This window comes from Chelmon rostratus, chromosome 4 (assembly GCF_017976325.1).
Source record: "Chelmon rostratus isolate fCheRos1 chromosome 4, fCheRos1.pri, whole genome shotgun sequence".
Taxonomy (NCBI): Eukaryota; Metazoa; Chordata; class Actinopteri; order Chaetodontiformes; family Chaetodontidae; genus Chelmon; species Chelmon rostratus.
In genome coordinates, this window is record NC_055661.1 from 6,269,954 (window position 1) to 6,342,042 (window position 72,089).

General features: G+C 42.1%; 1 protein-coding gene across 2 annotated transcripts; it reads right to left on the reverse strand.

Moving 5' to 3' along the window:
- Nucleotides 1–8,863: 8,863 nt before the first annotated feature.
- Nucleotides 8,864–54,273, reverse strand: brinp3a.1 (bone morphogenetic protein/retinoic acid inducible neural-specific 3a, tandem duplicate 1). Of its 2 annotated transcripts, none has more exons than XM_041935334.1 (8): nucleotides 53,740–54,273; nucleotides 53,133–53,440; nucleotides 37,943–38,133; nucleotides 35,254–35,438; nucleotides 19,675–19,780; nucleotides 19,002–19,238; nucleotides 15,783–16,005; nucleotides 8,864–10,787 (listed from the first exon to the last, which is right to left on the reverse strand). In XM_041935334.1, exons 2-8 carry the CDS (start codon nucleotides 53,384–53,386, stop codon nucleotides 9,671–9,673), a joined length of 2,313 nt encoding a protein of 770 aa, XP_041791268.1. In that variant the 5' UTR covers nucleotides 53,387–53,440; nucleotides 53,740–54,273; the 3' UTR covers nucleotides 8,864–9,670. The 2 variants fall into 2 exon arrangements, with proteins under 2 accessions (XP_041791268.1, XP_041791269.1); XM_041935335.1 differs by having other exon boundaries at nucleotides 53,133–53,443.
- Between the last annotated feature and the right edge of the window lie 17,816 nt (nucleotides 54,274–72,089).

A 72,089-nucleotide genomic window follows, 5' to 3' on the forward strand; every position in this document is an offset into this window, starting at 1 on the left:
GAGGTGACTCAGCGAGCAGGTTGGACCAGGTGCACTCTGTCCGCTGGCTGTTGCCAGCCTGCTGAGGCTGGTTGGAACGGATGGTGCTGCAGCAGATGCATGTGGAGGAACGTAGGAAAGCGTTTAGAATATGTAGTTAATCAAACCTGGCCTTCATCAAGAAATCACAAAACAACACAGAAGAGCCCACTCCCCAGGTCAAGACTCAGCAGTCCATCTACGCCTTAAGGACGGGAAGGGAAACTCATTTAAGGACAATTATTTACACATTTTGGCCAGGGAAGGCCCTCACAACAAGAGCAACTCACATGATGGCTGGTTTGGTCAACGAACCTGCAAGAGGATGAATACCTGGGACTCCCAACTAGTCAGTTAAAATGGATGCATCTTGGATGAGAGGTGAATCATCCTCTAGAATCTCAAGCAGATCCAGCTGCCTTTGTAAAGCTCTCTGAAGTATCAACCTGGATGAATGGGAATCTTCACAGACAATCCTGTATGCAGTCACTGTTGTGACTGCGATGGGAGCAAAGTGGCACAGCATGGCGCTGCGGTGCTGCATGAATCTGAGCAGCACACTGGTGAGAATGGTCAGAGAGATGAATGTGACCTTGATCCCGAGGAGTCTGTGGCAGAGGCTTTCACTTACTGAGAAAGACTTGGGAAGGAAGTATGGTAGCTGGACGGATGGAAAACATTTTTCTGTGTCTTTATGGATTCTAGTGAAAGCGCCTTTCTAAGGGCTGGAGCTCTGTGAAGCAAAGCCACAGTGGGGGACATTTTACAGATGGCTCCTGGTGGTAAACACCCCCAAGTAAGAGGCCACAAGCAGGTGCAAGTTGTTCTGCTGGCATCGCGATGCCCCTCAGATCTGCCACCCTCATACCCGGCAAGTCCTGGAAAACTCCACTGGCAACCTGCGTATGGCTGGTAAACTGATATAGAGAAGGAGAGTGCTGCTACTGTGATGAGAAAGGCTGGATATTGGAAGCCCCAGACACACAGAGTCCCACTGGGGAGATAGGAGATCTGGGAAGACAGTTCCAGATGGATGGGGCTGAGCCATCCGACTTGTGCCTGTCGTCTGGGTCCCTTTCTAGGATGTCTGGAAAGTTGCCGTTGAAGATTAGCTTGTCCGTCTCTCCCTCTGGAGGGACACCGCCGCTGTCACCAGCCATTTTCTACCTGGTGCACCATGACGTCCACTCACTGCTGGAGCTCCCCTGCAGGCAGGTGTGCACAGTATACACTAGGTAATTCTAAGCTGTTTCCAAAGTCCATAGTTTGACTTAGGGATTCTAATGTTTCTATTCCATTATCCTAAATATCCTGAAATCTAATGATTTGAGCTACAAAGCTTTCTTCGTATCCGGTTTGCATGTCACGCCTCAACAGAGGCTGATTGAGGGACACATTTGCATTTGGTCAGTCAAATCTCTATTTTTATAGACCCCTTTCGCAATTACATATTCTCTGTGTTCATGTTACTTTCAGATAGAATTAGTTCTTTATGTGCTCCATTGCTTGTAGTCCATTAATTTAGTTTTATTGCAGCTAAATTAGATTCACGTACTCCCTCTGGCAAGGAAGCATAATGTGCATAAAAATAACTTATACCCCTAAACATTTGTTCTCAAAATATTCAGCTCAAGTACACTGTAGGTAGGCCACATGAATGTCAATAACCTTCAAAACTCCTTCACGTTTCAGACATTTATTGTGATATGAACTGAATTACTCTCATCTTCTCATTCGAGTTCCTCTAGAAGTCACAGGCTGCCTCTGCCAGACTAGGACATGTCTCACCGCCTACTTTAAGTTTCTGAGGGAATGTTTTCTCTGAGGATCTGGCATTGATATGATGATAATATTGTCACCTTCACCCACCACATTCTGTGCAGACAGCACTCTTTCACTTTCATCCTTTAGCATTATGTTTTAGTGCCACTATTAAGGCATTATGAGTTTGCATGAGAGTTTTCTCTCCGCCGGAGAAAGGGCTGCGACTCTCCGGGTCACTTTGGGAATTGTGTCTGATTGCAGCTTGTGTGGTGAACTATGAAGTACATTTTCAAAGAGCTGTACAGATTGCTCTGTAGGGAGCTGCAGCTAGGACTAAGCTGCGGAGAAACAACACAATGGTGAACAATAAAAGCAAAGCAGCACATGCTGATTGCAGAAATATTTTGACTCTCACATCACAGACCGTCCGAGAAATTGTGCTACTTGAGAGTTGTAAGTCCATCATTTAAAAAAGAAAAAGATGACTCAGTGTTCTATAAGATGTACACATGATATTTGTAACATGAAAAAGTTTCCATAAATTAAACAAAAGATAGTTAAGATTCTTTCAATTGTTGTACATATGACTAATAATGCTAATTATATTCAGAGTAAATTCTGCTTTGAGGCAAAAGAGATTTGTTTGCTTGCATGCTAGCTTTCAAAACACAAATATATCACTCTTTGGAATGAAATTAGTTGTTACATTTTCAGGATTTGAACTGAAATGATCACATTTCTTTTTGTCGTAGACTAAATGTTATGATTCAACAGTAACCTTGGGTCATGATGAACCTTAAATGTAAGGTTAGCAAGCCCTGCAACTTATAGTGCCTGTCTCTGCGTGCTGCATGAGACCTGAAGTTGTGACCCAAACATGCGTGGGTGAATGTAACCTTTTCTAATTGAGGAGTGTGTGTGTGTGTGTGTGTGTGTGTGTGTGTGTGTGTGTGTGTGTGTGGCTAGTTCACTGCCAGGTCACTGTCTTGCTTCCCATGACCAGCTCGCTTGGACCAGGTCTCTGGTCTCTCTCTCACAGCATCCCTCATAGGCCAGCACCTCCCAGCTGCTCCTCCCTTCCTGCCAAATTAAAGCCTATTTTTCTACATTTCTACAAGACATTTCCCAAAAATAAACTGCTAAAACTCATAACACTAAGTCTTATACATGTGTTTAACTGTTTCTTCAGTGTTACTTGCATCAGTTAATATAAGTGTGAAGGTGCTATAGGTAGGTGCTGTACTGATGTGGGAAACTTGGAAGAGTCCTGTATCATGGATTGATCTAATGCAACAATGTGAGAAGTGGAAAATCCATGCAATACAGCTTTATTTAGAAAGGCATCAACCTTTTGTTTAACTTTTTTGCCTAGCTTAGGCAGGGCCTGAATCATCTGTGTGTTTATGTGGACTCTGCTATTAATGCAGTAAACAGAGATTGCAGAAAAATACTGTGCACCTTCCTGATTTATCGTTTTAAAGGAGAGTTAAAGCAGCTCTAATGAGTTTTTTTTAATCATGGCTCACACTCAGGGGTGGGTAGTATCTCGTTACAGTAACACACCTGAGTAAAAACAAAAGTTTCTTTTTCTTTTTTTTTTTTTATTAATTTTCATCCATGTTTAGTAGCTTGCAGTCTTCTTCGCCCTTGTCTTTGCTGGCACCTTGCTGCATTTCTTGGCATGTTACAGCCCCCTGCAGATCAGTGGAACAGAGTCAAATCATTTGTAGGAAGATGTAATGGATCAAAACAGGGACATACAAAAAATACAGCTTCACATTGCTACTAGAGGTCAAAAACTCCACAGGGAGTTTCTTGTTAACATAAACATAAAGAGAACCTTTATGTTAACAAGAAGGGCCTGTTAATTTCTTTGTTCCCACTTTGGAAAAAGGTACATTTGAAAAGAGTCAAGTGACACGACCATTTAAGCACTCTGCATATGAACACAGTGTTTGAATGTCTGTTATGAAATTATTTTTGTTTTTAAAAGTAGCTTTCAGTTCTCTTTAGATAGTGAGTTGAGTGAAACACATTCTTGGAGCGTAATGTATGCCTTCACCACAGCCTAAAACACATTTTCTCATTAAGTGCAACCACAGGTGTGTTAGCCTCTCAAAATTGAGCTGTAGCGGGGCATCAGATTTGATTGCTGCTTGGCCTGGAGTGGGGCTGCACATGGGAATTCACCACAAGAGAATGTCAAGTAAACGTGAAATTGGAAGGGCATCATTTTTTTCTTTGCTGTTTTAATTGTTGATATTATGTGTTTTATTAACGTGGTAAATTATTGTACATGCAATAGCATTCTCTTTATTGTATTTCTTTTTGAGCATGCCTCGTGTATGCCATCTTTATTTCTTTATGAGAAAATGAGGACAAATAGATGAAAGGCCTTTCAACCTTGTACCCTTGGAAATAAAACTGGTCAGTTCATGGCAAATTTCTTCACACATTAAAGCTGTCTTAATCAGCATTTGCCTTGAATTAAATGTTTGTTCATTTGAATTAAAGGGATGAGTGTGTGTTGGCTGTAGAGCTGAAGTGTTCTGATTTCTGTTCCCATCTCAAGGCCAAGCTCTCACACCCCTGAGCGCAGACAGACGCACCGCATCATTCAGTCGTGTCCCAAATATCACAGATCTGCCATCAGCGAGCCTCAGTGTGAGCGTCTGATGATCCGAATGACAGGTTGGAGATGGGCTTTATCACCAAAGCAGCAAAAAGTCAAAGAAAATCTTATCTTTTTAAATTCTTCGTGGCACAAAGCACGGTTGCCTTTATAACAGATGACTCCACAGACACTCTGAAGGGAATTCTTTTCCTTTGGTTACCACCAACGCTGAGCTTAATGCCCCATTAACCACCTATATGTCCTATTTTTAAAATCTGGTTTTGACATTTTTATTTTTCTTCTGTTTTGAGGGATGGATTATGATGGCTGCCAAAGCATGAAGAAATCCAATTCAAACCAACCTCCCTGTTCCCACTTGGACCAGTGATTTAATGAAAATATCACATTTTTGGTGTGAATCCATATAAAAGAGTTACATGGAGTCATGGAGCAAAACATTTCCACACAGGCGTCACTCCTGACTGTGGTACGGCATGGATAATTTCAAACCAAATCACGATGCAGGAAAATAATGACAAAAGCAAAACAACAGACACTCTGGTGCATGATGGGGCATACGCTCTGTTACATTAAGTGTTGGAAGGGGGAAATTCCCGCTGGTAGAGTGCAATTACAGTATTAGTATGCTACGGCGGTTCAGCTCAGATATGAGAAAAGAAATGAACGCACCACTGGTGCTTGTGAGATTTGATTTAACCAGCAAAAATGTGTATTTTCCACACAACAGCTAATGTTACAGTATGACAACGTGAGCTAGATAGCACAGTGTTTTTCCAAAGTGCAGCTTCCATTCATCTATCCATCAACCAGCCCATTTAGTCTCTTCCTTGGTGCTGCAGCAAAGCCCTGCGTGGACTGGGGCACATTACTAAATGCAATGTTATAGTCCAGATTCATAGTTCAGCGATTTATCTAACAGGTTTTAGTTTGATTTCATGGGGATGCTAAGACTCAAAGAGCTTTTTAATATGACAAACACGTTAAAAGTAATTCTGTGCACAGTTTGTCTTTTTAAGTTGCTTTTCATGCTGATTTAATGTCACTTAATGCAATCTTTGAAAACTTGTGGTTGAGAAATCTTTCAAATTCTAATTGTAAGTCCTTTCATTCCACATCCCAGGCAGGAAGGAGCGATTTGCATTTTTCTGACATATCTGGCAGAAAGCGTCATTGCTGTCTGAATGTGTGAGGGGGAATACTCTGGGCAATTTGAGTCTTTGAACCTGCATTTCCACATTGACTGCTTTCATCATAACAAATGTTTAAACGTCAGGGAGGAGTGAGAGAACGGCTGCGTGCGAGCAGTCGGGGCTGCATACATGCAGCGCGTAGCACTTGAGGGACCAGGAGTGTGTTGCTTTTGTTTCACGGCTTGGAGTAAGACATAAACCCCCGCAAATTACAACAGACTAAAAACCAGTGGGAGAACCACCTGAGATAACGGGCTTTGATGTGTTGTGGCTTCCCCACCGCCTCCAGCAGCCATCCATCAGCACACATCCAAAAGAGATCTATCAGGTTCAGAGCTCAGAAATTCTCTTCCTGTTAATGCAGAGCATTGTATGCACTGCTGCATAGGTCTCATTGGATTGATGTCCAAAGGAATAAATCAGATTTAATGATTCAGATAAAGATGACATTATATGAAAAACACCACCTACCAGCTCTTTTTGTATAAATACGTTTGGTTGAGGTTAGCTGACCTCTTACCAAGAAAACTACCCCTAAGTTTCACTCAAGAAATCTCTTTTTTTCTTTCCTGAGGCATGTGCTTTCAGAAACGTGTGCTAAAAAGTGTCACGCGGAGATGCAATTTTAAATGAAATGAGTGGAATAGCTCCTAATGATAATCACCAACACTGAATTTAGCATTTTTTCCGAGATGAAATGGATCTGTCTAAATTGTTGCATTTGCACTTAAAGTCTCTGATTTGACTGTTTTTTTAATGACTTCGTTTCCATTTTTAAAGAACTAAATGTATGTTAAATATGTAAACACCAGGTCTTGTGGAGATACAAATACTCATTCACAGGATTAATGAAACAGCCATTTGGTGTGTCAAACTCCTAGAAATTGCATTCATATACTGCTTATTAAGTCCAAAGATCAAGGTATTTATCCAGGCATATCTTTGAATGGTATCAGGTAAAATAAAGCCGGTCAACAACCTTTACAACAGCTGGAGTTTGTCATGTCTCGTCAGATCTGTTAAGTGTTTTTGTCCACGAGCGTCATGTCTTGTCTTACACTTCCTGTTTTATTGTGAAACCTAACTCTCCTCTCGTTTCAGGCCCCTTGACTTCCCGGTGTGTTTCCCGCCTGTCTGATTGTCTTCCCCGGCCTAATTGTCTCCACCTGTTCATTGTTACCTCGTGTATATATAGTCCGCGTCTCCCTTTGTCCTGTGCCAGATTGTCTCATGCCCTGTCTTTGTACCAAGCCGTGATTTATCCAGCATTCCTTGATCCTTGTCTTCCTGTTATTGCCTTGTGTTTTTTCGTAAGTAAGTCATTCTTGGACAAGTATTTTTCTAGTCTAGATTTGATTCATTTGTTACTTTGTAACCTTGCCATTTGAGCCCTTTTTGAGTTTTGAAATTGTCCTTCTAAATTATCCTTAGTGTCTTTTGTTTGTACTCTGTTGCCATACGTTGTATGTGCTGTTATTTATCCTGAGCGCCTTTTGTTAATAAATTACTTCTTTATTTTTGTAACTGATTGTGTCTGAGTCTTGCATTTGAGTCCTGAAACCTTGCGCCTCCGGGCCCTGTCAGAGTTGGCAAAATGTATGATTTACTCTGATGCTAATTAGCAATAGCAAAGAGCTGTGCACAAAACATTCATGTACTAGCCAGTTAAAATGGCAAACATCATGGGCAGCAGGTCATATCAGCTGTTTATAACTGATGTTAGTGCTGTGATTAACTTGATAACCGGCCCAAATTAAACTGATCTGTTGTCAGTTTGGTGTGGTCTCTGATGCCTAGTCCACACCGGCACAGGTGTTTTTCCTAGCCGTGTAGGATCTTTTCCATAAAAGTCATAAATCCATCCACACAAGCACTGGTTAAAAAAACATTCTGTCCATCTGAAAATGCAAAAACAGAAGTGAAGCTCTGTCAAGAGCATGCCAAACCAACAAGCAGTGATATTGCCAAACCCGTTAGCCATGTTGGCCAAACAGAAGCTAGGCTACCTGCAACTAGATGCCCGAGCCTGCTGTGGTGATGGACAGGACCCGCTTTCGCCAGAGTAGGATTCGTGATCGGGTCTCATCCAAAACCAGCGACATTGGCGGCAATGTCTTGGTCGTGGGAGTGTTGGATTATGTAGCAGTGACCTCTGTAGCACATCCTGACACCTCTGTTCCTCAATAAAAGCAAAGCAGTAACTGTACTGTACACTTCTGTATGGTTAGCATCAGCACTATTTCAACCATGCACACAAAGGCCAGTTTCAAATGAACTGATTACTTGAATTTAACCACTTTATGAGCAATCTGTACTTACGCTGTATGGTGCAAGTACGTTTCAACACTGTCGATGACAAAGGCATGACAAATAGGCCTTTTTCCACAGCAGACATCGTGACTTGTCATAGTAGAAAAAGCACAGGTGTTTCTGATAACATTAACCATGTCCTATTCAGGTGTCACAGCAGTGACAGTGAGCCACAATGTGCAATACCAGGAACCTGAAAGAGCAGGAACTAAGTTCAGCCATCGTTAATTCACCATTTACACCTGTGCTTTTCCGACTCTGACATGTCAGAGTGTCCCCTGTGAAAAAGGTCTATTGTAGTTGAATGTCATGCTTTTTATTTCCGTTGTTTTAACAGGCACCAACTTTTATTTGCATTTTTTTTCACATACGCCTCAAACTCAATTTGGATTGCCTCCTTTTTCAAGTGTAGCGTGTGTGTGCGTTTGTTTGTTCATCATAAGGAGGTATTTAATTCCTAATTATGAAACCTAAATTATTACACACAATTTCTCAATATCCTACATTTTCTCACCTAAAATCCTTACTACATTCATGTTCATCATCACACCTCTAAGAAAAGCAGTCATTTGTGTCAGAAAATGATTCTATGGGATAAACCTGAATACATCTCGGTTATGATGCAGCTAACAGGGAATGAATGTGGACTTTTGAGGAGCTGATGCTCTGACAACAGGTCTAACAACAGCACCTGACATACATCTGACATGTCAGAGCAGGAGAGCACATGTGTCATTAAGCAATCATGTTGCTGGGCCTCAGCGTTCTAGTTGCTGAGTCACTGAAACGCCCAAATGTTACGTTTCAAAGGTCTGTTCAGTAATAAACATGAACAACACCTGAATGAAAAGCAAACCATCTATAGACCACACATAAAAATGTATTTTATTTAGTGTATTAACAAATTGTATTATACATTTTATAGACAGTGTTTTTGTAACTTTTGTTTCACAAACAACAGCATTATAAAAATAAAAGCACATGTAACGTAAATTGTGATCGTGGTGTCATTTTTTCTCGTCAAATCTGAAGTAATACAGCATCTATTTATTCACTTTGTTTATTTTTGTCTTTTTATTCTTTTCTTACAAACAAAATGTGTAGCGGAGTTTAAAAACAGAGCGAGTTTATTGTTGTATGGAAAGCTAAAAGCAGTGAGGGTCCCGTCATGTATGTCCCAGGTTAAAAGGTGTGTGTGTGTATGTGTGCGTGTGTGTGTGTGTGTGTGTATGTGTGTGTGTTGGGGGGGCAGGCATGACAGTAAAACAAGTATTTATGTTTATTCAGAAAATAAACCGGATGAGAAAAATACAAACAAAAACGCATGCTGGTGTAGAAATGTCTATATTTTGTGAGATGATTACATTGCTTGGGTAATATTTCATCAGCAAAAGCTTCTGTTTACGTATGTGTGTGACCCAAATTTGTGCAACCTACAAACGTCAGCACATTGACAACATATCAGTGGTGGTAGAGTTTTAAATGTATCTTATTAACTGACAGAGTTATTATTTTCATCAGGAGAGTAAAAGGCTATGAGGCAAGTATGGTGAAATCCTCCTTAATTCTACAATGTTGTACAAATTTATACGAAAAGCTGACATGAGAATCTCAAATGCACTCTTGAGATCCATGACGACAATGAAAATGTCCCCCAAATGTCCCTCGCACGGCTCCAGAATTGCTCTTAACCATCATCAGGCCTGTGTGATAACTGCTCTGCCATCTGTGCACCTGGCCGCCTGCCCACTTATTAGCTACATAATTTGGTTGTTTCGTATTCCATCGAGTTGGGCTGCTTGGCACTGAAAGTCTGCAGCGCTGCCTGGATCCTGGCAACGTCAGTGGTGGACAGTTTGAGCCGGTGCCGCAGCAGGCAGGAGAAGAGGTCCAGAGGCTGAGCTCCGGGCGGGGAAAGCCTGTTGACCCGATCCCGGATCTCCAGCAGCTGCAGCAGGGCTGAGTCCTGCGATCCCTGAGTATATGGGTAGTCTAGCTGTAAAATCAAGTCCTGGATCGCTTCCGGGTCAAAGTGCATACTATAGCCATACACCTGGATGCTGTTGATCTTCATGTAGCCTAGATTTCGTCCCGGTTCCAGGTACTCCAAGGGTTCATAATATACAGTTCCATTCCCGTTAGTTGAGGGCCCTCTGATACGGCTCCGTAGGTAAAAGTGGACCGTCTCAAAAAATGTTTTCCACTTGTTGCCCAAAGACAAAGTCCAGTTATAACAGTCGTAGGGAAGGTCTAATTTAGTCCTCTCCCAGTCTGGGTAGTTATTCTGGTCTATGGGCATGATCCAACTCTCCGAGTGGCTCCCCCCAAATGGATTGATATAGACAGACAGCATGGGGTCCAGAGTGCTGTTCTTGGTAAGGCAGATCTGTAGAGACATCCCCAGGAGCATGTGGACATGGTTTGACTTGTATTTATTACTCTTCAGCGTCAGCAGCATCCTCTTCCTCCACGACGGGTCGAACCAGTTGTTCAGCCTGACGTCGTTGCTGACAAAGATCCCGTGGATGCTGATGCGGTTGTCGCGTTTCTGCAGAAGGTACCGCAGCTCCAGGTCCTGCAGGTCCGTCTCAAAGCCGATGTAGTGGTCGGTGGAGTCTGGCACTTCGTTGCGGCACGCGCCCTGGCTCAGCATGTAACCCTGGTTGCAGGTGGCGCAGCGGGAGCGGTTCTCATATGAGCAGGAAGCGCAGGAGGTGCCCTCGCCCACCGTGCAAGGGATCACAGCCTGGCAGGGCGGGTGCTCGTAGGGGCAGGAGCAGCTCCTGGTCTCCTCCAGGAAGGAACCGATGTGGTTGTTCTCACTGCAGTACATGATGGAGAGGATGTAGTTCAGCCAGTAGCTTAAGGGCCTGCAACAGAGACAGAGCAGCAGGTGACATTTAATGTAGATAAAAATACACTGATATAATAAAATCACAAATGTTTGGTAACATTTTTCCATCTTGCTCAGAAACATATAAACTGAAGAAATCGTTCTAATAGATCAAATATACTGTATGAGACTAAATATGACACACCAAAGTTAAAGACCCAACAAAATAAAAACGTTTGAATTGTTCTAGTATGAATCTGATAATATAATTCTTTTGAGTATTAATATCAAAATTCGTCATTGCTCTTCCTGTAAAACATGGAAAATAGTTTTGATGACGCGTCCTGCACCCAGCGTTTACATGAATCTGTCCCTCCTATGGTATGAAATCACACTTGATCATTGCCTCGTGGGTCGTAGTGTCAAGCAGATGGATACCATGGGTGTGAGACACGTCAGTGGCAAAGAAAACCAAAAAAAAGGTCTGAAGTCTCCCTAGTCCGCTTCCTGATCTGACAACGTGGGCGAAGGCAGCGTTGGTGAAGGTCAACAGACCTCCCCGGTTCTGTATCGCTTCACGTTCCCCAGAGACTCCTGCCCCGCAAAGCAGGGCCCACGGTGAAGCTTTCCATTCAAATCCTTGAACGTTTGATCAGACCCTTCTAGAAAACAATATCCTCTCTATATATTTGGCAGCAGAAATATTTCATCACTGTACGGTTAACAAAAATCCATACGATACTGCAAGAAAACTTAAATCATATTATGATTGTTATGTTCCTAAATTTTAACCTAGCAACATTTTTTTTCCAACACAGTCATCCACCCTTAATGCGCCACCTTGTACAGTAAAACCTCGTCCTGATAACTAAATCTGTATTCTTCAAGAACAATGTTTCAGACAGAATATCTGATTTTAAAAAGGGGGCTTTTGATACACGATTCAGTCAAGAGTAAAAATTTAGAGTCAGTGACTCGGACTACATAAGTATCAATTGTCAAATGTTTTATTTATTCGAAGACACAAACTCTAATGGTAAATCAAAATTCCTGAGATTGTTTGTGAAAAAGGGAGCAGATGGACCGCATGACAAGAATATAATGTTGTAAATCAGTCTTTCACTTTCTTTGTTCCACATCTGTCACACTTCTGAATCCTCTTTTGTTCTCGAGCAGACTTAGCAGTTTTGTTTTTGTGGTCGTGTGCAGCTGCTAAATTAATTTAGGGGAAACAATGGTGCATGTACAAGTAATTTACATTCAAAAGCATATTTTTAAAGGGGAAAAAAATAACATTTGTCCAAACAGTTGTTTGGCTAAATAATAGCTTGGCTGCATAGTGTGTGCGGCACTGGGAATTTTAACTTTAACGATGAATATTAGATCAAAGCCAATAAAAGTCTGCCAAGTTTCTTTCCACAACTTCAAAAAAACAGCAGACATAAGTGTCTACCTCAGTATGTTTTCTGGGGGCCAATTCCCATTTCTACAAAGGAACAAACACTATGGAAGTGTTTATTGGTCACTTAATGTCTAATGAGACATTAGGTGAGGTCTAATGTCTAATGTTGAATGTATGTGACTGTACAGTCCTAAAAGGGAAACAGATGAAAGTAACGTGCAATAAATTTGACTGAACTGAAGAAGACTGATACTTAACAGTTTGGTTTGATGAAACATCGTAAAAAGACATTTTTGGAGCCTAATTGGTTCATCATTAGTTAGCGTAATGACATCACACTAATGTTGTTTGATGATACTTGTAAAACCACAAGTGCACAGGTCAGTTCTTCAAGGCTGTTGCCCATTGTACTTAAGCTTTTAATGCCTTTATGTTGTCAGACTCCACATACATGTAAATGGATCTGTCAGTTTTTTTCCTGCTTTTATAAGCCGTGTGAACATGGGAGAAAATGCTACTTTCCATTCTGCCTTAATGAAGTAAACAAGTACACCTAAATAAAGCCTAAAACTGTGACAGATGGTGTGTAATGTGTGTATGTGTTTTATTTATTTTTTTTTTTCTGATGATTATGTCTTAAGCATGAAAGAGGTGAGAATAAATATCATGTGGAGCCAAAGCCTATAAAAAAAATTCAGCTGTGGTGTTCACTGCAAATCAGCTTCAACACAGGAGCTTTGAAGCAGCAGGTCACTCTAATACAATATTCCAACGTCACCGTGAGTCGATCTGTTTCACAGCATCATTGTGTGTAGCAGGGTGTGACATGGAGGAAAAAAGGCAATGCACAAAAGACGTTTTCTCAACTCATCAAACTCAAAATCTGGTGACATTTTCTCAAAAGACAGCGGATGTGATGTGCTAAGAGTCACAGTACACAGCTCCTCTGAGACTCATCAGAGTCAGCTGTGCACGTCTCACCTCCAGAGCGGAGACGGAGGGAGCAGCCCCGCCTTCACAAAGCGCATTGTGTCAGCAGGACATGTAAACTGTCATGGCGGTGCGGTGTGCGGTGCGGGCCAGTGAGGAGCTGGGTGTTCACTCTGCAGTCTGGCCATCGTCTGTCAGCTCATTTCGCACAGATCAATCCCACACGCAAACTTTCTCCCTCTGCCACGGATTCGGTTGTCACTAGTGAGCGGAACTTGCTTCTCCACTGAAGATAACACTACATTTTTTCCATTAAAAGTGATATTTATTTACTTGGTAAACCACAAAAAAACATCAGCTGCTTTTTTGTGGCTCCATTGCTGCTACTCTGACACCTTGTATTTTCAGCCAGCGCAGCTCAAAACTGAAAAAAAAAAACAAAACAAAAAAAACATACAGCTCTTATCTCCAAAGACTCTACTAAGTTACAATAGAAAGTCCAAAATGGATTTGCAGCATTGAGTGACAAAGCATATGATATTTTTCTGTTTGCCTTTTCTTCATCTGACAAAGACCACGATGCTCCAGTACATGAATAATGGCTGCAGAGATGAGTGAATATTTCTTTTATAAAAATGGGAAAAAAAAAAAAAACTCCTCCATGAAATAGGTCATTACACACAAGGCAGTATGGAAAAACACTGCGAAATAGAGGAAATCATTGTATTTTTTAGTGCAGAGGATGGGAATTGTTATGCAGCTAGTCAAAGTAATCCACTAATGTCTTTCTGGGCATATTTTTTGAATATAAAATGTATTAATTATACCCCACAATTAAAAGATTTTGATGTAGAGCAAAGTGCAATATTTCAACTAAGGGAGGGGATGCATCTTCTATTCTAACTGCTTGGCTTTCAGCCCGTTAATATAAAGTGACAGACTCTTCCTTAGATCTTTTGAGAGCACTAGGTTACATCACAGCAGGATCCAAAATATCCACTTTAAGTATTTACTTTCATCACTCCCACTATATCTCGTTGCTGCATTTGCCGCTCTCCCTAAATTTGCTCCGCATACTGTCCGGCCGAGGAGTCGAGAAATGCTGATCATCAGATTCCACGCACGTGGTGTGGATGCGCCTTGTTTATGGATGCATCTCCACATATCTGACAAGCCAATTATTATTCCATCATGTAGATTCATTGCGCTTCTTCTTAGTTTTGCTGCTGTACTTCGTGAGCTCTTAGACACAAAGTGGAGTATTTACTAAGCCTGGCAGGAGGAGGCTGCGGGAAACAAAAAGGTAAAGTTTGCGTGAAAGATAACAAGCTGTTACATCAGTGGCAGAGCTAAAGCAGCTCTGTAATGCATCTTTTAATTGCTCTCCCTCTCTCTGTCTCTCTCTCACCGTGCCTGCCTGGATAAAGTCTCTTACTCCACGTGTGTCCGATAAGACGGCGCAGCAGCTGATTTTACTCCTGCTCTTCCCAGAAACTGCATTTCAGATGCAGTTCCCTCTGTAACAGTGGTCAGTCTACTGTGATAAATCAGGTGCAATGGCTATTTGTATTACCATTCCCTCCTCCCGTATTTTGCGCCTCTAAACGGGAAATCTTTAAAATATATATTGCATGAGACCAAATGTGCACTTGCCTTTCACTGGCGGTGAAGTCTCTCTGCAGCCTATTAGCAAATGGGGAGAGACATTATTAGGCTGTTTAGCACCTAAAAAGGGCTGTAAATCCTTAGTAAATATCCCCAAAAGGAATTCACCAACTCTGCAGTGGCTGGCTATTGTACTGTATGCTAAAACTTTAGCATCTGCTGTGTTGAACAGACAGGAAGTAGTAGCAGCTGCGGGGCTAACAGTGTGCGTATGTGTGCTCTGGTATTATTTTGGAGGTGATCGGTAAAATGCTGGTATAAAGAATAATGTACTGAGTGAATGAACAGGGATTAAAGGAGGAAGAAGGTGGTGGGCGGCGATGGGAGACTGTAGCTTCAGCTAAAAATCACATTGCAGAAGATGAATATTTGGTTTCTCACCTGAAATAGCTCCAAAAAAAACCCTGCCTGCATCAGCTGCACTGACTTAATCACATTTCCTTTTCATAAACTTGGAGTCTGCACGCTATATAACTGACTTTTTTTTGGTGAAAAATAATAAAATATATGTATAATATAACAACTGATGATGACGATCTCCTGCAGCGATGTGGGAAACTTCCTTGTCTATGATTTCATCACAGGCTAGTTAACCAACAGGAAAATGTCCCAAACTTAGCATATTCTTTTTTAAACACAGCGAGGTTTAATTTCACAGGAGGATGGCTTTGATTTCCTGGATGTAAGGAGACCTCGGCTGGGAGCGCAGCCAAGTCATCAGGTGTGACACTATAGCTCACTTCAGTTGGACCTCAGTTGAATATCAAAGCACCAGAGTATTGTGTGTATTATTAGCATAATGCCTAGTTGGGGGGATAACAAAGCGCTGCGCACAGAGTGGGCTGAAGAAAATAAATTAGCACTGCCGTCCACGGCTTGCTTGAAAGGACTCGTGATGTAGCTGCAGGCCTTGGAATTTTTTGCTTATTTTCTCACATACACAACTACACACAGACATGTATGCATACACACACACACACACACACACATCCGTATCAACAGAAAGGTCAGCAGGAATAGTTATGAGCTTCTCACCTCTCCCTCAGCATAATAATTTTGGGCTGAGTTCGACACCTCTTGCTGAGGGCGAAGAGCTTGTTGACGATGCGCCGTGCTTTGCTCAGGAGCTGCTGGGTGCTGAGCTCCAGCTGTTTGTAGCGCTGGTGAACGGTCGGCTCCATCTTCCAGAAGTACTGAATGGCGGACGTGTTCAGAGCGTAGAATGTGGGAAGCCTTCGGACGAAGTTTTGAAACTCATCTGGAAGGAAGGGAGAGATGCAAGATGAGAGCTGAGCACTTTTCTTCTTTTTTTTTGTGCTCCAACACAGGCCAAACTAAGTCTCAATTTAGTCAAGCCAAATGAGGGAATCGCTGTGCTGAGGCCACATGGGCTCAAGAGCCGCAGGGCAAACTCGAAGTGATATTGTTTGACATGTATGCTAATGGAGAAAGGCAGAGCTAAATACAGGGTTGGGGTATGACTTCTTTCTTCCATTAATGAACAGCCAACAGCTTTTCCAGGACTAATACTCTGGGTCTGTCTGTGAGGAAATAGCATGGACGGCGAGCACAGAGAATAATATCTTTAGAGCTGCTGCCTGCCCGGCACACACCACACACAGCAAACAGATGAAATTTCTAAGGCATTCAATAACAATACCATCATCTCTCTAATCATGATTGGTTGCATGGAAAATCGATGCAACACTGATGAGAAAATGACTGCACTATTTGTAATTAGGTAACGTTATCTTGATAATACAGCATCTGATTAGAAAACCAATTAAGTGTCAATGGCTTCCCTGCTGATTATGCAAGGTGTATTACATGTTCCTGTGAAATTAATAAGTTGATTAAACAGCTTGTAATAAAATATATTAAAAGGGTATTTGGGGTTGTTTTCCGTGGCCTACATTTTTAGATGAGAGACGTCCTCCTGAGGGGAAGGGGAGCTACACGGAGCAGCTTCCATGTCTGTTCATTTGATTCCACAAGCTCAGTGAAGACGTCGCCTTATGACATTTCCATTTGTACTATGTCGTGAGGGGAGTTTAAAGGATGAGTCTGCCGGTATTCTGTATTTTTCCTGTGGTCGACAAACGTCTATATTTCCATGTCAGCTATTAAGCGCAGCACATGAAACGGTAGCCGGCGAGTTTCCTGGGGAAGGTGGACACTGCAAGTGGCTGCTAAAGCAGACTGTTATCACCAAGACAATGATACCTCAGCCTTGGAAACCCACTCTCTACCCACCATTATTATCTTGTCATCCACCGAACCCAAGAACGTAACAGTGCTTTAAAAATAGAAGACACTCTCAGAGAGACACTTTCTGGGGGGGGGGGGGGCAATGTGTGTGTCTCTTAGAATATAATAAATGAATTATGTGTTAGTAGCTGGGCTGATTCTGAACGAATTTTATGTTTTACAGCAAATGCAAAATATTGAAATACATTTTGACCAAGACCTTTTTGTTTTTTTTGATCGGTGCCTCCTGCACACCATGACTTGGTACATATTCTCCCCTCTTGTCCTTCACTAAAAAGTGAAAATTACCAGGCAGAAGTACTGAAGACACTTATGACATCTCTTAAGAACTAAGATACTGACCCAGCTACAGAATCTATAGTTTCCTAATTAAAGCATATCGCACTCAGCGGAAGGTCGAAGCAAATCTGCTGTCTGCCATCAGATGTCTGTGGAAACTCATTTAACAGTCAGTCATGATTATTAATCTGTCTGCTCTGCTGCTGATATTGGTTGTTCTCCATTAGATCAAATATACAAGTGGATCCTCGGGGGTTTCAAGGGAATTTACTTACTTTTCTTTATTTAATACAGCATTGCAGCTGCGGTTCCCGGGGCACCTTGCTGCTTAAGTTATTGCCAACTGTGTGCTAATCAAGTTGCCCTTAGTACAAAGGCATGTAGCCAGTAATAACAGCAGCAAGGTGCACAAAGAACAGCTTAAGGCAGGGCTAGAAATGACTGAAACAGCGAGATGCCCTCAGAGCCCGGGGATGCAGCGTGCAGTTTCAGTAATGATGAGGACACAGAAACAGAGCTATGATGGAACAGTCAGTAAAATATGTGGCAACACTCTGAGCTTCTTTGAATGCTTTTCTCACACTCATCCCAGGTGAACACAGGTAGCACAATGGTTAGCTGACAGCTGATGTGCCTGCTCTTCCGATGTTACCCAGCTGACATGAAAGAAGGTTAACTCAGGCGGCATCATGGGCTGCTGACAGATCACAGCAACTGTAGTTAATTTTTGGGGTGTGACAGCTCCTCCTACGCTACTGACAAACCTTCATTCGACTGAATCGCTGCTGACCCAGCCGCATTACTGTACATGCTGCCCTTTCATTTCCCGGACGTTGAGATCCGCGCCATGCAATTTCTCTACACAGACAGGCTCAAATGGCAGCAGCTACGTTAGCTGTGTGAATGCAGCAGAAGAGGCATGGGTGTTTTGACAACACGCACTGTGAGATAACAGATTTGATTTTTCAATGCTGTTTCTACTGAGTCAGCTACGCCTTTAATATCTCGTGCTGTATTAGGCCACTGAGGGACATGTTTTCAATCAATAAGCAGGTCTGCTTTATGGCAGTATTGGATTTTACAGGATTTTTCCATCAATGTGATGGACCTTAATTTTGCCAAATATTTGATTTTGCAGATTGTCCAATAAACTTTTTATCTATACAACAAAATTGCAAAAAAGTTACAATATCCCAATATAGTGTATAATGATATTGTAAAATAGCATGATAGAATTAGTCTATCCATATTGTTCACCCTTACGGAGACGTTCTGCAAAATGACATCAGCTGCAAAATAGGCAAGTCTATGAATTGCTGTGATAAGTTTTGAGATGCTGATTAAACCAAAACTTACCAAAGCCACGAGAGTCAAAATACAAATATGTATAAATACACATTTAAGTGACAGATTAACATTTTGCTACAATTTTTGATGCAACAATATACAGGCTGTGACCACAGCTGACACTTGGACTCGTTTCAGTTACTGAGCATGAGATGCCCTTCTCTGTTGTTTTTGTATAATTTTGATGTTGTTCTAACAATTGCTCCTCTGTGCACTGATGAATTCCCATTACATGGATTGGATGCAATTGTCCCTTGTTTTCTTTGCCCATCGGCTCCTCTAATAATAGGGTCTAATTTGTCGTCAGTGGGCAGTGGGAGGGTCACAGTCATTGAATGAGTGCAAAAAGGAAACACTAACCAGACTCTTCAAAGTCTTGGTTGGCCATGTTCCAGGAATCTCGGATTTTCAGCAGACTGGCTTCCATAGCCCTGAGATCCACCTCGGGGCAATTACAGTGTGGGTAGTCCACGGCGCACTGGCACCAGCAGTCATTGTCCCGGCACACAAACTGGCCCTCCTCATTACAGCCGATGTAGCTGAGGGCTGCCTGCACAAACCTGGCCCTCAGGTACTCTGGCAGTATGGACTGAAGACCTGCAGCAAGGACAAAAAAAGAACAAGAACATGGAAATGTCACCCGAATGAATGAAGATGAGCTGAAAGTACTTTAATTATGGAAGAAAATGTGTTTAGATGGCTGTTGTACGCTAGATCTGTGAATCACTGACGGCCACAAACCATTTTCTCTGTTTTTTTGCCACACTTGACATATGCTTGGCGTCACATGCAATATGTTGAGATTCACTTAAAGTTTTATTTTTACTGCACAGTTCTGCTACTTTTGTTCTGAATCATTACTGTCTGGGATTCACTTCAGAACTCTGAAAGCATGCATGGCAAAAAAAAGCAAAAGAGTGATTGAAGCTAAATTCGTTCTGACACTCTCATGCTGCAGTTATAAGCTTGCCAGAGAACAGACACTGTGACAATTCCATCAGAAATTGGGGGAGTTCAATTATGGATGGCCAACCTTGCAAATGAATCTTGTTTTCAGGGCTCTGAACCAAAACGGAGCTGACAGAATCGAGGTTGTCATAGTTACTGCATCCAAGAGGGCCCGTCCTTGTTTCGGTCACCTAAAGGGAGAAAAACAGGCACATAACAATAATCCATACTGAGAAAGGAACCCACTAATGGAATTAAATATACAGTACAGAGAAGGAGGGAGATAAAAGAAAAGGAAAGGAAGAGGAAAAGAGAGAGCACATGGCTAAATGTCATGCAGAATAAAATTAACAACACCCTTTCCCTTCACTATCTCCTCTTCTGAGAGACACAAAACATATTGCGCATTATTTAGACTACTCCACTGTGTAAATCATATTTGGGAAGATGACTTTGTGAGCTAGTGGGCTGGAAATTGAGCTGCGATAAGGATCCCTGGAGTAAAGCGTAATGAGTAAGTTCTGGTGTCATCTGTCAAATTTATCTCGACATTGTGTTTACATTACATTACAACGCCCACAGGCACCCCATAACATGCTAAAATCCATTGTGATGCTAGTGTAAGCATGCTTTATCCAATCACATACACGCCTGGGGATTAACTGCTTGGTGCAACCTTTTACATGAAGTGTATAATATTGTCACAGGACCACACAGGCTGAAATGTGACGAGAGGATTGTCCACAAAATAATTGCTGTCAATTGTGGACCTGTTCTTGAAAAGTGGCTTAAAAGACTACTCACGGTGGACAGTATTAAGATCGATGAAGCAGAACCGATATATTGTCTTTTTTTTATTTATTCCATGCTTTCTTCATGCTTGTCAGCACCTGGGGCCTATATTACCCACCATGTAAGAACTCAACTGCAGAGACTTAGCTGCTAAAGTAGGCTTGAGCTGGCCTGGTGCACTTCTTTCTAACTGCATGCGCAGCAGCAGATTTTTTTTTTTCATTTTCAAACTTGGTGGCACGGTGGTAAAGTTACCACTAACGCCTCTACGCAAGACAGCTCCGGGCCTTCCTGTGTCGAGTTTGCTTGCATGTAACATGAGGTTAGCTAATAGTGTGGTATATTTTGAAGAACGTAATCAATAACAATCTAATCAAGCTCGCTCAGGTGTGCACGCTGAAATGTTTGCTATGTTAGTTAGGACTAGAATTTTTTAAACATTTCCAACAGAGAAACAGCGATAAACAAAAACATAAAACTTCAAAATCAATACGAGGCGCATGCTTGTGATATATCCACACCCCCTGTCAGGAGCTCAGTAGTCCATCTCTATTTCTTAGTGTTACAAAAATGATACTGTCCTCGCACACCAAACACCCCGTGTGATGTGTTGTGATCTATCGTTATCAGTAACTTGTAGTACATTGTACTACAAGGTTTATTGTGTTTATATTGTATTATGACTTCCTCATGTAAAATGCAGCTGAATGGTGGCTAAAACTGTTAAAAAAGGTGTGACTGATGGCTCAAAGCTGAATTATGGAACGTACAACAACATTTCTAACACTAACTTTTGACTATTTAATGGCTTTATGTTTTTAAATCAGTGGCACACGACACAAAGCTCTGCCAAAGGTGCATCATGTGAACTTAGATGGTTTAATGTTTGGTAATTTTGCTGCACCTGCGGTGGAGCTGAGAGCAGGGCTACGATTATTGTTGTTGTAAGTAGGTGTGATTACCTCAGTCATGACCAATCAAGTCCCTTTTTTTCATTCTCTTCATAGGAGTGCAGTTTGCACGACAGTCTGACCATTTGGTGATGGAAAGGACAGTGCAGAGCAGTTATGAACACAATAAAAAAACTTTTCCCGGAGGAAGCTGATGTGGCTGCGTGGGAGATGTAAAGTCTCCATGAGAGAACTCAGGGTTGGAGGATATTAAATTACCGCAGCTTGAGAGGAGAAAATGCATTTGGGTTGCATGAGGTTTTCTCGTCCCTGGAGAACTCTTGTACAAACCTAGGAAACGGTTCATCGACATGAAATGTGGCGCCAAGCAAGTTGGCAGAAGTTGTTGATTTGGCGCTGAGAGAGGGTCATCTACCCGCGAGTCTATAGAAGATATAGCCACCTTATTTATCCACACTTCGTGCGTCATTATGGCTTGTTTGCGTATCTGACAATCTGTCACAGAAAAGCTATGAAAAATGTTCCTGGTGTAAGGATTTATCTGCGCGCCACATTAGACGACTTCAATCCGCAAAAAAACCCACTGGAAATAAGATCTGCTCATGAGTCCTCTGTCGTGAGTGGGCGTGTTGTGAACACCAGCTGGAGGCTGTGAGGGCACTTGGTTTTACACACCTATTCTAAGCCAGGTTAATTGACTCAGAACAGGTTAAAACACGTAGGAGTGGGAGAAGAAGAAAATCACATCAATTGATGCACATACAGACACCCCTGGACAGCCTTTTCCCAGCTAATATTTGAGAAGCGAGAGTTTATTTGAGGAATGATGTGTTCACACAGAGGTCTGTGGACACCTAAGCAGTGAGTTCTGTGTGCAAGGATTGTCCAGAAGCCGTTGTGTGTCTGAATAAACAGCCTTTGCAGTAAACAGCGACGCGTCCCTGTGTGTGTGCTGGAGAGCCATGTGAAATAACTTCACTTGGTAAATCAATGAAAACAGCTGTGATTTGTACTGAGCTTTTCACCTGGTCTGTAACAGAAGCCCAAATCACTGTAACTTTATACTGATGTGGAGGGGAAAAAAAGCAAAGCTGCTTTCGTAACACGTGGAGTTGAAGCACAGTGTCCACTTCTAATGTAAGATTTCTGTAAACAAGAAGTAAATGACAGCAGACCTAACAGGGTGGAGCAGACGAGATAATGTTTCTTGGATTCTTTGCTTGTATTTACCTGTGAAAAAGCAGAATGAGCCTGCCTTCTTCTTGTTTTTTTAATAAAAGCGCCTCCTCTGTGGGAGGAGGAAATGATTCTCTGGGACAAATGAAGCTTTTGAAGCAGTTCAGGCAGATAACTGATCCACAGCTCCACTCTGCCTGAACGCGTTTATTTCTATTACCAGCTGGGTGATCTATTAAAACTCACTGCTCATTCTCTGCTGGCTTAACTCCAACACAAATTATATATTTACATTTATTCTAAATTTAAATGTTGTGATTCAATATGTGGGTTGACTGAATACACAACACAGAGAGAAAGCAGCTTTTTCTATGGACACTGTTTCAATTTCATGCAGCCATTAGGCCGTTCAGATTAATCAGAGACTGGTGCATTGAGGTACATTGCAGACAAAGGGGTTTTAACACTGTGTGCAGGCATCTGTAGCTGATTATACTGATAGATCTCATCTTGAACATGGGATAAGGTGACCATGTAGCCAAACAGTCTGTGTAGTCTTTTAAAACATAGTCATTATTAGTTATTCTGAATAAATAGGCACAAAATGTTCATTTGAAGGGTCTCGTGGTTTTAAAACGCTGCTGTGCAGTGGAAAAGTGTTCTTGGTTGGGCTTAAAAGTGTCTGGACTGCACGTCATGCAAATTCAGGTGACTGCTCTCACAGCACCATTTCACTCCATAGCTGGAGAGTAATACATTTCAGGAGCTTTTCTTCTTACTGTACGAAGGCTAGCCCACTCCCAGCAGAGCACGAGTGCACCCAATGTCACACGACTACAAGTAAGAACATGAAAACATGTGGAGAAGAGATTTTCTTTGGGAGAAAAACACATGCCTTCCCGGACAGGCATAAAAAAGATCTCCCCACTTTAGCTGCTAGTCTTGAAAAATGCAGATTTGTGCTGACGGCACACGCAGAACAACACCGGAGAGTCTCCTCCTCCCCTTCCAGCTCATGGTTAGACCGTCCACAATCTCAGCTCAATCATCCTTGACAAAAGCCTGATTTAGAGCACGCGTATACCCAGGCTCCATGGACAGCAAAGATAAACTGCCAACCTGAAGGGAAATCCATCTCCTTCGCTGTCACTTGCGAATTATTTCCAAACACCATGACGGTGTCTTCTTTTAATATTTTCCCAAAGGTCCAATAAAAGTAACAACATCTCCTTGCTAGATTAATGACAGCAACCGTGGTATCCAGCCAGGAGAAAAGGGAAGACTTTTGCCGCTGTGGGCAGAAAAGTTGTTTTTCTTTTGACATCTACTTTTGACAACTGCAAGGTCAATGATAAACTAAACTCAGAGAAACATGAGGGCGAATAAAAGCTGGAAGCTCTGTACGATATAAATCCAGTGTCTCTTTCCATCTCCTACTAAAAATAATTAACTGAGCTACTGTTTTTCAATTTGCAAGGACTTAAACATAGTCTTTTGAATAAGATATCATAATTTTAGGCAGGACAGTCAGACGGAGGTAGAGAGAGAGGGAGAGAACCCGACTTCCATTCTTCTTTTTTTTATTACTGACGTGTTAACACAATTAATTAAAACCCGAGCAGGGATCCGCAGATTAATTTCCAACACAGACAGATGTCCAACTTAAAGGGGAAAATTGACCAAATGCAAATCTAAAGTTGGCTTTTCTATGCATAGCAATGAGACCATCTGCAAAAAGAACCCAGTGGAGCAGAGCATGTGTGCACAGTCAGCCTTCTCCATTAGAAATCGACCCCAAAAAGGAAAATCCTTTTCATATATTTCACGACTTTCAAGACCTCACGGCGCAACATTCGCCAACAGCGAGAAAATACGAGTGATTCGAAAAATGTGATATGTAAATGACGTGGATCGGTTGGGGGGGGATTATTAATGTGCCATAATTGAGTACAAGATAATTGTGCTGACTGTGTTGGAATAACTAACAGCTGCATTTAATGGAACATTTAATTGCACTTAAAGGCTTTCCCAGAATAAGCAGTTTGTGATGCTTACACATGCTGCGGACGTGACTTGTTTATCTTATCACAATGAATTTCTCTTTGCCCTCCGGGCTTGCCTTTTGATGTCTCCTTGCTGTTTAAACACTCTTTTGGAATTTATTAATCCGGAACATTTTCCTTGTACAGCGCTAAAATCTTTTTTTAAACATCTTGATGTCTGACTGAAAATCAATATCCCCATAGCAACAGGAGTATGCCTCTTATCACAATATGACAAATAAAGATCCTGAGTGATCATGATGTTCAGTGCGTTGTACTGTATTCTACTGTTCTGCCTCACATTAGAGAAAACAAGCACGTTGCAGGAGTGCCGGAGCGACCGCGGTGGCATATTAGCGAAACAGAAGCGTGTTTCTGAAACAGAACATGAATAAATAATAATAAATTGATGAGTCCAATCACACAAAAGCTAATGCATGGTTCAGATATGTTCTGAGGTGCTATTCTGACATAGCGCAAGTGATTCTCATCGTTTTCATCAAGCCAGTCACTGAGCTCTCTTGCCCTCTATGGAAGCGTTCGGCATATGTAACGCTCCTCCACCCATTTATCCAGGTTTTCCCTTTAATTGTCAGCAGCCTGCATACGCAAGCAGCAAGCAAACATTCCCAAGTGAGGCCTGAAGGCATCCTTTTTAGCTCGGCGTTACACTCTGTGTGTGAAAACGTAGCTCTGCCTGCTGCCAGACACATCGCTCAGGGAAACACTGCTGCTTGGAAAGCTGACACAGTTCCACTCCCAGCAGCCCGGCGCGCAAGTGCGGCGGTTCAGGACGTGTCATTTCAACTTCTGGAGCAGGTGAGAGCCAGAGCCGGTATTTGGCATCGTAACTGGATTGAATGCTGCGCAGCTGCTAGTTTCACTCAGTTTCTACAGCGGAGAGGGAGATATTGTCGGGCCCAGCGTTCTCGCAGGAGAGGTTATGCACACGCACTCTCAATTTCTCTAGTGTTCAAATAGGCTTTCTTTGCTACGAGAGTGGGAAATGATGGTGTTGTTGCAAAAGCAGTATGACACAAGACATAAAGAAAGCTGGATAAGGAAAAACAAGAACACGAAACAAATATTTATTAACCGGAAATATAAATTTCATAAAATAATGAAATGAATGTCGGACTTGACCAAGCAGGAAGTCCCCACTACGTCTGATTTCACTGAGAAGCTGGAACTGAATATTTAAAGTTAATAAATTGAATTCAATGACCATGATAAAAGGAAATGATGCTACAAGTTGGCTATTAAAATACCTGTATTATCTAAATCAGATTATGCCTGTCTTGCACAGTATTTAGATGGATGATAGCCTCTGTGTTATTGGTGCGGGGCCTCTGCAGGGCAACAGAGCACTTAGCCTGTTAACATGGTCCACTGATAGAGATGGCTCCAAGGCACATCCATTATTTAAAAAAGTAAGGCTTTAATATCATTATCAGACCAGTTAGGTGAGAGCATTTCACTGATGAAGATTCATCACTGCCGCAAATCCTCCATATGAATAATTCCACAAAAACAGCATAAAATGTCACTTAGTGAGCTTGTGATGTCACATTGAGCAACAATGGACTTTAAATGGCTGCACTTTCTGCTTTCTGGAGAGAAAGCACAAGATAGCATTAATGTTTCATGAAAATCATCTCTCATTTCAAAATTGCCTCATTTGCTGCACCTTCAAGAATTGTCGCCCGCTTAATCACCACGGCGCGGAAGACGTGAAAATCCACATTTGCATCTGAGATACGTTTATGCCTGTTTATTCAGTCTTTGAGGATTTCAGTGCATGTTTTAAGACCACTTTGTTGCACTGGCTTACACTCTAATGTCAACCAGCGAGGGATAAGCCCATAAAATATAAGCAAGAAAAAGGGGAAGAGGAGGAATATAGCATCAGAATGAGATTACTGTGTGCCCTCAGACAAAATAAAATAAATAAAAGCGCCTCTAAGCCACGGGGGAGCAGAGAGGAACCTTCGGTGGTAGAAAGTGGAGTATAATACTGTGCTGTATGTGGTGTTATGTTCACAGAGTCTCTTTAAGAGAAACTGAGCTATTTTCTCTTACAGGAAGTACCAGTCACTTGAAAAGGGACCAAGAGAGCAAATCTGATTCTGTGTACTTATTTCTGCTCTCCAAGCTTCACTTCTTTTAACCAGCAACAGATTAAAGAGAAATGGCTCGAGGAAAGAAAGACTTTAAAGTCTTGACTTGAAATCAGAAGTCAGATATGAGACAAAAGCCAGGAGTGATCCTCCATCTATTTATACCATACAATTATCTGTCTAAGGCCCCTTTACCTATAACACATCAAGGAAAGGGAACCACAGATGTTGTGAAAAGGTAAATGGGTTGACGACATGGCTAAAAGACAAAAACGTTTATGTTCCTTTCTGAATAATGAAGATCTGCCCGCAATGAATTATTCATCCAGGCTTGTGATAACAGAGGACAGGCTGCTTTGTCTTCTGTTTAGTTTTTTTATTCGGTTTTGTTTTGTTTATCATGTCATCAAAACTGCCCCCAAACTCGGGGAGCCGTGTTTTCCGCAGCCGTTCCTCAGCAGCCATTATCTGGCTTCTGAAGCCCGGATCTCACTTGTGTTCTCTTCTACTCCGACAAATGAAGCGTAACGCCGCCTGACTGACTGAACACTCAAGGCTCTCGCAGCAAATTGGGTCAAACTTTCCTTATCATTTCTCCTCCCTCGTCAATGATATTCTCCTCCCAACTTTAGTTTGCAGAATCTTCAATACGGAGCAGCCCGGGTCGCAAATCAAAGGTAGGCGCTTTGATTGATGCAGCATTTCCTGTGTACCTGCTGCACCTTGATCCTCGGCTAAAAGGCCCGCTAAATAAGGCCTGTCTGTCCTCGTCTCATCTCTTCTGCTCGGTCGCGTATGACACCTTTACTCATACCACAAAATGTTTGACAAATGACAGAGGCTCTCAAAGGAAATTACTGAAATGGAAGGGCTGATTCATCACACTATGTAACAGCAGAGACGTTTTTTTCCTCGCTCCTATCTCATTTTCCCCGTCTTTGATTATTTTCCAGCGCTGCTGTGCTCAGTCCTCCAGGCCTTCAGGCCAGGCATTTCTACCATTTAAAATATGTTATCTCTTGAAACCAGGGGACCAGTGCTCTTCTTAAAGGCAACTCTGTTTTGGCATTCATCTTCATTGGGGTGAGGTAAAAACCCATGTTCTGAATTAAAGGCTGCTGACGCTGTGAATATTTTACATCAGTCACCTGAAAATGCTTCACAAACAAATGTACCCCAGAGGGCTCTTTCTCTATTCATCTCAATCAGAGGGGTTTTTAGCAGCACTTTGGTTCAGTGGCGACTGCCAAATCAGCTCAACGTCCACTTGCCAATTCACTTTAGAGAATGTACAGTTTTATCTCTGATGGACTGTATAGTGGGGCATCACTAAGGACAAGTCAATGAAAAATGGGCTGCGGCTCAGAACGATGCAAGCAATTTAGCTTTTTAGCTACAGCTACACAGTCAGAATGACGGAAACACATCCTGATGTTTCTGCTTTTCCAGTACGGCTCTGTCTCTGTGACTGCTTGTTTGTCTTCTTCGTCACATAAGAAGTGACAACCCCTTCCCAGCATACCACTCAGACGATAATTCTACACAATCTAGACACGAAAAGTAACAGAAAATTGTGAGCCTGCATCAGGGATAATCACAGAATATTATCCTGCATATGATAGTGACAATATTATACTGCATATGATGTATAATCAAAGTGACTCTGTTAAACATGTCATCAAATGTAGTTGAGCAGCGTTCACAACTCTTCCTACACGCTGTCAAACACCTGCACCCACTTCATCTTATCAGGGAGTTTTTGGTATATACACCTTCATGAGGTGACCAGCCAAATAAGTACTAGATACAAAATGAGTTCATCTACCAAGTCATCAGACTAAATATATAAATACATGATTTTGATCATGAGTTCATTTGCTTTTTCATTATTTGCTGTTTTTTTTCTTAAAAACAGTCTGTTGGACAGAGAAAACAAGCAATTTGAATACACCATCCTTTTCTCTGTGAAATCACAGACATTTTCACAGTTTTCTGACATTCAGTGGATGGATTAATAGTAGAGATCATTATGAGAACACATGAGTCGAAGGTAAACGCTGAAAACTGTTATGTCTCGTTGTGTCTGTTAAGGTGTCCTTCCCGCCTGTCTGATTGTCCACCCCGCCCTGATTGTTTCCACCTGTTCATTGTTACCTCGTGTATATATTGTCTGTGTCTCCCTTTGTCCTGTGCCACGTCGTTAACCAGCCTTGACCTTCCTAGCATTGAAAAGATCCTTGATTCTTTGTTTTTGCATTATTTTTTTGTTTTTGCAAGTTCAAGTTACCCTTTTTGTGTTTTGTGTGTTTTTATCAGTTTCTTTTTTGATCATAAAAACCCAGCACTGTAAACACACACATGCAGTGAACACACAGGAGCAGTGGGCTGCCGCTTTAGGCATATGGGGATGGAAGGGGAGGGGATACTCCACCACACCCAAGTTTCTCTGCCATTCCGGTGGGGGGAAGCGAACCGGCGACCCTCCGGTCACAAGTGTGATCCTAGCGCCTGTTGTTTGTTACTTTGTTTGCCTTGCATTTCTAGTTTTGTCTTGTGATATCCTGAGCGCCTTTTGTTAATAAACCACACCTTTGTGAACACATCTTTTGAGTCTGCTTTCTTGAGTCCTGAACCCTTGCACCTGAAGCTTTGTCAAAAACTCTCCCGAAATTGTAATAAACATCCCAGTGCTCTACATCTCACAGCTACTACTAACGCTACAGTGTGCAGCAGAGTAACATAAGAGTTGAGTAAACATTAGCGGCAGCTCTGCTAGCTCGGAGTACCTCCCAAAGATATGGTCATTTTAAAAATGTCAGATAAACCTAAAGAAAGATTTGATTCATGGGCTGAGAAAATTGTGTTTCTTAATAATTAGAAGAATAAGAAAAATGTGTTTATTTATATTCCACATTTCAAGAGCAGCCATCAGAAAGTGCTTCACAAAAGAAAAAAACAAGAAAGCAAATAAGAGACAGGGCAGCAGACACTAAAAGCAGACAACCAGACAAAAGAGGCCGAACAAAAAATAAACAAAACAAATGAAACAAAAGCAAGTCAGAACCAACGGGTCCTGAGCTGCTTTTTTAGGGTGTCAACAGTGGCCACAGATCGTCAGTCCAGTGGGAGAGAGCTCCAAAGTGTAGGAGCTACAACCTCAAAAGCACAGTCTCCTTTTGTCTTGAGCCTGGAGCGAGGAACAGCCAACAAACCCTGATCAGAGGACCTCAGATTCCTACTGCTATTCTGTGACTACTGGTCTTTAATGTCGGCAGGTGCCTGTCCATGCAGAGCTCTTGTATAATTGCAAGAATTTTTAAATGGATTCTGAATTTAATGGGACACCAGCAAAAAGACATCAGGATTGGTGTTACGTGAGACCTTTTGGAGGACCTGGTCAGAAGCTTGGCAGCAGTATTGTGAACCACTTGCAAACAGTTAGGGAATGTCTTGCTAGATAGATGATAGATGAAAAAGGGGAGCTGCAGTAATCAAGATGGGCAAGACTAAACATATGTATAATCGTGTCCATCTCAGCTCTGGGCACAGTGGGCCCGAGTTTAGCAATGTTTCTCACCTGGTAGAAAGAACCAAACAATTTACATGCTGGTGAAGACTCAAATCCTGGCCCAGAGAAATGCCTACATTACACAGGGCAGGTTTAACAGAAGTGGATAAAGAGCCAAGACTTTCTTTCACCTTCCGGACTACACCATCTGGGGAGGAAACCAGAACTTCTGTTTTGTCAGTGTTTAGGTGTGGGCAGTTATCGGCCTTCCAATCTGTTGTAGAGTTGAAGCAATTTAGCAGAACAGACAATTTTGAAATGTTTTGAGGCTTAAATGAATTTAGCTGAATATTGTCTGTATAACACTGGTAAGAGATACCTTTAAAACTGCATATTACCAGCACAAGAGGACAAACGTACAACACAAACTGCATCAGGCCAAGTACAGAACCACAGAACAGAGTCTCAGCTGATGAGGCATAGTCATCAACTGTAAACTAAAAGGTGTCCTACTGACAGCTATGAGGAGAACCAATCCAAAGCTGATCCAGAGATACCCACCCACTGCCTGAGCCTCTCAATCAAAATGTGTTGATCCTCAGCATCAAAAGCAGCACTGAGATCTAATAATACCATTACAGGACTGCATCACCCTGCACGAACACAGCATTTGAGACGCTAAGACGAGCTGTTTCTGCTGAATGCGTCCGACAGGAACCAGAGTGAAACTTGTTGAAAATGCCTTGCTCTTCTAAGACAGGTGTAAACTGCTTGGCGACAACTTTTTCCAAAACCTTAGCTTCAAAAGGTAACTTAAGTTTTGAATAAAATGACCAGATTTGTGAGCTTTTGTACTAAGAATTCTCCAGGATTGTTGGCCAGGTATAGGGGAGGAATCATGCCTGCTCCAACATCATTTATCTGACCAACAACGGGGAGAAATGTTGTTGCAATCGTCAACTGCAACAGGTGGTGTGGGAGAGAGGAGGTTTCTGATGGTATCAAACAGAATTTTGGGATAGCAGTAACTATTGGATCCAAGGTGAGAAAAGGATGACATCCTTAACCATGTTATAAAAATCAATTAAGCATTGTTTTAGATCCAAAAAAGCTCAATTCCTCAACAGGTATGTTTAAAAGAGCGGATACTGCCATGCATCCAGGGGAATTTATCAGAGGCGCCAATATATGCTTTTTAGGTGCAGCTTAATTCAGGACTGACAGGCAGTGCTCATTTGATGATTGTACCTGGAACAATCACTAGTTGATATAATAACAGAGCAGTCATAAAAGGCAACAAAACCCTTGCTGCAGAAAGAGGCTTTAGGATGCGAGAGTTCGCCCTCACACAATGGCACAATGACAAGGTAAAATACTCAAATTCAATGACAAGTCAAATAAAACACAGTTATGTGTTCTGAAATCAAAAGCTCCGAAGAAAAAAACAGCATCGACATTCACACCAGCAGTAAAAGCAAGGTGCGGAGTCTGCCCTCTGATGTGTGTACGGCCCGTTCCATGTTGAGTGAGATCAAAAGACTCAGTGGCATTAATAAAACTGGAAGCATCCATCAGAGGCGTCGTCAATGTGAATGTTAAAATCACCAAGAAGCACAAAACTAGATGGCTCGAGAATATCCAATGAAGAAAATCACCACATTATTTTCAAAATGAGCTGTTATAAGGCTGTAGAAGGGATCGGTATGTCCAATTTAGCAAATCCACCACCCCAGCCTGAAATTCTAGGTAAGTTAGGGGGTAAGTTTCTTGTCCCTCTGCCCGCTGACAGCATTCAGCACAAGCTTAGTTAGATATAGAGTGAACATTCACCAGCGCCATCCTGAGAAGAACAGAGGATAATGGCCAGATGTAAAAACAAGTCTTATTGGAATTCAATTATTAGGGTTCCTACAGTTATGCAGATTATTCAGTGTGGGAGATGGTCTGTTAGATGTGTCAGTGACTCTGACTGACGTGACCATGGGTGTGGGAGGCTTAGGCCTCATGGCAGAGACAGATTTAATGATGTGAATGCACTGTTCGATATTCACATTTACACTTGTGTGGAATAAACGTCAGTTAAAGCATGTGAGCCTAGGCCCCTGGGGTAAATGCCATCATGACGGAAGAAGACTTAATGTTTGCAGACGAGATTAAACTTGTCAATAAAAGCTATATAGTGGGATGCACAGGTCAGATGCAAGTGCAGTGCGGCTAAAGCGGACTGGAGATAATAATATGTTTATGGTGAACTATGAGGAAGTCAGGCAGTTTACTGAAGGCATGCTTGTATGGGTGAGTGAGTGTTTGGCCAGGACACTGGGAATCTTTTCCACGATATCTATCACCTTAGCACCTGGAAAACAAAAAGTAACTGCAGCTTTTTTCCGTTCCCCATGAATCACTCTGAGTGTGGCTGGAGGGGGAGTAGGGTAATACGTTCATGATGGGGGAATGGATGGAGAAGGATGGACAGAGATTCTTCCTCCCAACTCCATAATCATATCAGCAAGATGGGCGCAGCTGAGTCGGATTAGACGTGTTTGGGTGTGGTACAAACAGTCACAGAGCGACCACTGCAGAGGCAGGTGCAATCGCAGAAGGCAGCACATGACAAGCAGGATGAGGAAGCCGACATTGTCTCAGATGTGTGTTTTTGCAGGTTGCTGATACTACCCACACTGTGTGACGTTAATCTCTTGTTTACCGCGAGCGAGCGTAAACACATTAAAGGCATGTGAGGTAACGGATTCCTCAAAAAGCATAGAGAATTCAGCCTGCGGTGCGAAGGGCAAACTCAGCCAATTCAATTCATTCTTCTTGATAAGAACTGACAGAGTGATGAATGAACACACCACCAAGGTATTAAGCAGTAAAAGATGCAAGGTGATATTCACATCATAAGCATATCTTGATATGCATAGCACACTGTTCCCAATACTGTATGTGAGAGCCTGTGAATACACACATGAAAGAGCAAAGAGGGAAGTAAACAATACTGCTCGCTTCATCTCTTCTCTTGGTTGAACTCTCATTCGCTCATTGAGCATGCATGTGTACACGCTGACTTGAATGTCACAACAAAGCACTATAAAGTGAATACAATGCTTTCTCTCTCTCTTTCTTTCGTAATAGAGCATGGGATGCCAGTTGTAGGACAGTGGTTTCCAAAATGTGTGACGTAGGTCCAATGGTACTGAAAAAAAAACAACATTAAAATATTACAAATGCTGTTGCTGTGCAAGAAGGCCTAGCTCGCTCAAGGTTGTCTGTTCGCGTTGTAAAAAGCACACTTTCCGGCACATGAGTTTTCCAGGTGCGCAGACAGCAACCTTCAAGCAAAGGGGAGATTTGCCTCTGCTCACAGAAAGAAATTCTCATACAGATCTGGACTGACCTAAGCAACTAAAAATAAGACTGTACAGTGGAGGCTACTTGGCGTATGTGTTTTCTTAGATAGGAAAAGCTAGTTGCACCACACCAGAATGTCCCAAGCAGGGAAGAGATGCTCCAAAATGACGTATGTTAACATTCACTTGACTAATCCTGCTGGTCACCGTATGAATTACAGCTCCTTTCTATTGAGACAAAGGAGTTCATGGAGGGAGGAGGTCGAGGTGGACGGATGGCTTAACAAAATATTGGACCTTAACATGGGAGACAACAGTTTTATATTTCTGACAACTGCCTGTCCAAATGGCTGCCAACCAAGTGACTGCTGCCATAACCACGATCATGAAAGCCCTCAAATTTGCATGCTTATATTTGATTTATTGTTCACAGGAATAATTTGAAATTTGGGAAATGCCCTTAATTGCTTTGTTGCTGAGGCCTGGATGAGAAGCAGACTCTTCTCAGGCCTGTACGGTAAATATGAAGCTACCACCAGCCAGTCAGTTTAGCTTAGCATGAGGAGTGGAAACAGAGGGGGATTAAAGAAGTTTGAGTACAACTGCCATATTACACATTTTGCCCAACAGCTTTTCGATCTAATGTGACAAAATCTCACAAGTAATAAAGAGGTTTCCTCACCAAAGGCGCTCTCTCTGGATAATTTTCTCTTAAAGCTCCATGGGTGTATATTTTTGGAGGAGTTCTAATCCCGAAGTAACCGGAGGTAACCTGGGAAATGGCTGCCACTGGGTTTTTTTGGCTAGAACATTAGGTGAGGTCTTAAAAGGCATTCACTATGAAGGGGTCATTAATTAAAAATGGTAAAAACAGCTGAAGTTTATCAGTCCATACTGAGGGTCTGTAAATGAGGTTCTAATTTTGCCAACCAAGGACTGAAGTTGCTTTACGTCGTGTAAAATATGCTTTAATAATCTGCAGCATAATGATATTCTCCATTTGAAGCCGGCCAGAGTATCCCACGGAGGGCCTATTGACTGGTCGTAAGCTGCATACAGTAATTGGTAGTAAGTTGTAAGTACTTGGCAAGCACTGACCACTGGAGAGTGTCTTAAATTGCTCCAACAGTTATGCCCAGATGGGAGCACATGCACCACTAAAATGCAAAAAAAAATTAAATGAAAATGAATTATTAAAAAAACACATAAACAGCTGTTGCACAGCAAGAACAAGTTTTGTACTTACTGTACAAAAGTTTGTGGCACCTACTGCACTGCACAAATCGCATTAATATTCTGTTTTATTATATATTCTTTCTATATATGCTCTAATGACATGTAGATCAGTAACTCAGCATTTGTAGTGTTTACAAATTAAAAAAGGGGACCTATTGAATGAATTTAGAGGTTACATCCACAGTGACAGAAAAATGGACCCTGATTGGCCTGAAATAACAGCTCTTCTCATTTAAATCAACTAAAACCTGCTGATTGTAGGGTGTACATTCAAATACCCCATACCGGCCATGATTGCATTAATTCTCCAGTTAGCAAATTGAGACCGCTCGCCATGTTTTCAAAACAAAATCGTTACATTTATCCACTGAAACGAAATCTAATTTGAACAATGTCTTCATGAATTTGCTATAATCACACATGAGAAAGATCCAACAATCAGGGCAATTTAAACATTTGCGAATATCTATCTTTTTTTTTTGTTTAATTGTGATTGTGTTTGATAAAAGGACAGAGAGCAGCAGGCATTTACCTTGATGGCAGTGGAGGCGATCTGGATGTGGTGCAGCTTGTGCAGGGTGCTCTCCCTGTCGATGAAGTAGGAGGCAGCCAGCTGGTGCAGAGCTTCCAGCGTCACAGCGGTGCCATTGGATTCGGTCACTTCAGTCGTCCGACTCAACTTCCGCTTGTCCACAAAGATCATTAATGACTCTTCCCCTGCGAGTACAAACACACGCAGGAACACACACACACTGTCAACTCCGTGTTCTCAGTGGTGTAGGTGTAAATATTAACCCAGGAACACCTTTCATCATTACACAACCACAGAACAACATTCTTCTGACAGTGCAAAGCTGACACTGCTGAAACTCGGCTGCCTCTGCTAATTTTATGTGCTGATAAGTCCGGAGATGCTGTAAAATGCACAAACTCAGAGGCTCCATGGAGCAAGTCGTTCAATACAAACAGAGCCAAAGCTTTCAGAGGATAGTCTATTGACAAAGAGTATAAAGAGTCGATCGACTGAACAATCCTTTCTAATAGCACTGGGGTTTATGGGAAATGCTTTAATTTGAAGCAACATTGGAGCTAACAATACAATATCGCACCTTTCCTCTGGGGACAGACAAAGGTTAACATGTCTCCATCACAGCCTGAAAAAAAACCTTCATTTTAACAACTCACGTTGTCTGTTAGTGAGTATTCAGAATACTTTAACAGCCAGAGAACAAATCTGTTGACATTATGTCATGTGAATACAAATGAAGGTAAAGGAATAAAACAGGATCATTTTCTTAATTCAGTCGCAATTAGCGTCTTCAGTTTGTCTGCTTTAGAGGTTCTGACACTTTGTTCTAGAAACAACAACAAAAAAAAAACATTGGAAACTGAACTGAAAAACATTGACTTGATCCTATTGTAATAATAATAATTATTATTAATTACGATGAGGAATAGCAGTTGCAGATTGCTCAAATAAGAACTCTCCATAAATTCCTTCAGACTGTCTAAAGGCTGAGGATATTTGGGTCATATTCATATACTTTGATAAGTTTGATTACACGCATATATTCTGCTAATAGTTAGATTACATGCATATGCTTACATTAATGATAGTTGGATTCTGATATGTTGATCTTATTCATATTTTCTGCTGATGGATTGTGTGACTGAATAATCAACAGAAATTCTCCCTGTTAAGTTTTTCCTTTATTATTCATAGAAGTGATTTAGACGAGGAGTGATTCTTTGTGTTCAAAATATATCGAAGGCCAGTGTGACCTAGAACAGGAGGTTTTGAGATAGAGGCCTGGCATGGGAGACATCTTGGGGCCCTCGACTTAAGATAGAACAGGTTGGCGTCAGGGATAAGGGTGTCTCTAGATTTGTCCTTGCTTGCTGGGCCAGTGACGTTGGATTCTCGAAGATGACCAAGCAGAGGAGAGAGAGCGCCCGACGGCAACGAGGAGGAGCCAACGCCTGTTTCAGCATTTCCTCATGTTCTGTCTATAAAATACTGGGTCAGGGAGAGGTAGTGTGTCAGACTTCGTGAACTGACCCAACTCTGTTGTGGATCAGGGAAAGGTTAAGTCGAGACCCAGAGCTCTGTAACCTTGCACATTCTATTGATGTTAAAATAAAACTGATTTTTTTGGGACTCAACATCTTCTCCTATTGCTTCATTAAAAGAACCCAGAGGACCAGAGATTTTAGAGACATGTCCTTGACAAGGTCATAGGTTATATGAGGCCATATTCTAGCTCTTAAACTTCTTTCTTTTTGTTTGCGACACACGTTGCACATGCTTGTCTTTCTAATCTATTTAAAATACTGTTGGTATTCATCATGGTTTTAAGAGTTATAGGCCCAGGAGACACAAGATGAAAAGACCCAGCAGAGGAGCTGGGAGGAGATCGTGCAGCAGATAGCCACGGGAGCTTTGCTGCGCATTACAGTACTCCGACTAACTCACGTCTATTGTTATGGAAACAGAGGATACGCTGACATTTTTGTCAAACAACTCCAAGCACAGACTTTACATGTTGAATCAGAGAATTTGAGCTTAAAAAAACCCACAGACAATCCCACAGCCACAGCTGAGACAACATTCTGCTCAATATTTAGTTGTATGAGTATGAGAAGCTGCAGAGTTTCAAATATGTTTGACTGCTAGATCTTTACTCTTTTCTGGCTTTTCTTTACCTTCATTTGATAGCTGATGGTCAACAGCAATAATGATGGACAAGTAGAGAATGAGAGGGGTGGCAAGGTCCCAACTGCATTGGTCCTTTTCAATCAAATAGTTGTATTTGGGATTTCCATACTGGATTAATTGGGCAGATAAATGAAATCTCATCTTTTTGATGCAGAATTATCATGCAGTTCTGAGTCAGTTATTGTACGAATGCTGCAAAGGAGACATTCACATGTCAACAAAGTCGTAACCTATTTGAAACAAATAGTAAATACAGTGTAGTTAGACTTTGCTTGACTCACTACTAAATGTTGACTTGGGTTGTTTAAATTGAAAGCCTGATAAAGTGCATGAGGTCATAAAAAGGTTCCTGGAAGATTTCCTGTTGTGGAAAAGGGCCACATGTTCTTTCTGGGTCTGTGCAACCTGGATGTCCAAGACCTCACCTTTTAACACTCCCTTCCTCCCGTGTGTTCAGGTAGGTCAATTAAATCAAAGAAAACCACAGCCCATCTACTTTATTTACCTCCCAGTGTAGCAGAGAGCAGGAAGTGGGTTCCGTATTTCCTGATAATGTTGTCAGTGATGGCACCGAGACTGGGCCTCCTGCCCAGCTGCCTAATGGTCTGGAGGAACTCGGGGTCCAGCGGCAAGGAAAAGCCATTGTTCTCTTGTCTCTCCAGGGCCAAGCTGTTCACCTTCCAGCGGCCAAACTCCCTGTAATGTCAAACAAACACAAGCTCAATAGGAACAAAGGACACGCAACATATGAATGCTACATGAAGGCACATTCAAATCAAATCAAGTTTTTATTCTTACATGCACAATTATAGACAGTACAACGTAAAGTGAAATTCGTTCTTGGCATTTAACCCATTCTAAGCACCAGGAGCAGTGGGCAGCCATTGTGCAGCACATGGGGACAAACTCCAGTTCTTAGTCAGTGCCTTGGTCAAGGGTTCTTACTGGGGAAATACCCCAACACACGCTTTGGATGTTGGAGGAAACCGGAACACCAAAACACAAGAAGAACACGCAAACTCCACACAGAAAGCCGAGAAAAGACACGGGTCCAACAGAAGCCACACGTGATTTAAACTCAAACACAAGGTCCCTGTTTGGAGAGCCTTTCCATCACAAGCGACAACGATCTCTGAGCTGTTCTGATCAGAAACGCAATGCAAAGACTACATCCATCGAGTCGGCCTGAGCAGATTCTGATGTTGAAAAGAAGGAGAATGGAGTCAATTGTTGTCATTTTAAAGTGGACAGAACACAGTTTGCCGCTCATGAGGAGGCTCATACTCAGATCTGTTCCTCTCCAGGCATAAAATATGATATCTGCACGACCTCTAAGTGAATCCTGTGTGCCACTCTTTAAAAGATGAATGGTCTCATGCTGTTTCTACCTCCGGCTCGGAGAATTGCTTTGCGCCATAGTGAAAAACATTGTGTTTTTCCGCCGATTTTGAATAATAGCACAATCTTTTCTCATCTCGAGTCACTTTTTGAGGCGCTGGACAGGCTGTAATCATGGAGTCTTGCTGCTTTCAGGGCCTCTTTTGGAGGGAACAGGCTTCATCTAAAGTCGCTTGATATTCAGCCTGGCCTTGGAGCATGCCAGCTGCCTTTATCTACCAAGTGCAGACTGAGTGCTGCTGCTTGATGCATAGATTAGCGCTATTCAAATACAGCTGGTAAGAAAACATGGTTCCTAGTAGGGGAGAAATTAAAGACCTTTCCGCCACTGTTGGGCAGATGGTTGAGTTGTCTATTGCGAAAGGAACACAAACAAATTCTGACATGCGTGTTTTCGCTTTGCAAAGCTGAAATAGGTGAGATTTGCATGTAATGAAAGCTGAACATCCTGTTGTGTCAAATAATGGCTGCAACATAAAACATACATATTCAGATGTCCATACTTCCCCTCAATGCTACACCTCCCCTCCTTGTTCAGATGATGTACAACTGAACTTCTTCACCATCTCCATCCCCACCCGCCACTTGCATGACGACATCTACAGCAGTTTACAAATGAGTAGAGGATGCAGAATTTTTATTTTTATGACCAAAGAGCAAACAAAACATGCAGCATTTTAATTTTGAAAGTTTAATACAATGGGATGTCTGTTTGTGGCCGTTAGCATTCGCTGTAGTTGCCTTCACAACTGAATGCTTAATCAGTGCAGAGAGCAATGAGCACCGACGATGTAAACAACCAACACCTGAGACACCCTGATGAAAAGAAACAATGCAACGCTTCGTTTTGACTTGATTACAGCCAGTTTGGAGGGAACAGAGAATTTATTCAACACTGCAATATTCCGTTTCTTCAACCTCCTCTTACAAGTTTTTTATTGTCTTGATTTGGTTACACGACGATGCAGTCTGGAAGTTGCAGTAACAAGACAGACTAATTTGACCAACTGGCTGCCATCTGTATCTGAAATTTAGATATCCGCTGCATTCAACAACTTCCATAAAATCTGCTCCTGAGTTTGTGGTTGGAGGCTGTTTGTGGCAAGAAAAAGCAGAACCCTAATGGAGCACCGACCTTTGTTTGCAATGTCCCTGGTCTGACGATGAGTGTCTCTGAATACACATAACGAATTGTCATGTTGTTGTTGCCATGCAATATCTGCTCTCCTTTTAGATCCAGTCTGGTCTCCGCCAAGAAAAGTATCTGACTCTTTAGCAGCTGGACGTTTCCACTGGCTTCTCCAGCTAGGCGTTAACTCAGTGTGTGTGCTGCTGGGCAGGTAGCACAGTGGGTTTATCTGAGCTTGTTTCCCGAAAACAGCGCCCAGCTGCTGCTGGAAGCAGGACCGATGAGGGCAGTGAGACTGAGCCATACAGTAAATGTGCAGGAGAAAAAGAAACACCTAAAAGAAGCTAAAAAGCTCCAATGACTTACAGAGGTGTGCAATAATTCTTTGTGGATTGATTCATTAAAGACAGTGAAATCTATCTCTGGTGATGCTGGGTGTAGTTTTGCGTCAATGCGAAGTTACTTGATTTGTCAGATTTTTTATTCACCGGATTAGCCAAAAACAGACATCTGGTTATTTTATCTGTATGGAGTCTGAATTGATTTTTAAGACAGTATGCCATATGGCGCTATGTTTATTTACATCACGTTTCCGCTGTTTGTGTCACCAACCCCTGGAGCATCCCATGCAACCAATTTGTTGGTGTCAGGCAGGCAGAAACAATCTAATGTGAATGCAAACTGGCTTTCAAGAGCACGGGACTGCACAAAGAGATACTGTAGCTTCAGCTCGGTTTTACAGCATAACACTGACAATCACTGCCTGCCTGAAATGGCAGCTTATATGGTTTATGGGAAGTACAATTCAATTCAATTCAATGCAGTTGTTTCTGCAAACACTGCTTGAAGAATGCTGTGCAAAGGAGCACACTGGGTGTTCTGATGTATATACAACCCCTACCACCCTGGAGACACACACCAACTCCCTCATGCAAAGACACATGCATTCACGCAGCCCAAAGCTGCAAACATCCCAACAAAGCTGCCCTTGCCGCAACAACTTTGCTTTCGCCCAGAATATCGCAGAGCCCCCCTGGGTGCCGGCGTGCTGCCAATCAATTTCCCACCAATAACAGTGACCCCCAGAGAAAAATACAAAACAGAAAACAGCTCATTAAGACCTGTTTCATGTCAGCGTTTCTCTATAACGAGCGGCCATTAGTGTTTCTCCCCATCCACGGGGGCCAGCTAAAGAAAGGAGCTGCAGAGAGAGAGAAAGAGGGCGAGCCTAACTGTGATCGACACAGTGTCTCGCTGTGCTGCTCGCTGATGGACGTTTCTGAATGGTGCTACAGCCGAGCTGGAGAAGAGAGCACACATACACAGATCTGTTGTCGAACACCTCAATTCAACCTCACCTTGTGCACACCGCACACATGCACGTGAAAAGGTCTTGCATTTCATGGAAGACTGCGGGTTTATTTTACCCTTAACTGTTTTCAGTTAAGGGTAAGGGTGAGGGACTGGAATAGCCTATCTCAGCCACACACACACACACACAAACACACACACACACACACATACACACAAACAGGCAGCAGGTTTATTTCACCCGCAGCTCTGTGCAGCAGGGGGCTCGCTGCACATCTACCTGTCAACCCCTCCTCGGAGCGAGCCGGAGCGCCGTGCGCCACGAGGGGCTGCAGGAGCTACAGGGGCCGCGATCAGACCAGGGGAGTCATACCCCGCTGCTTGTCCATCACAGCCCAGGTGTCTCAGATCGATCACAGCATACAGGGAGCCCGAGGGCACCGTGCGGTGCCCAACATCACAAATGAGGGAATCAACCCCTCCGAATAACCCGCTGATGCAGTTGAAACACGCCACCGAGCAGAGCAATGCAGATTGTGTCAGTTCGGTACAGCAGGTGAGTGCTACTGCTGATGTTATCTCCTGAGGCACATTAACAGGGAAATTACTGTGAGAAAATGAAATGTTTTCAAACCCAGTGTGTTCTAAAAGGAAAGAGGACGCTGGGTGGATGAAAAATCTCATTTACAGCAATAACCTGAAGAACTTAAACTGCCTTTTAGTTTTGAAAGTTGGTTAAAACTTTTTAGATTTTTTACTATAAAATAAACAAAATGGCCACTACTGTCTTTGTATATTTTTTCATTTCTTGCCTCTATTTCTCCTCCATTTACAGCACCAAGTGGAGTTCTATCAAGATGCTATACTGTAGGTGTAGTATGTGAGGTATTGTATCACATGACTGGCCCACATATACTATTGTTTAGATCAGCCTCAGTGTCATTTTTCTTTGTGAGAAATACCTGAGGGAGTGTCTATATAAAGGCTGCTGCAGGCTGAAATACTGGCCTTCTGGTTAATAAAAAGCCCTCAAGTTACGCTGCAACTGCTTCATAATTCTGTTCAATGACTGAAAACCACACACGTCTTTCAAACTTCATTCAACAACCATGCTAAATTAGGTTATACTAACTCATGGCCAGTTTGAAGTCCTCAGAGGGACGTGTATGTTCATTCAGGTGTCAGTTTGGTGCCAAATTATGAACTGTACACACATGTGGCAATATGAGGACCTCGTGTAACTGATGCATCGTCCAAACCTCTGTGACATAAAGTGAATCAGCATGACCTTGCTAGAATCTTAGACGAAACTGTATGATGTCAAATTTTGCAATTTGCCCTCTATCGTTTGCACATATGCACAGAATTTTCAAAGTGGAGAGCAGATTCATTTTATGAGCTTTTTTAAAACATAATTTCCACTTAAATCACTCTATGTATGGAAGTTAATTAGTCTAGTAGGAATAAGCGCTACTGTTCTGTAGCTGGTGTCTCAATCATGCTAATTACTAATGCGGTGAGCTACACTGCATTCTCATTTCAACTCATCATAAGAACATTTGAATGTCACCGAGGAAGAAAAAAGAGAAAGTAAATATGACTTGGCTTGTCTTTGCAGGTGTTCTGAATATTTGCATTTTTACTGCGTTTTCAACAGCGGGCTGATTACCACTGAAGACAGTTTTCTTCCATCTCTCATTTCCTTGCTGTTTTACTCAGATACTGTTTAATGACTTTACAGCAGTTAGGTCCAGCTCATTGGTCTCCATATCAAAACTCTGGAGTCAAACTGTGATTTTCTGCACGATATTTAGACAGTGGAAAAGCTGGCATCTCTTTCTTCCATTACATAGTTATCAGTGCATATCATGAGCCAGAACAGTGGCAAAAGGGGAGGAGGTTAATTAAATGACTTCCTTTATTCGATGGATTGACTCAGAAACATCTAATTTCACATCTGACTTCATGCAGTTTTGAGCCTTTATTTTAATTAGATATTTGTCTTCCATGATACATAAGAATTCTGTTACATTACATACACTAAAAATAGACCTAAAAATGCACGTTTTAAATAATCAGCTCAGCGAAGACTGTCTTTGATTAGATATAAGTACACAGAGAAAAAAGGCATAATGTGAAAAACAATCTTTATATTTACTGGCAACGAGCTGGTTTCTCTAAGTGGATTCAATAATTAATATGGAGAGAAAAAAAGGAAAAACTAATACCTACAAGGTACACAGACATTTACCTTACCATGATAGACAAACATTTGCTCATCATCAAAGCGGCCTGAGCAAGAACACATTGTTTTGTTTTGTAGCTGGGTTACCCCAGATACCAAAATAACCCGCTGTGCAAAACAGTTGGTTGATGTAGGCTCAAAGTTATTTCAAGGACCTCCCCGAAGAGAATTGTGCAAAATGGAAGAAAAGTCCTTCATGCTTCACTCAGTAAGATAAACCAAATTACATTTATTTGAAAGACCTTGCAAGAAAACTTGTAACCACTCTGCTGTTTTCAATGTTGCAGATTTTTTTTCTTTGCTTTTTTTTTGCTTCTCTCGGTTTAATCTGACGTGACGTTGAGCCTTCTCAATATGCATGTGCTATTAGCAGCGGAGGAATGGTTTTAGAAGTTAATAAGTACAAACAAAGCGCTTTTTCATCATCAAAAGAAATTCTACACATGCCAGTTACAGTGAGCATTTTCGAGAAAGGCACCTTCACAAGAGGCTCACGTTGATAATTGAGCTACTGGTGATCCAGTGTTAACAGGAAGAGAGTTGGAGAGCCAAATGAGAGCGGGAGGAAGATGGAGGCAGGAAAAAAAAATATGGAGAGACTCGTGTCCTTTGGTTATCCACCCACCGCGCAGACAAACAGAGAAAGAAAGGGAGATCAAGACGGAGGAAGAGAGTGTAATGATGTGGTTAATAGCTGCTGGTTGTGAACGCTTCACGAAATTGCCACCAACAGTTTTTTTCCAACATCAAACAAACATCAGACCATTAATTTGTGAAAATCCTATTAAACCTGCTGAGAGGCCCCATAAACAAGACAACATACTGTTTCCTGCTCATTTTGCTTTTTCATGCCTTTGAAACGTATACTTGAGTAACACTTAGCAGCATCAAACACTTGATTACCACCTAAGACTGAGACATTGCCTCGGATTTTCTAAAGCTCCTGTCGAGGATTAGGATGAATTGCACTGGGGAGGCAAAATGGTGCAAAAGAAAGCAACCCCGCCCTAACTTTAGGGGTTGACATAGACTCCAGCTTAGTGGGGATCTCATTCAGACAGAACAGCTGTCACAACGGAATTTATAAAATCTTGCAACTACATGCATCCGACTGCCTACAATTTTCTTCTTGATAGGTGACCTCTAGATTTTGCTCTTCTAAATAAAACTTAACAGATGGACTGAAGAGGACTTATTATTGCGCATTATTCCTGGAAATGCCTGGAAACAAGACTCCCTGCTCCTGTCCAGGAAAAAGTCCAGTACAAAGCCCCCAATAAAAATATGACTTGCCCTTTTTACACTGAGATTTTGAGAAGAATTAAACAAATGGGAGTGTAATGCATTAATATCTTAGCTGTAGAGGTGCTGTTGTATTTTTTTTTACCTTTTGACAGAGCAATGCTAGCTATTTCTCCATGATTCCAGTCTTTACACTGAGTTAGTCAAGTGAAGTTTATTTCTATAGTACAGTATATAGTGCAGTACAAGTTAAAGCAAGCGGCACAACAAGCTGAGTAAAATGACATCAGAAGCAAAAAGGGCGCAAAAATGATCAAATATAAGGCATCAAAATATGTGCACAAATGTAAAACTGAATAAATAAACCCCCAAAAGGGTAAAATAATAAAATACTGCAATGCTAAAACCACTAATAGCAACCAAAGGTGACATGCATGCTTTGTCAGTGGATGGAGAACATCCATCCATCTCCTTTGCCCACCAGCCTTGATCGTGGAGCAGTTAAAAACCATAGTTCTAAGGTGTTGGAGAAGAGCCCATGTAACAGAAGAGCCTTCAAATCAGTCCTCCTAGCCAGTGCAGGGACGCTAGTTCTGGTGTAATGCTGGCGTGACAGTGGCATCGATCCTCTCAGCTAAGAAAGTGAATCAACATATAACCCGAAATGTTCAAATATTTTCTTTAAAGCAGTGGTCCCCAACCTTTTCTGTACCATGGCCCAGTTTAATGTCTGACAATATTTTCACGGCCCAGTCTAAAGGTGTAGCAGAAAAAAACAAAATAAAATGATAAGATCTGCATTAAAAACTGTGGTATTTTCTCTTTAATAATAATAATAACAATAATAATGAACGTAAATCCACTTTTTAATCATGTCAAGAGGACGTGGCTGCAGACTGACACTGTCAGGCACCACCTGACCATGTGAAAAAACAAAATAATGGAAATTATTTTTTCTTTCTGTGCGGCCCAGTACCAAATGACCCACGGGTTGGGGATCAATGCTTTAAAGGATAATATTGGAGAAAAGTGAGAACATATGCTCGGTCATCCACCCTGATCACCTTCCAAAGAGCTACTTTCACCTCTGCTTCTTAGAGACAAGAGTAACTCCTCACCTCTGTGTGTGTGTGTGTGTGTGTGTGTGTGTGTGTGTGTGTGTGTGTGTGTTCTTTGAGACCTCCCTCAAAGAGCAGAGCCTTTTCTGCCAGATCATGATACGGTATTATTTGCTATAAATGGTCGTTTCCCTGACAAAGACGTCTCAGACTCGGCTCACTACTTGCTTCTATTTCCCAACCAAAACCACTTTTACTGCTTTGCACCCTTCATAGAAAATAGTGGCCATCTTTGCCTTTTAGCAAAGCTTTAACATTTATATTTCTCTCGGAAGAAAAGGAAAACAACAACAACAACATGCAATTTTGCCGTTTTATCTTATTTTGCCTACTGAGGCAGTTCAAAATTAGGCCAATTTTGTGAAACTGTAAAATACCGCACAGTGTGAAAGAAAACGGCTAAAATGTCATAGGAGGGTGAGTTTTGTTATATATATATATATAAAAAAAATTGCGTTATTGATTTGTAGCTCCCACAAATATCACGACGCCTCTGATTAAAGAGAGCAAGGGCGAATCAGAGAAAGAGCATGATTTGCAGGAGGGTTTGCTGACATGAACGCTGCTGATCCCTTTTGTACTGCAATTTGTCAAAACACTGTTGACAAGAGACTTTTCTGCACACACAAAACAAGGAATGCCTGGAATCACATTGTGTATGTAATGTGACATGCACATACTGTTAATGCACGCGACGCGTAAACGCTCAGGCTCACAAACACACACACACACACGAGGAGCAGAAGAGCCACCGGCTATACGTTAAATCCTGCTCCTCGTGACACAGTCGCTTTCTGTTGATGACATGCCTCCGTGTGCTTCTTGAAATTACAATCACATGCTGTAGCTGCACATTTCACCACACGCTGTACAGTACAATACCACACATCCACATGTACTCAATCCATAATAAGAGCTAGCTCCATTTTTTTTACACAGTTAAAAACCACATTTTTTTTCTAATTCTTACTCCATTCCTATCAGTTATGATAACATTTTATGTTCTCACTGGTCAGCAGGTTGCAAACAAAAGTAAAGCCAGACCAGACTATCGAAATCACACTTTAAATTTAATGTGTCTTTCTTTGCAAATGTTGCTCTGCAAAATTTAGCGTAATTTAAACTACAAAGTTTGGACAATACATTATAAATGCATTCGCTTTTGTTTTATGTCTAAAATGAGTGTGGTGAAATGTACTGATGACCTTTGTGGTCTGAGACAGGTTGAGTTAAATGTATCCATAACACAGATGTGATGGTCAAAACCATGAAAACTGTTTTCAGGCTTTCAGTAATATGCTTTGGGCTACAAGAGGTGGCTTCAAACTGCAGTGGCTCTGAGCAGTGATGATACAGAATTGTTTGAACTCCCTTTAGGAAAGGTCTCCTTCTTTGTGCCTTTGTGAAATGGTCAAAAACCCAACAGAAAATGGCTGTGAAGAGCCTTTACTGGCGATACATTCACTTACATTTCTGATTTCCTGCACCCTGCCATTGACAACTCATGACACCAGTTTTAGATTTGGACAAGCAGAGTGAATTCTAACCATTTACCTCGAGGGTGGCTTGGCATTGGATTTCAGGCCACATCTACAATGTGAGATCACATTGCTGTTACCATTTTGCGATAAAGATCTACAAGTTGACCCTTAGGGGGACAAAACAATACCTACTGGAACTGTTATGCAGGCTCCAGCCCAATGATCATAACTCAAGCAATCTGAACAAAACACAGTGAAACACTCGTACGGAGTCTCGCTTTCATAAAAGCTGCTTCCATGGACCTCTGGCTCTGATAACTCCCCCATCACACACTTGTCAGAAGCCATAAGCTCTGCGCTGGATGAAGTCCTCGTCACTGCCATTGCTGCTGGTGATCAAGAGGAGGAGGCCGCTCTAGCTCCTATCCTGGAGACACATTCACCCTCTGACGGGAGGACGCCACGCTCGTCTCCACCGCGGCTCTGTCATCGAACAAGCCGCCCGGGCATTCATGCGCGAGAGCAAGCTGCAGTTCGATGAAAACTGCGTCTCAGCGCGCGCTCCTGCTCTCTCTGGGGCTGTTCTGCCACGTGTTTGCAAAAAAAAAAATCTTTACCGTAATAATTTCCAGACAGTAATATATTGATTCTAAACAAACAAGACCGGGGATCAACGGCTCCTTCCTGCAACTGCATTCCGCGCCGTGTACGACAAGGTCAGATTTGATTTGGTTAGGTATGTCGGGGAAGCGGAGAGGCAGCGAGAAAGTGCTGCTATGTATTCTGGATTTAAAGAAACAGCACTGGCGATAAATGAAGCGTGAAATGAACCGTCTCCAATCGTCTAAACGCTCATCATTAATCACGTCAAGGCGGAGTAGCCAGAGTTTTATTTATTTCGCTGAACTCTTTAACTTGCCGAGATAGCTCACGACCCTGAAGTCCCTCCTGCGTTTGTGATTTCACGACAACAAGCATTGCTGCCGCTGCTACTCTTGGTAGCAAAGGTCAAAGGTCATTTTAGGCATTTAAACAAGCCACCAACTGTTTGGGTGAGGGCCCCCTCAATCTTTCCCTGGCTTCTACCACGCAGCTTGTTTCCCCTAATTTGACGAAACATTAACCTTAACTATAAGTTAAGTAAGAAGTCACGGAGGGGAGAGAGCTTTTCTGTAAACAAATAAAAGTTCTGTCTACATTCACTGCATCGAGGCCTGATAAAAGCATTGGATGCTATTCCTGTCTCATAAAACATTTATGTAGATGCTTCTTTTTTTTCTCTCAATCCAGCATTGTTTTCTGTCATGTTTGCTGAGGAATGATGCTCACCAATCAGCATCAAATATTTAAAAAGTCCATGAAATCGTGTAGCTGTGCCTTTGATTCAATAAATAACATGTGTTTTCTCTTTCAGTCTTGACATGAAATCATTATTCCCTGTACACCTGCTGTATTATCTGTGGTAAGGCTTACTCTGATTGTGTTTAATTGCAGTGCATTGTGATATTGTTTTGCTTAGTGCACGCTTCTCGTCATTGCTTCATGCACTCCGTCCCATTTTATACTCTCTTTTAAACGTGCTGTCCGACCTAAAGCATTCAAAACACAATAGGGGGAATCATAAACATGAGTCTGATAAGGCACAATGGACTGTATGCCCTCCTAATCTAAATGACATGATTACACAGTGCGGCACAGGTATTGTAGCGTCACGCCTCTGCATTCTATTCACTCTGCAAACATGTTTGCATATAATTGAAACACTAATCACTCCATAATTAAATGGGACAACTCCCTACATCCACTGAAGTCAATGGAAAAGCCTGTGGGCTGACAGGAGGGAAGAGAGGAGAAAGCACGGGAGATGAGGCGTGATGGAAAAGTTATGGCCCATGAAGAAGAAGAAAGGAGGAACTGACATTTTGACTAATATGCTACTGTCTGTGGATACGGCTCGGCTACGCAGGCGAAGTAATGGCGCAAGCTTCTCACGTTCACACAAATGATTTCACAACACCAAAGTTTCTAAATCATTCCGTGAAACATGCTTTTGTTCATTTTACACCCACTTCCAGGTCTAGCAGCAGCAACTGCACACAACTATCACTAATTTGGACTTGTGCTCTGAGGAGTCAAAAAAGAAATGCGGTTAATTGATTTATTTGACTTTATTAAATGGGCGCACCTGTTAGACAGCGGGCTGCTATCAGGGTAAAATTGAAGCCGCAAGCTGTTATGAGATTTACGACCTTTGTCAGGAGCAGAGAAAGAATGAAAGGATGAACAGGTGTGTCTAAAACTGACATTATGCCCGACATAACAGTCACCGTAGAAGTAATATTGTTAAGTGCCACTATGCCTGCTTTTTCTTTTTTTTTACAGCCTTTGAATCCGGTGAATCTATTAATTCATCACTCCCATTACTGCATTTGATCAGACCTTGAGACGAGAAAACCTCTTTCACATAGAGGATTTGCTGTTTTGGAAATCACATTTCGCACCTCCCTGACAGAAAGCTGTCACTCTCCAAGCTCTTTAAGCTGTCCTTTTAATGCAGCCCAGACAGAAGACATCACTTTATAACGATTACTCTCATTAATACTCCATTAACATTTTTTTTTTTTTCAAGTTTATTATAATTAGAAATGGCTACAAGCTGTTCTGGTGCAGTGGCTGGCCAGCAGGGGGGGGTAAAGCTCTGGTTCCCCTCAGCACTCCAACTCCTTCATTCCTCCCTCTCATCCCCGACTCCCTCTCCCCTGCCCCCTGACGGGAAAGGCCAACTGAGCTCTGGAGAATATTTATGAGCGAGGGAGAGCAATTGGTTTGAGATCATTGGACAAAGGCGGGAGGGAGGGAGAGAACGGAGGATGGCGAGGGGGAGGGGCAGAAAATGTGAGATACACGTGGAGATAAAGGCAGAGGCAGAGGTTGGTTTTTAATGTTTTTATTAAGACTTCTTTTAACCTGCTGGTTAATTCAAAGTAATTACTCATTGATATCCCTCCGCCTCTAAGTCTGCATGCATATGCGATTGCATACGTGCACTTGGAGTGTGTGTCACTGCTTTTCCGTAGTTGCAAGGACCAAAAAATCTGCACAAGCATTGAGGAAAACTGTCCAAACCGAGGTATCGTCAGCCTGAATTTTGGATTCCGGTTCAGGACTCCAACCCATGGCGGTGACGTTTCAAGAGGCAATAACAAGACACTTACTGACCCATAAGGGACCGTAATGTGTCTGCACAGAGCATAACTGTGTTGTTGATCAATACGGATGGCTCAAAGATTGCTTTCAAAATTCATGAGTCTGTTTTGGAACAACAAAACCAGCGTAGCCCACTGCGTTTTGAAGGCACTTCTGAGCTCTTCAGTTTCAGCTAACTGGCATCCTTGACTGCTCAGCGATGGATGACGGTGCTCCGGGTGCAAGATATTTAAAGCCTAAAAAGACTTGTTTCCCAAGACAAGGAAAGCAAATGACAATGCAGGGACATTATTCCACTTTTTAACAAGGCGGTCTTCTATTTCCTCGTGAGTTTCAAGTGGATTTTTGCTCTAATTAGTCAGCTTACTTTTGTTCTTTCAAAGTGAACTGAAAAGGCCACTGGAGCTCAAGGGGAAAGGAGGGTTATGGACTCGTCAAGTTTGCATTTCTGGACATTTGCCGATAGAGGTCAACAGAAGTCACGCTGTAGGTCACAGAATGCTAAAAAGGTTTGGCGCTACCGTTTTGGAAAGAACGTGGTTAGACAATGCCTGTGTGTGTTTTAGGATTGTAAAACTTTGTGCATGCAAATATCTGCTAAATTTGCATGCATATATCTTTCTTTTGTGGGTGAGGACGACCACAAAAGAAAGATATAGAGACATCCTGAGAGACAGAAAGAAGAGGCCAGGAGAGAGGCGGCGAGGGAGGACGTGATGGATGTGGGGAAGCCAACAGCGCTACATTCCCTATCTTTGTCTGGCATTGTCACCCCTGTCAGCTGCTAAATGCCAGCGTCAGTCAAACCTCTGTTCAGCTGGCATCAGCCCCTCCACTGCAGGGCTGTGGACGCTCCGACAGCGTCGCACTCATCAACGAGTGTCAAAAAGCTCACCTGGCACAACAAATACAGACAGTCAAGCATGCATGCAAGCATATACAGTAGCCTGTAAAGATGCTTATTGTTGTTGCCATCAGCTGAAAACAACTACCTGTCATTAGAAATTATGCTAAAATCCAAGTGCCATGGCAATTTGTAAAATAAACATGTATGTGTAAAGATGATATATGTATCACACAAACACACACACGTTTCATGTCGTGTTTACATTACTATTGGGAAAATTAACTAGACTTGCATTCATTTCCTACATACTTGCACTAATCATAACCTTGACCTTAACTTAAACCTAAACCTAAACCTAACCTTACCCTAACCTTAACCCACGTCCTCACCCTAAAATTTAAGCATTTACATTATGGGGACTTGCATTTCGTCCCCATAAGGAAGACAAGCCCCCTCAATGTGACTGTGTAAACAGATTTATGTCCCCTCAACATAACTAAAACATGAATTCACACACGCACACACACACACACACACAATGCTTCCCCTACAGCTACACGCTGTGTGTGGTTCATGCCGCCTTAAACAGATACTGATCCACTTGCTAAAAGAATCGTTTCAGTCTGAGTTTCAGTGTTGAGTTTAAATGCTTCAGAGGGGTTTCTATCCTAAAGAGAATAAAACTCGGGGAAATACCAGCACGAACACGCACCTTGCACACACACTAACAAATGAAGAAAGCCTGCTAGGTACAGCTGAGGTTTACAGATGTTACACTGTGGTTTGCTTGTGTACGTCACCTCAGTCGTTCACTTTATATGCCTGGTGAACTTTGCTGGAACGTGTGAAATGGGAAAATCGCCAAGATGTAAGATTCGGAATTGCTCATATTATCTGAAGATGCTACTTTGAAACGGCATATAGATCGACGTTGCACACTATTTCATGCCATGTATCCGACTGACAGCAAAGCAGACAAGCAGCCTGCCTAATATCCCGTGATTCCATACGTGGGAGTTTGCATCTTGAAATCCTCACTTTCCCTTCCACTGTCTTGTCTCGAAAAAGTGAATAAAGCTGTGAAGAAAAACGTCCTCCTGTAGCAAGCTTTCAAACAATACCCTGCTGCTTCTAAGCACACACCCACTATACTTCACACCACACACTTCTGAAGCCATCCTGTCTACCCACTGTCACACATCAACTGGCTCAGTCAGATATCGGTTACGTCCCGCTGCTTTGCCCAAACCCTCCTGCGGTATCTCTGCTTTGAGTTTACAGTGATGTGCAGCATTCTGACGGTTTGTATCATAGTCAAACCATATGTCTCCGCTGCCCACAAGACGGGAAGCAGACAGTCGCACCCAAAGAAGCTTGCGTTTATACAGAATGCAGGCAGGGCTTTCATTTGCATGCAAAACTCCAATAAGTAATCGTCTCAACGCTTCATCCCACAGTTTGCCACCTACTAAATCTGCGTCTTTGAGAGTCAAAAGAAAAGTATTATGTGATCTCTCATACTTTTCTAAAGATTCTGCAGAAATGCCTCTTTTCCTCCAAGCAAAGCCACAAGAATAAGAGTCCAAATTATGTTCGGCTTAACATAACTGTAAAGTATCTCTGCATTTGGGGCATTTTGGTTTCAGGATTTTACAAAACCTTCCTCTCAGGCACCTCAGACCAGTCATCCCTCAGCCTGCCGTTCGCCATCTCTCACCTGTATATCTTGTACTTGGTGGTGAATCCTTGCTGGTAGCGTTCTGTGAAATCAACAAACTCCTGCGAGTGGTGAAAAGGACCCTTGTCTGACAGGAGCCAGCCCAGGGGCCCGGTGGAGCCGCTGAAGCCAGCCCCGGCAGGGTCCGCCGCCCAGGCCCCTACTGACACCCAGCTCTGGAGCAGGCTTAGTGTTAACCACTTCCATAGAAACATGAGGGCCGCCAGTCTAACGGAGATGCACGGGCCACTCATGCTGCTTCCCCCGGCCCCGGTGACTCTTCATTCTCCCTGCAATCTGGATGAGTCCTGCTGGAAGGAGGAAGGAGAGGGAGAGGAGCTGAAGCAGGGCAGACACACAGAACAATAAGCTTGTAATTTTGGCTTGGGCTGAGTGGGATGAAGATGACCTAATAGGGCTGCCTTTGTCCAGCATTGCTGGGTCACAAATGATTGCAAACAGCCACTAGTTTTAGAAAAAAAAATATCTACAATTGATTTACAGTGGCTACACAATAAAGCAAATAATAACGCAGCCTTTTAAAACGTGTAATAGAAAAGATTCAGCATGTAAAATATCGTTGTTTCACCTGCTTTTTTTTTTTTACCTTATTCTGTAAGTACTGTGGTCCGTTACTGGTCGGAAATAACCTCCGCAAAATCCCCTGATAGGACCGTGAAGTTGGGTTCGGCTCGGCGCACAGACGGGGCGGCATTGGAAAGGGACTTTTGGAAGGTTTTATCGCCACAAATGCGAACAGACGCACAATTAGGGGCAGCGAAACTTGAGCGAAAGCGAAGATGACATCCAACCCCGTCAGCGCGCGCTCCTCTCCTCCTCCTCGCAGCGGCGCATTTCCAGCGGAGAGCGTCAGACGATGCGCAGCAGGAACCGTAACTCCAATCCAGCGGAATGAGTCGCAGCGGACGCGATGCTTCAAACCGTCCAGGTAGACTTATTATTTGAAAGTAAGCGGTCTGATTTGGATGCGGTGGGGACCAGACGACCACCCGCACGTGAGCAGCATCGCCGGCTGCCGTCCTTTAACTCACATCCGCTGTTTATTGGAGAGGCGCGCTCTGGGCGCATGCAGGGCGCACGGAGAGCTGCTGATGCTGCCGACGGTGCCCGGACTCCCAGCGCACGGAGTGTGTGGATGGCATCCGCGGCGCTCTCTCCCTCCCCTGTACCACACCGCCGCAATTTAATTTATTCCAGCAGCGAGCACATTCCCGGTTGGCTGAACGTAACTGGAGGAAGTGAGAGTGGGAGGTGTTCGGGTGGAGAGGGTGGGGGGGTCATGGTCAGAGGGTTCTGATGTGCTGGAGTCAGATGCCTCGTTTTAATAGACAGTGGAAGCAGGATGGACTGAAAAGCAGCAGAAAATCAGGGTGAAACTTTTCATATTTACAGTCTTACTTTTCTTTTCAAGTGCGTAAAAATTAACAAATGAAGTAAAAGGGGGGAAAAGAATTAAAAAAAAACACCCGCCATTTTCAAGAAAATAAAACTAGACCTTCAATATATATTTAAGAAAAGCTGAGTTTTATAAAGACCCAGAGAAATAATAGCCACGATGGAATTTGATTTAGCAAATGAATATTCTGTTACTCTGTAAGATCTAGAGTCAATCCACTAGATGCAGATTGTCGTAATGGATGTAATCGTAGTGCAAATAAAGCCTAAAAGGAAGTTTTAATTATTTGAATAATGACCTTAATGACGGTTGCGGTGATGATGATGATGCTGACGATCATGAGGAGGAGGAGAGAGTGTCTTCAACCCCCTGCAGTTATTCTCGTTATCTTCTTTGCCCTCTCCCTCCCTCACCCTCCCTCCCGCAGAATAATCATCACTTTCACCATCAGCAAACTTAATTAGATCGGCTCTATCCCCACTCCATCCGAGCGCCTGTGCGTCGGACACCGAGCGCGGATCAGAGAGGCAGAGAGCAGGCGAGCGGAGGGAGGGACGTGTGCTGCCTTTCAGCTTTTCTGTAGACGTTCAAAGGGAGGTTTTATGCAGGGATTGGATTAGAGAAATGAACACCATTGAGTCGTGAGATTCACTGGTTCCCAAACTCAAAGAGAAGCTGAAATCCCGTGGCACAGGGACTTGCAGATTCTGGAGTGAAAGAATGAGTTGATTTGTCACGGTTTCATCATCACGTCTCGGGATTGGGTGGCTTTTCTTCTGACCCTGCCTTGCAGCCATGATGACTTGAAAAGGGCAACTACCTAATAGGAACAGACATTCTTTGGTCTGCAGTGTTGTATTTGGATTATTTCTTTTCCTTGTAAAGCTGTACTGCAGCTGATCATTTAAAGTTTGTCTGTAAGCACAGGTTAAACTTTGTATTTTTTGGTAAACTTTTGAATAAAATATGCTTTTTAGTGGAGAGAGTGTCACGGCTCATTACTTTCATGGATCCACATTGCATTTTAGGCAGTTTTTAGAATAGTGTTTTCAGGTTTCAGAGCCCCAAAACTCAGGCGAGCAGAGTGGAAGCAAGTCCCCGCAGCTCACATTCAGCGTTTCAAATAAATCATTCATCAATCCGTGTGTGTCTGCGCGAACGGGAGCAGATTACACGTGTACTGTTGTGCGCGCAAAAGCAAGTGTGTTTGTTTGTTTCGTTTTAGGAGAGACGGGCAAGGCAACGGAATTGATTGCCAATTGATGGAACATGAGGTTGCTCATGCGAGGCCAGATGCAGACCAACATTGCACAAAAAAAAAAGAAAAAAAAATCAAAGAGAATGTCACAGCAAAAGGCTCATTAGCTCCAGAAAGGTGCAGGAAATGTGTAGGCCACAGTGGCTGAGCAGTGACCTACAACAAAGAGGTCATCCATGTGCTCTCTGAGGCCGCGCAGTAACCAAGGATTACAAAACCGGAACATTGGCAGCTGCATTCAGTGAAGATGTCCTTGGAGGCTTTGAGATTTGTGAACCACGAGGAAATCTTGCTTGTAATTATGTATACTAGTGCTGTGCTGCAACGGCAAATTTGGACATTATTTTTCAATCATTCTTCTCGTCTTGCTCCTGCCCATGTTTCCCCCCTTTTGTTTCTATCATATCCAGGCTTATGAATAGAATTTTGTCTTGCAGCCAGGGGTAGCGTAGCTAAAATGCAGCAAAACTTCAAAACAAAATCCTCCAATAACTTTTTTTTTTTTGGTCACTCGGGGGCAGTGGACACAGCACTGACATATCATCATCTTTGAATTGATATGTAAACTTGTTAGCAAACAGTCCAGCATCCACCTAATGAATGCAGTCCAATATCTATTTTCTGTGGCCTCTATAGGAGCCACTCTTGAGGGAAATATCTGGCTCTTAAACTGCTAAATGCTGCACTGCTGGTGCCCACCAGCTAGTCTCTGTGTTCGTCTGCTGTTTGCTGCTGAGCAGGCAGCGTACTGTGGCTTTTTAGAGCTTTTTAGCTGAAAACAGCTGCCCGCTGTGGCCGAGTGGTGAGAGTGAAACAGAACAGCAAAGTTGTGGGCCGGACAGCTAAACAATGAGCTGAAACTCAAGCTGAAGAGAGCTGCAGACTCGGGGGATATGAGCGGCCGCTTTCACGTTCTCACATTGTCAACCGAAACATTGTTATTGTAAAAATAGCGATAGCAACGTAAATTACATCCAACATAATAGAATAACTGAAACATGCAACATAACTATATCAAATATATAAGCTACTGCTTACCACATAAATGTCAACGGTGCTAAACAACTATATCTGCACATGCATTATACTTAAAGTTGGACTAATGGACACTGCGTCAAATCTCTATGTGAAACGGCTCACTGTAGTCACAAACCCAAGAAGACTTACACCCATGCAGTTCATCACTTCTACTGAGCTTTTGAATGTCTTTCAGCTCATTGTTTCTGTTTTAGGACTTGCAACCTTTCTGACGAAGCAGGCATGCGAGTGCAGCATTTAGCTGAAGAGCGAGCTATGTATGCAGAGGAGTCGGCTGTGGTTAAAAAGAGAGTAAATATTGGACTTACGTTTGCCAGGTGACAGAAAGCTTATTCCAAATGAATGCAGATGTAATAATATGTCATGTTAGTAATAATATACCAGTGTTGTGTTTATAGTATAGTATGCCCCCAAGTGACCAATGAAATGACCAACAAAATGCATTTTTAAGAACAATTTTGCAGTACTTGGTTGGTGCTTGGTTATTTTCATTTTCAGTCATTTCAGAGGGAAATATTTTATCAACTGTTTACTCCACTACATGGTTAGTTATCATTGTTTCAAATTCTTCTTTTACATGCTAAATTATAAACAGCATATAATTTAAATAAATAAGTACATTAAACTGCCCAAAGACAGATCAGTAGATTAGTAGATATTAGTGTATTTTTGCTTCACCATGAACAGTAAATTATAAAGTGATCTTTATATTGCAGGACTTCTAATTGTTACAGGGCATTTTTAAACTCTGGTATTTCTACTTAAAGGATGTGGAGACTGGCTCCACCATGCATAACTTAAACACATAAAATACAATGGAACATAAAATAAAACCTAAATCTAGCCTTCACTGTCTAACCTCAAGAGCTTTTTTTTTTTTTTTTTAATTCTGGAGCTGCATAACCTGTCCCAGCATGCATTAGGGCTGCAGGCAAGAAAACACCCTGAGCAGGTCATCAGTCTATCACTGGGCGAACGCAGATAAAGAGACATTAACATTCACATTCACGCATGCCGACAGTTCAGCACTTTCCGTCCACATCACTTGAATTCTTGAATGAAGCAGAAAGGCGCGCAGCCCCAAGCCGTCAGGACAGAGAGGTGGAATTAAACCATCCTTCTTCTTCTCAAGCAACGCGTTGCACCGCTGAGCCTCCATGCTGTCCGGCCATCATTACGCACAGCAAAACAACAACCTGCGTCGACAAACAGCTGGTACACAGACGTCGGGCTGAGGTCTCGCCTCTGTGGGAGCGCGTGTAACCCGAGCGGTGGCGAGGACCGAGGCAGTTGCATTTACTCAGCACTGAGACAGATAGTCATTAGGGGAGGTAAACATTCACTTAAGCCTGAGCGTGCTCATTGATGCCACTCAAGGGTCTTTGTGAGGAGTGATCAGGGAACAGAGTGAAGCTGAGGTTTTAATTAGCCTGAAAACCTGACAGCCTTTGTCAGTGCTTTGTCACAGCAGCGCTGGCTTTGCTTGCTTTCTCCTCGCGAGGCACGGTGTGGGAAAAATCATCTGTTTGCTTGACACTTCCAGGTGCTAGATGAAATGCATGTCTCACTGTGCTCCATGCAGATGTGTTAAGGCTCAAAAATAAAATCTTCAAAGCTGTCTCCGGCTATGAGCCTTGGTGGATAAGACGTTGCATCGCCTTTGTTTGGATGAGAGGCGCTGAGTGGTGCAGGATGCCCGTTAACTGCCTCTATGTCTCTATAAATTATAAATTGCTGCCAGTCAATTGTGAAAGAAGAGAATCTTCCTCACTTAATGTTGTCCACAGTACATATCTCAGCTGGGTCAGAGGCATACATAATGTGGTGATTAAAAGAGCCAATAGCCTGACAACGCTTTAATCAGAACCTGGATTACTTATTGCTCATTTGGGTCACCAAACTCGCCATTAATCAACCTGAGAAAACGCTGAGCTGCTTGTCCAGCCCTCTCGCTGTATCATCATTCCACTTTTGTACTTATACAAGCAGGACTACAAGAGTGTTACTTCTTTTATTTATTTTTTCAAAAGTTTTTTACAATTTCTTCTGTGGCTGTAGAGACAAGTCATTGTATTGTGCACATCGAGGACTGTCAGTATGAGACAGATCAGTGCTTCCAGGCAGTTTCAGGGCTTACCAGTAGAGTGCTGGCCATAGCTTCAGTGCATGCTTTTTTTTGTCTTTCTCATGACATTTATGCCCTTTTGTTTTCTTAAATAGTGATGGTATTCATACTTTTGGAATCCGACTTTATCATTTTCAACTTGTTTTTCCTAATAGGTACACGATATTCTCCTACCTGTCTACACACAGCATTTCAAACAGGTTAGTGTGTGTGTGCATACTTTTCTCCGGCAGTTCATTATCACTAAGGTTGGATACGTGCGAGTATTCTCTGGATTAAGTTGTGAAAATTCTCCATTCTGCTGTGTGAAAATACATACACAACACAAATATCTTCCATCCTCACCTGCCATCAGCTCAGAGACAAAGCAGATGTTAGATGAGAGCCTGTAAAGCCATTATGTAGCATAAAAATATATGTGACTCTGGACTGTATTCACATATGCATACAAACATATGCACACATGCATCTATGTGTGATTCAGTATGATTCTGTCCAGTATCATCATCATTAGGTCATTTAATATTAATATATATCCATCCTCACCTGAAAAATGGGCATATAGGTCGTCTGTGCAAGTTGGCCATTACGGCTGTTATTTACATTTATTGGTAGGCGGCGACCTCTGGTGTAGCAGTATTATGATGGGAGCAAAGGAGGAGGTCAGGTGAGGAAGTGTAAAGAGTAAGAAAGTACACATATGGAGGAGGTGGGAGGAGGGGGTCGATGGGTCGAACAAACACAGGACTTTCACCCAGAAGACCAAGTCAATCATGACCTACTTCAAGGTACCTGAGTTACATCACATATATGACAGCACTTACTTTAAGCCAAGGTCTTTCCCTAAACCTAAACAAGAGGTTGTGTTTCTAAACCTAAGCAAACTGTTAGTGCTTCAGTAACAGTAACCATGAACCTTTCCAAAATCAAATGCTTCTGTTGCCCAATAGTGTGAAGAAGGTACGATGAAGGTGCCTTCGTTGTACTGGCCTGTTGCTGTTGAACCCCAGCGATGATATATATTGTTTTGACATTGGCAATCGACCTATTCAGCCAGGTTTGGTCTACTGATCAGGTTGGGAAAAGACTGTAATGTCATTTACTTGTGTGAAAATATGCTTACCTAGATAAAAGTAAAAAGTGAGTCATTCCTCAACAAACTGCTCCTGGTTCGTCTCAGCCTCTCTGTCCCACTGTGCTCCTCAGAGTGTACAGGCTGCAGTCACAACTGTGACAGAAATAGTCAGAAACAGCCTAATGTGTTACTGTAACTCCACTACTTTTGGTGGTAACTAGAAGTGTACTGAACCTTTTTCAAATGAAATAACGCAGATACAAGTACTTGATTTTAAATGTGCTTGTTACTCGTTACTTTTGTCTTACCTAAAATTAGTGGATAACTGCAGAGGACAGCGGACGTACACTGTATGGTCCAGTTTCTGATGCAATGTCACCCAACCTTCACGTGGCGCTTCAAGCAATGTGAGCTTGCTTTTCATCATTGTAATGTTTCTAATATAAAGTGAAGAAACTTCATCAGTTATTATTGTTTATGGACTGCTGCAGCAAATGCAGCAGTTATTTTCCAGAGTAGCTAATTAGTTTTCTATGCAGTAATAGGTAAAGTAATTCAATTATGTTTGAGAACTAGTAACTGTAACTAATTACTAATTTTCAGTAGCTTGCACAACACTGTGCCTCACACACCTCACGCCTCAAGGTAAGCACCAATGTAGCAAGCATAGAAGTTAAGGCTGGAAGATCCACCACGAGCATTTAGCCCAACCCAGCCTGCATCTATTGGTTACGCAACATTTTGGGTCTGTTGGAATTGTGTCTTTTAGCGTGCTTGCTGGGTGGTGCGTAAAAATCAGACATTGAACAAGTTAGCTGCGACTTTTGTTAAGGAGGTATAGTGATGACTCGCAGAGACAACTTAGCTGTAAGTTAGCACTTTCAGGAGGCAGGGTTGCTCAGAGACAAAGCATGTCTAATATTAGCCCTGTAAATTTTATTAAGTTTGTGACAATGCTGTGCATCTGTACAGTACATCAATATATGTGTCTGTTTATACGTAATATATATTATAAATACATATATTATGTGTGATACGTTTACATTTATGTTATTAAATCATGTAAAGCACAATATATTATAGCTATACTACAGTATATTATACCTCTAGCTGTTTATTCTGTATATGATGTCTTACTTTTAACATTACTTATGCTGTCAAATGCAATATACAGTATATACTTATACCTGCACTGTAAAAGCTGCAGATATTCATACTCTTCATACTGTGCATATCTAAGCATATTCATATCTATCCTTCAATGTTGTTTCTGTATGTTACCATTATAACACTGTGCTATGATAATAGAGTTGAATCTAATCTAATCCAATCTCAAAGTTTCATGTTCTTAAGACTTTTCATGGCTATTTATTTACATGTTGTGTTTTGACATATGTATGCTTTAGAATTTCCATTACCCATTCATGCAAACAGAGCATATTTGAAGTGACACACAAAGAGAAATAATAAAATGTGTCAGTCAGTCTGCGGAGGGAGAAGCTCATACCTCTCCTCACAGCCCCCCCAGATGCTCAGCCTTTCCCTGTTGTTGCCTCTCTCATTGAATGATTCTGACATTCAAATATTCGCTCAAGAATGCAGTGACAGCTGGTGTGTTTGTGTGCGTGCCTGCATGCGTGTGTGTATATCATATGATAAGGAGCCCGCGTGGAATCGTTCCCTGCTGTTAAGGCTGGTAGACTTTTCATCAGGGAGTTGAGTTCATTTGCTGGAGCAAAATTGCTATTTGCAAATGTGGCCACTCCAGTTGAAAAACTATTAACTTCGAGATTGAAATATATATACTGTGTTGCATAGTAAAGAGTAAACATTATTTCATTTTTATTGAGTGGGAAAACACTGAGCTAACAAGCAGATGGCAAACTCCAGCATGTCTGGCTTTCAAGATGTTGCACTTATAGCAATTATACTATATTCTTGCTTTCATGTCAGTGATTCTGGGTATAATAAGGAGGCAGATATTGACACAATCATCCAAACTGCTAAAATGATTTTCCATCAGTCACTAACAATGTGCATAGAGAGTTTCTGATGCTCTTCTGTGCGGCACATTATTGCACAGGCTTTATTATCACACACACACACACACACACACACACACACACACACACACATACAATAAAAACCCCAAAAGGCACCACCGATTAGAATGAGTCAGCAAACAAATATATCACATACATTTCATAGAGAGGTAAGGTCTGCATCTACTGTTGCTTTTGAGGAATGTAGAGAGGTCTGACACTCCTCCTTTATCCTGCACGGACTGCAGTGAGGGTGGAGCAGGGATTTTAGTGTGAAGGGGTTTTAGGGTGGGGGCTTGAGTACCTCAGCCATCCCGCCTTCGGCCGCTGTTACAGCCCATTGTAGCACTTTGCTCAAAATCCTCTCTCGCATATCCTCGTGCAGTCCTGCGTCACTGAGCTGTGTTGTCCAAGTTGACCATACCCATGACCCACAGAGGAGCTTCGCTGACATGTCACATAAAAAGACAGAGTTACAAAAGGAAATTCTCGTAACTACTGTAGTTAAATGTTTAGTTTGCTCATAATCCGTCATCACAGCCAGCGAGTGACAGCAGTCCCGTGCCGAATGACCACACGTGCTGACTCCCTCCCAGCTTGGTGGGTTGGCCTGTTGGCTGTGGCTGGCAGGATGTCTGTTCAGTCAATCCTCTGAAGTACCGTTTGTAGAGATTTTAGTTCTTTTCATTGGTGACTATCTCAGGAAAACGAGTGCGTATGTCCGTCTGTGTGTGTGCGAGTGTATGCGTATGTGTGTGTGTGTGTGTGTGAAAGTACAGGTGCCAGAACACCTTGCAACGTGCCTGGACTGCAGCATTAGTTAGGAGCTGACTCATGAGGCTGTCTTATGTAATCGGTTGGGTGTTAATTCGCCTGTATCAAACTGTTGTGTTTGATTTTTAAAGTGTGAGATGCAGCTCTGCCTTTGACAACAAGTGCTCGTGATGGAGCTCTGGATTTTATCATGACAAAAAGCTTCTGGCTAATGACTGTGGAGCACTTTAGCAGAAGGTTTATATGGTAATCACGTTATTATTGTCATTCCACATTGTTTCATTCAGAAAGAGAAAAGAGAACTTGTACCACAGTCAGTCCTGAAATGTTCAGTCATCATGGTGATCACAATGACTTAACTGAGTCCCATTCATGTTCTCCTGATTAAATGCTGATTCACAGTTGTTTAACATATGTTTATTGTCCGAATGAGCCATTTAATGTAGCGTATATACGTAAATAAATGTAAAAGGACAGACACAGTTGTTACTTATCTCTCTAATACAATAGCTCACTTTTTAGCTTAGCAACCAGTTTCATTTTTGTCCAGCCAGGCTGAATGTGGTTAAGGGTCTCATAAAACATGGTAAGAATGCTTATCTGACCGAGCAGATTGCTTGGCTGGCACTACCCATTGTATAAACCTTGTTTGTGTTATGTTTTCCTCTCTCTTCTGTTTTTACCTTTTCAGAGTTATTCACCCTTGATGCTGGTCTGCATTTGCAGGGAGGGGGGGGGGCAAGGACAATTCATTCCCTCCGGGGAAAGTAAAGCAAACAATTCGCCAGTGATAGAGAGACTTTTCTCAGAAAAAAAGCCAGTGTTAGTAGGACATTGTCTGGGTTTATAGAGAACATAGGTCAGGGATAGAAAGTGCCCAGCCTCTGCATGTGGTGGCTGGCTGCTGATGAATGACCTTAGCCAACAGCCTCCAGTCTTGTGCAGTGTCCAGCTGAAACACCCAAGAGCTCTGCTCCAATCCTCTCCACTTATACAATCATGATTGGACTGCTATTGCTCACACATTGTGAGTGTAACTGTTATCAACACACAAAAAATGGCCCAAATGGTTTCGTATGATCAGTCTGCTTTGCACCCTTGTGGCAGTTGACACTGATTGTTAGACACACTTCTTTGCCAGTTTTTCTGTTACAGAAGTAGTACACTGCAAAATTACACATTTTCAACATCTACTTTTCATCAGTCTGAGCACTGAATATGGTTGCACCATAATATAATAAGGAGACAAAAACAGCCTTAACATTGCTGTGACAGCTCTGGCAGCATAAAAAGTTGGAAAGTGCTGGGAAACCAAACAATTGAGTTTTGGGTGTTTAAAGTTCAATATTTACATCATTATTTCCTACATTTTCAGTGCTTGTACTTCAACACACCATGGCTTGATCCATATTTCGCAACTTTTAGCCACTGAATTGGGGCTGCCACTAACAATTATTTTGTTATCGCTTCATCTGAAGTTAATCCAAAAAAAAAAAAAAAAAAGTTTAGCAAAATGTAGAAAAAAGTGAAAAATGCTGATCGCGATCTCCCAAGATGCTTGTTTTGTCAGTCCAAAACCCAAAGAGATTTCTTTCAAACACATTAAAGCGGTTCATGTTCACCTTTGGGAAGCAGGAGGCATAAATTGTCTGTCAATCAATTAATCGTTTCAGCCAGCCTGATCTCATCAGAAAAATTGATGTTTATTACCCATATTTACTAGTGGCAGTTTATTTTAAGGAAGGTGGGGTGGCTGGAGGGGTCATGATCTTTTCCTAAAACAAACAACATAGTTTTGAGGCCAAAACCTAAGCAAACTGTGAGCATTTCACATGTCAACAACATGACGATGATGGTCTGGTGCGACAAAGGTCTGCCACTGGTGCTCTTCAGCGCTCACATGTTGTATGTGGTTTTGGGAATTAGTGGCAATCAACCTATTCAGTCATTTAGCTATGAGGATGTGTTCATTTCAGCACTGCAATTATCACATTCAGGATATTAAAGCAGCACTAATGGATCTTTCTATATTAACAATTAATCAGATGATTACATGTAATGTGAAAGGGGTCACTCATCATGTTGAACCCACGGGAAAGTCTCACCGGCTCTGTGGTTTCATTCAGCTCCGCACAGCGTTGCAGCATCTCTCGGCTTATTCTTTTAGATTCACAGCCCGCAACCTTGATGTTCTGGGTCAGCCTCACAGCTCTCTTCATCCTTGTCTCCCGCTGCAGCAGGCGGATCAATTAAGTGCAAAAGTCGCCTGGCATCAAATCGCAAACAGACAAAACCAGCCTGTGAGGAAAGTGGATCATAGCAGCTAAAGACCCAGATATTTTTCTCAGGAGCTGGTGGAGACTGAGACGGTGCTCTAAAGAGAGTGACTTACATTCATCAGATGGCCAAAAACTTGACTCCAAGTGAATGCTAATGTTGCTCCATATCTGCTAGCTGCTTTTCTTTTTTTCGCTCCTCCTCTCAATTATGCTAATGTCGTGCTAAGCAGCTTTGCCCCACTTGGTAGCCAATGAAATAAATACCAACGCAGCCACTTTTGTAACAGAATATCTGACTTATCTTTAATATCTGACTACATACTAAGTGCAGCATGTCATATTTATTGCTTTAAATTTTGGAAAACCGAGCTCATAAAGAGGGCATGAAGACAGCAGCAGCATTTTTCTCATGCGCCGCAGGGCAGCGAGAGCGTTGTGACCAGGGAAAAACTAGGCGATAATGAGGTAAATATTGGACTTTTGAATGCTTCCACTGTGCTGTGCAAGATGTTTGCACTAATTTTATGGTCATTGTTTGCTCACATTAGATCTGAAATGACCTCGTTGTGGGTCACCACTGTTTTGGGAGAGGAGCTGCACCAGCTAACTCATTACGTTATAATGACATGCAAACTTCCTCTGTGCAGAGAAGATTTTCATTTTGGGGTAAACTAATAACTGTCCTTGATTGCATTGAATTTAACCTTCTCTTCTCTCTTTTGTCTCCTCTCTTTTCTTCCAACACTAATTCCCCAGATAAATGAAATAATAATTTTAAAATTCCTCAGACTATTACCTTAACAAATTGTGGGTATTGCTCAGCCATTTGCTGCAGGCTATATTTGAGATAATACTGTGGCTGAGGCTGGAAATGTATCAGAATCTTAATAGAATGAAGACATGGACTTGTCGAGTTTTTCCTTATGGTGCTACATCTGAGCGCTGTAAATACTGCAGCCATATCATCGTTTCCCTGGTGAAACTCAGTTAACATGATTATGACAACAATGTCAACCATCTAAGACACATAAAAAAACACATTCACCTGGGAACAGGATCGCTGTGAATGGTCTCCAGGTGTATATTTAATATCACTCAGTATTTATTAATCAATAGTAAATTTATTTAAAAATGGAAAATGTTCCTCTTCATAACATATTATAGCCTTTTCATAACAGGAGGTGTGGCAGGGGTCCTCAACTGCTTTTGTCCAAGAGCTACATTTTTTTTATGTAGACACTGTGGGGAGTGAACTTTCAGAATTAATGAGTTATTTTTATGAGCCTATATCAGTTAGGATAGACACTTAAAAATATGGAAAATGTGTAAAGATAACGAGATACTAAACTACAAAATGCTCTCATACCCACAGTTCAGCTACCAGTGAAAGAGTCCTTATCTCACCTAAAAACTCCTCTTCAGGATCCCAGGAAACAAAAATACTAAAAACATGAGATTAAAACAGTTAGCCAATGACAATAAATCTAAGTGGCGCCTCTTGTGTCTAATAGACAAGCTTAGTGATACCTTCTGTAGTTCAGCCAATGTGCTGCTGTCAGCTCCAGGGAATGGTCAGCCTGGGAGCCAGGCGGTTCGATGGTGGGTCCACGGAGTACCGAGGGTGGTGCTGGGGAATTATCCGATTCTGTAGAATGGATGAGCTATGAAGTTTGTGCGTTTTGGCTCATTGCTGGTCAATGATCACTCTGAGGAAGGACTGTGCTCTTCCACTGGTGAGTGACGTTAGATGCACGCATTTTCTGAATTCGTTAATATTGTGTGGGACGGATGTGGCCTGTGGGCTGCCAGTTGACAGTCACCAAGGACTTTCCATTTGGTCTGAATGTTGCCTGAGGTCTGGTCTTTGAGAAGCCCTCATATACACATTTGTATATTTTGCTGTTTTTCATGTCATGTGCTTCAGTTTAGAAAGGGTAATCCCTCTTCGAGCAATACTTAGGAATTGATTTTGATTGTGCTTCTCATATGGAGCCACATATCATCATTTTATCAGAGACCATATGTCCAGCAATACTGAAATTACACAGCAGTGAGATTTAATGGAATGACTGCAGATGGACAAATGGTTGGAGCTAATGCAGCAGTGAGATGGACTGAACTGGTTAAATATAGTGCATTCAGCATGTGTGTGGCAGTTTGTATGACAGACTGTGTATGTAAGTGTGTGTGTGTGTGTGTCTGTGTGTGTGTGTGTGTTTGGCTCTGAGGCATGGCCAGATGCTGTTTTGGGACATGCTCTCAAGAGAATAAAAGGCTTGGCTCTCTAAGACCTCATCAGCTGCCATCAACACTGGGACAGTGGAGAGAAAACCAAATTATATGTGATCACAAACACTTACCGAATAAATGGAATGTTGTGATCTGAGGGTGTTGCTGGAAAATGACTGACACGGGGGGGGACTGCAGGGACCAGAGCTGTCACAACCCAGGCCAGGGAGATGTAAAAAAGGCAGAAAATCATAAGAAGTGTGAGAAGATAAATGGATTATACAGCGCTCTTCTACGTTAATGGATAAAGTGCTTCACAGCTTGCCTCTGATTGACCCATTCATAGACACACACCAATGCAAGGTGCCGGCCCGTCCATCAAAAGGAGCGAAGTCGACCTGGGGATCGAACTGGCAACCCTGGAACTAATGGATGACCTGCTCTGCTCACCCGCCCACAGCCGCTCCATGTGAGGATAATGTTTGAGGCATTTGCTGGCTCGGGCCACACACACTGTGATGTAGTGCAGTTGAATGCACCCACAGTGATTTTGGGCAACAGAATCTAATTTTAAGGTTAATTTAAAGTATTCGTCATTGCAAATGGTATCATGATGATGAATATTATAAGAGCAAAGGGCATTTTAAGAGGGAAAGCAAATGCTTTTCTAAATGTACAATTTTTCTTACTGGTGGTTGTTTACCTCGCGATATTCACTGACTGAAGGTCATGTTTTCCACACCTTTTTAATTCATACTGCATCATTACCCACAGAGCACACGCTGGTCGTATACTTACACTGGGTGATTAGCCCTGTTTAAAAATGCAGAAAAATGTGCACTTTTAACATTTTGTCTTACTCTCACCTTCGCTGCATTAGGCTTTATTTACTAAGATCCTGTAAGGCTTGCAAGAGGGGTGAGAGGGTGTGTTATTTTTAAAGACTAAAAGTGCCCATATCTCTCTTTTATTACTATTTTTTGAACATATATATTTTTTTCACTTTAAATTCTCATGCCTGAAGGAGAAGCAAATCTTTTGGCCACAGTGCTGCCAAATAAACTGATAAACAGTCCATAAGAGCCCATAAAGTAATATTTTCTGTGTTTTTTTTTTTGGTTTTTTTTTTGGATTATTAGTGGTTGTGGCTCTGCAATGCGACCAGCAGATGTTTTGACATGCTTCCAGCTCCTTCCCCTGCCTTAATATTCTCACAAGGGTCCTCTCCTGGTTTTATTTTTAACTGGCATGAATAAATTAATTACTTGAGAAAGAGCAACAAATGAAGGTCCTCTGTGAAAAATAATGGCATCACACACCATACTGCTTTGCACCAGTGCAGCAGTTTCAAGACGACACACACCCACGCACACACACAAACACACACACAAACACATACAAATATACACACTAAACATGCACCTGCTCATAAATCTCTCCCCCACAGGGACCCACTGCAGCTAATTGCGGTCATGTAACTTGTGTGTAGCTGCGTTGTTTAGCCTGAAAATGATCAGTGCGTAGCGTGGAACAAAGTCAACGCCGTTGCTTCCAGATTTATATCCAAAGGCATCAAGTACTTTAAAGCTTACAAGTTAGTTTAAGGGCCAAGGCTTTTGATACAGCTGGATGCGCTGCCTTGTTTTAAAAACTCCACAGTATTGGCTTACCTATGCAAGCTGTAAACTGTTTGCCAGCTCCCTGTCAGCCAACACTCACTGTGTCTATTTTGAGGTTTACCTCTCTGCTTCTCTTTGTATTACAGGACATGCCACAGGGCTCTATATTAGGACCATTACTATTTTCCATTTATGTCAATAATCTTTGTGCAGCTTATCAATTGCATTGTGCCATTTTTAGGCTGATGATACTGTTATCTATTGCTCTTTACAAAACCTTAAATTGCTGCAGTCTGCCCTGATGTTCTTCAGTTCTTCAGCCCTAAAGCTTACAATGACCTGGATGAATGAGAATATTCACAGGCATGCTTCAGTTCTTGTTAACCGAAATTAAGTCAATCATTACTAATGATCTGCTAACAAATTGTTAAATTTAATGAAGCTTACAATCTTTCAAAAAGAGAACTTATGACTTCAAATGACTCATAAACAGACAGTAACTCACCCTGTGAATAAACATGATTTTTCTGAAAAAATGCTCATTTTTCTAAATAGAAATATGATTGTATTGCACTTTTTCTAAACTTTAGGCATTCACTTGTATACGATATGAAAGTGGTAAATCAGTAGCACATTCTCAGCCCACATGACTAAACACACAGTTCAAGCTTACTTCTCACTGGAAATGTGACAGCCACAGGACATATCATCCAGCAAAATCAGTTACAATATCATAACTGTCTGAAGAAGTTATGATTAAAGCACTGACTGCAATTTTCAGGAAGAGCAAAACACAATGTAAAATTCAAAATTAACTGCTCAGGCTTGTCTTTTTTTTTTTTTTTTTTTTGCCTTTGTTGAATGATCTGCTTTTTTATGAATACACTTGCCCGATGTTTAAAGGTATCTGATGCTTTACACACTGTGCCTTATGGTTTATTAGTGCCCGTGGTTGTCTTGTACACCACTGTGCCTTTTAAACTACTGCTGACTGGCCATTACTTTAGGTGTGCAGACGATCCCAGTGGCTGACTGTCATCTCGATCTCACCTTGGGCTGTTTCCTCTTTACATTTTTACATACATGGAACTCAAACTAGGATGGCTCTACAGAAGTTTTTAAATGCCTTCTGCTGGAACAATGTACTAATATTAAGCTTAGAAACTGACAGATTTTTTAAATGATTTGTAAAATGGTTCTCTTGGTCAATAACTTTGCTTTAAAATGTGTTGTTTTTCTTGCTTTAGTTTTTGATAACACATACCTCTTTTTGCTCTTTTGCAGCATGTGAGTTTGTTTTGTAAATGCAAGGTGTAGGTGGGCTAGGTCTCTCTTGAAAAACACATTTTAATCTCAAATAAGCGATAGTCAGAGGTTGTGTCGTTCAGAGCCGTCATATCACAAGATCTCAGGGAGTCTGGATATGATGAAGCGTGACTCGGGAGGCTTATGGTGCTGTTTTAAAGCAGACAGAGAGCGAGGCATTGCCCCTCACAGTTATTGCTTACACTTCCATGCAGGATAAGATATGCTTCCGTCAGCACCAACTTTGCCATCTTTTACACTGCATAAACACTTTTAAAGCAGATTTGATTGAATCTGAGTTCTATTATTAAGGAGTGCATTATGAATTCATCCTCTACCATTCACAGGCACTCAGTCACCCCTGACACAAAAATCTTCCAAGACACAGTCCATTCGCTGAAGGATTGTTCAGTAAATTAACCAAATCCCCAACTGCAGAAGTGTCAGGTAATGATTTCCCTAATTACACTTTAATTCAATTTTGTACTATATTGACACCCTTCAGTGCATCTCTGACTCTCAGCCTGTCTCCCAGCATTACTCTCTCCTCCCTAAAGAGGCAGGAAACAGCTCAGCACTGATGTCTTCCCTTCATGGTCGGTTTGTGGCTGCTGCAGTCTGAAGCTGACTCGCCTGAGCTTCTGTTTTTGAATCAGGGCTCCCTTAAAGGAACAGGCCGGGTATCGGGAGGATTGTCTTATTGTAAAAGTGTGAGCATCAGCCATTTCCTAGCTTGATTTGTCTCGCCAGTGCTCCACCATAACACTATAAAAACTTTTATTACCAAGACTTATGCCTTTGGGTCATGTCAGTGGCTTGTATGGCTTTTATAGCGTGTAAATGCTGAATTGTAATAATAATAATAAAAAAAAAAATAGGAAGAAGAAGAAAGAAACATTACATTTTGTTGCCACCTGTGCCAAACTGAGTCGCATAATACCACTTAATAGCTGACAGTGAGACCGGCATTGTAGAGAAAGAGACACAGCTTCCCTTTAAATGCTTTCTATTGTGGATTAACATGACACAGCTTAGCATTTGAACCTTGAGCGAAGTATGACAAAAAGTCAAAAGGTTATTCCTTGCGTCAGGGCAGGCTGATGCTCACAGCTAGGTTTATATTTTAACTTCACAAGCTACCGTCTGCTTTTAGACTAATAGTAAGGTTTTTCAAAAGATGCCTGTCACTGCAGCTCTGTGTGTAATGGGTAATCGTAGGTCACAGAGGCTCACAGAGGAGCTGACGTTCAAGCACCTCTCACAAAAAAACCTTAAACGTTGAGCTCAAAATCTGTACAAGTACAAAAGAAACAACCACAGTGAATGGGTGCAGTCCAGAGAGGCATGTTCCAGCCTTTAGGTTACAGCTAGGTGTAGGTGCAGTTTCAACCAATCAGTCCCTTACAAGGCAAAAATGTCAATCTCAAGGCTGACATAGTCTTATTATGTTGACAAACCTCGCCCATATTAACAAGGTGTTAGACTGAACATAGCACTGCTGGTTTCAGTGTGTTGCCACGGTTATTGGTAACAAATTGGCTAAAGGCTTATCAGATTCCATTGCACCACGTTCTGCTCAGAAACCATTTTATCCCGTCTCTCTGTAATTGCAATTTTAAAAGTATGATAATACGGTTCACGTTACAAGGTATTTCACCAGGAATGACTGGGATTGTTGCAGCAAACGTTGGGCCAGGTTCAACTGGCTGCTGAGTCAGAGAGTAAAGACGCTGGGTTTTCTGACCCAGAGAAGAGTGGGTTTATATAACTATTAACGATCAATTAAAATATGTCTC

Bases quoted from the DNA above. Each gene is read 5' to 3' on its own strand.
- brinp3a.1 (XM_041935334.1), bottom strand. From the start codon at position 53,386: ATGAGTGGCCCGTGCATCTCCGTTAGACTGGCGGCCCTCATGTTTCTA. The intron at 19,239-19,674 runs GTTGGCCATCCA...TCCTTGCTGCAG, and splicing joins AAACAAGATTCATTTGCAAG to GTCTTCAGTCCATACTGCCA. The intron at 16,006-19,001 runs GTTAGTGTTTCC...CCTTCCTTCCAG, and splicing joins CCAAGACTTTGAAGAGTCTG to ATGAGTTTCAAAACTTCGTC.